The following is a 69948-nucleotide window of genomic DNA, read 5'->3' as shown; positions in this document are numbered from 1 at the left end:
CTTCCCCGTCAAAAGTCATGAACGGGGGGTTGGTGCCCGGGGCCAGGTTCTGCAGGTCCGCTGGTTTTCTGGGAAAGAAAAAGTCATAGAAAGTCCCTCTCCTTCCTTTTTATGAGCCCCTTTAGGCACTGGAAGGGGCTCTAAGGTCTCCTCGGAACTGTTTCTTCTCCAGGATGGACACACCCAGCTCTCCCAGCCTGGCAGAGGAGTCACCCTTTAAAATCCCCCTTTTGGAAAAGTTGTGCTAAAAAGTTAAGATCTCAGAATTAAAAGTCACAATCTCACCTTTTCAAATCCACGGTTGTGACATTAAATATGACACCTTTGAGCCACAGGATCATAAAGAGGCGCTGAGAGAACGGGCAGTTTCCAATACTTTCCCCATCACTGCCAGCCTACAATTGGAAAAATTCCGAATTATAAATACATCTGTGTATAAATCACAGCAGTCTCTCCAAAGGAAACAGCCTCCAGCTCATTTGTCTGCATGAACATAAATCTGCACAAGTCACTACAAGATTAAAACAAGTTAAATCAGCTTATGAGCACAGGAAGGGAACAGAGAAATATTTACCAGCCTAAAGAGAGATGTGATGTCTAAAGCACTGAAGAGAACAAGCAGAATCAATCAATCAATTAATTAAGAATATCACACTGAAGGGCTCTGGGAGCCCTGGAGACGGTGGCCACAGAAGTGTTGCTCTCATGTAATTTATACTGCAATTTGTTAAGCGGCTTTGTTAAAATGAGGCAAAGTCTTGCAGAGGTGCTACTGAGTGAGACTTCATGTGACACTGCAAGAGATCAGGGGTCTCATTTTTAAGCCCTTCACATGATTCTCCTAAAGCACAGCTTTAAAAGTTAGGTTAAATGTCAGGGGTAGACATATAAAAACCCAAGTGTCTCATTTATTCAGTTAATTCATTAAGGTTTGCAGCCCTCGTAACCCAACAAGACACATGAATTAGACCAGTTCTGTCTGTCCTTTTCCCCTCGCTCACTGCTATCAAACAAATCTCAGATACAGCAAAAACCCCTCCATGAACACACACTGGACAGTGCTCACCTTCACAAAGAGCTCGATGGCTGGAAACGAGGGCCTGGCCTGGAGCAGGCAGGAGCTCAAGGGATGCATGGCAAGGACTGGATAAATTGTCTGGTTCTCCCTGTGAACCCAAAGAATCTCCCAGGACAAATCCCTGTGGTCTCTGCCCCTGGTACTGCAGCAACCACTGGGAAAACCAGGAGTGCCTCCAGCACTGTTGGGGGATGAGAACTCTCAGAAATGCTACAGCAGTTGGACTGCTGGGTTAGAGAAGTCTTGTTTCTGTCGGGAAAGCCTTGTTTCGTAGGTGGCAAAGCTGAGAGCTGCTCAAAAGCTGCCATTGTGGTTTTCCTCCTACTCAGAGCACTGCTCTGCAGCGCTGAGCAGCTTCCAGCAGCCAGGAGACACAAAACTGCTGTGGATCCTGTAAACAATGAGCCTGAAACGCTGCCAGCATGGCTCAGAACGGAGCTAAATGCACAACAGCACCATTTGATCTCATCCTGCCTCTGACGTCAGGTGTTACCCACCCCAAAGGAAAGGTGAAGGGTCTCATGGTGACTCCTCGGTGCTGGGAATGGGCACCCCCACCCTCTGCCAGGCTGCACCCAGGGGAGAAGCAGCAGCCTGGGGACACTGTTTGGGATGGGCCCTGTCTGGAGGAGCAGGCAGGTGCGTCCGGAGATGAGCTGGATCCCACCAGCTCCTGCCCAGCTGGCTCTCTGGAAGTGGAGGTGATGCCACAAACCCGCTGCCCTTGCCCAGCTGTGCACCCAACATAATTCCAGACTGGTTTGGATCGGGAGGGACCTTAAAGATCACCCAGTGCCACCCCTACCATAGCAGGGACATCTTCCACTATCCCTGGGTGCTCCAAACTCCATCCAAACTGGCCTGGGACACTTCCAGGGATGGGGAATCCACAACCTCTCTGAGCAACCTGTGCCAGGGCCTCACAGGCTGTGCTGGGTATGCTGTGGGTCCTCTGAACTGGAGAGTAAAAAAAAATCAGGGGAACTGAGGCACTTTGGGCAGCTGAGCCAGCCATGGCAGAGCTGAGGTGACCAAGTGTCTTCCTGAGGATGCAGGGAGATGTTTGTCCCTTCTGGAGCAGCTGTGGAACAGCAGGATCCCTGTTGTGGTGATCTGGGAGTGCCTTTGACACCGCATTTCCCAAGGCACCAGCTCTACCCAGGACGAGCTCGGAGACAGAGGGTGGGGATAAGGAGAGGCCTTTGACTGAGGACCAACAGGATGTGAGCTCTGCTGTGGAGAACCTGAGGGGATTTTGCTGATACAGCACAGGGGATCAGACTGATCACAGAATCCCAGATTTACTGAGGTGGGAAGAGCCCTCCAGGATCACCCAGTGCCACCCCAGCAGCACCAGCAGCACCCCAAAGCCTGTCCCCAAGGGCCACATCCAGACTCCTCCTGAGCACTCCCAGAGACAGTGACTCCAGCACTCCCTGGGCACCTCATCCCAAGGCCTCACCACTCTGGCAGGGAAAAATTGTTTCCAATCTCCAACCTGAGCCTGCCCTGGTGCCATTGGAGGCCATTTCCTCTCCCCCTGTCCCTGCCCCCTCCTGTCAAGGACTTGTGCAGAGCCACAAGGTCCCCCCTGAGCCTCCTTTGCTCCAGCCTGAGCCCCTTTCCCAGCTCCCTCAGCTGCTCCCGGTGTTTTCTAGACCCTAAATGTCTATTTTCTAGATGTAACTGTGTTCTGGCAGTGTGCTGTGACAGATACCCTCTTTTAACTAAAAAAAAATTAAATTTAAGGTTTAATTATAATTTTTCTTCAATTTTAAAGGTTGCTCAATGCTCCCCCCCCATCCCTGGAAGTGTCCAAGGCCAGGTTGGAGCACCCTGGAGTAGTGGAAGGTGTCCCTGGCCATGGCAGGGGGTGGAATGGGATGATCCTTAAGGTCCCTTCCGACCCAATTCACTCTGGGATTCCATGAACAAAATACCCCATCTGCTCCTGAAGGACACAGTGTTTTTTACACCCTTGATGACTGTGCAGTGTTTCTGCAGATTTCTACACGACTCAAACACTGAAAACCCCACTGAATTTACTTCTGTTTCAGCAATATTAAAATACATACAGTAAATATATTAAATTTATATCGTGGCTATATAAAACCTTTTAAAAATCCAAAATTACTTCTGTCGGGCAATATTAGTGCTGTTAAAAAATTAAAATTACAATTAATTTTGGTTCACTGGATGCAACTCTAATGAACTTATTAACATTTTATGTGGTGTTCAGACGCAGCACACGCTCAGATCACATCCAATCCAAAGCTTTTTGTCAGGAAGGGATCACCTGGAATTCTCTCTCTGCTGTCATTCCGTGGCCTCAGGCTGGAGCACGAACACCCAAACACTGCATTTTACAGAATCCTTTTGATGCCACCTACTGGCCTTGAAATGTTGCTCTGGAGAGCATTTGAGATGCTGAAATTGTAATTCCAGGCTAAATTTGAAGCTACAGCAGCTGCAATAAAAGTACGTTTTCATGGGGAAAGTACTGATGTTGCCACTTAGTATTCCACTGCTTTTAAACAGCCCCAGAACTCTGCCTACCCACCAACATCCAACACTAAAAGCAGATGTTTCAGCCGCTGTTTATTTTTTTCAGCCAAGTAGAAGAAAAAGAAAAATCATCTTTAAAATGTGATTTCTGGTGATTTCTGCAGAGAAATTGTATTTTTGGTACTTCTGGGGTTGACTCTTGCTGTGTGTCACATCCCCAAAGTGAAGTTCAACAAGAGAGGTGTGAAAACAGCAGCTGGACACTCCTTCAGGGGGAAAAAAGATAAAAAAAGGATTTTCCCTTCATTTTTTTCTCCTACGAGAAAAATAAACACCTCCCACTGTCCCAGGCTGCTCCAAGCCCCATCTAAGCTGGCCTTGGGCACTTCCAAGGATCCAGGGCCTCCCCACCCTCCCAGAGAACAATTCCTTCCCAAGATCCTATCCAGCCCTGTCCTCTGGCCAAGTTTTCCTTTCTCCTCATGGACACAGGGAAACAAACCTTCGGAGCAGCATCCAGGCACTATGAATTCAGTACTGAACAAATACAGAATGAAAAGTCTGCTCCCCACTTAAAAAGCCAACTGAAAATATTTATACAAACCATTAGCAGGGATGTGGGAATGGCAGGGGATTTTTGGAAGGGTTTTTATAAAACCCTGTGTAGATTTAAGGCTTTAGGCCAAAGCTGGGCCTAAAGGAGATGCCAAGGGCGAGGGAATGAAAGGAAATGAGAGCAGGTGAAGGTGGTAAAAGGAATTAACTTTACACCTGCACAGCTTTAGCCAGCACAGGACACCTCTGAGCTGGTGTTGGTGATCAGGGATTAGGAGTATTGGCTCAAGGCTGAGTTTACCTCGAGCAGGGCATCAGCTGAGCCAGTGCAGGGCTGCCCTGACCCTGAATGTGGGCTTGGGCTGAGCTCCCACCTGCAGAAACGAGGAAACTCTTCCTCCCTCCCATTGTAAGTCTTGTGCAGGTTTATCCTCCCAGCCTGGCCACTGAGTATCTCCTCACAGCCACCAATTCCATTATGAAGGCTTTTCCCATTCTGTTTGCTTTCTGGAATTTGTCTAAGTTTGTTTTCATGCAGTGTTGGAATCAATTTACTGCTGTTACCTTATTTTAGGTTTCATGACTCGTATGTTTAATAAAGCTCTCCACTAGAAATTGTTCTTTGAATGCTGCTGGTCCTCAGGCCATGTTCAGGATTAAAAATGTGTTGGATATTTATGGGATATCTCCCTCAGTCCTGTTTTTATGCACTGAGCAGTGCTCACAGCTCGAAGGAGTGACACCCATCTGAAAATTCTAATTCTCTATAGACAACAGAGAGGAAAATGAGGCTGACGCTGTAATTTCATAGAATTATGGAATCATGGAATGATTTGGGTTGGAGGCACCTTAAAGCCCATCCAGTGCCACCCCTGCCATGGGCAGGGACACCTCCCACTGTGCCAGGCTGCTCCAAGCCCCAATGTCCAGCCTGGCCTTGGGCACTGCCAGGGATCCAGGGGCAGCCCCAGCTGCTCTGGGAATTCCATCCCAGCCCCTCCCCACCCTCATGGGGAAGGATTTTCCCTCTGGATCCAGGTCTCTCTCCCCTGTGTGCCAAGAGCCACCTCAGAGCAGAGAAAGCCTCTTTTCTTCTCTCGTTGCTTCATTTACTGCCCATGGGCTGCGGGGGAGGAATTACAGCAGAAATTAACTTAATCACTCTGTAAGTCATTAAATGCTTTTGATGCAGAAAGAGGAATTCTCCTTCATTAAGAAGCAACTTTGAGGCACTAACCTTTTTACTTTTGTCCAGCTGCTTTATAAATAATGAGAAACAAAAGGCCAAAACTCAGTCCTGCTACTTAGATGAAATACCCATTTAAATTTGATTTTGATATTAAAACCTGCCCAGCATTTCTACACTCTGCCAGATCTGATAAAGGTTATAAATAAATGAACTATTCAATGATAATTCTGTAAAGTGAACAGAAACCAAGAGAGTGCAGGTGGAAATTAAAAGGTGAGCATTTCTAGAGGCTGTGCTCATATTCATCTTATTTACATTAAAGATTAAATTTATGTGTGAAAGCCCTTTACAAAAGAGGAGAATAAACAAATTCTGTGATTTTACAACTCTGCTGTTGCCTTGGGCCAGGCCCCTCATGGTGTCACAGGAATTTCCAGGCACACCTGTGGCTCTCTACAGGTGTTTAAAAAGAAAATCCGTAAAATCTGATGAAATTACAAAGGAAAAATGCAAATTGCAGGTTTATTTCCTCAAATATATCTCCCTACACCAGACCTGCAAATAAAGCCACAGCAGTAGCTACAGGACTAAGCAGAGCATGGGGCAGTGCAGGGAAAATTAAACAGACAAAGAAATAGGGAAATTAAATTGTGGACTGAGAGAGTGAAATCTTCAGCTGTGCTTCAGCAGAGTTTACAATAATCTTGCCCAGTTTAGGAGTATCTTTCACCTACACAAGTGATTGCCATTTTGCATGAGTTATCCTTGGTTTGTGTCTCACTCAGAACAGCAGTGACTGGAGTCATCACCATTTGTTTACTTTTTCAGTCGATGATGATAATGAATTACCACCTTCTTTTAGGAAGAAATTCCTGCCTGTGAGGTTGGGGAGGCCCTGTGGCTGCCCCTGGATCCCTGGAAGTGCCCAAGGCCAGCTTGGACCTGCTCTGATCACTCCTCTTAATCCTTACCCAGTCTTTAATTTAAATTTTCAAGGTTATTTTCAAAACCTTGCCAGGAGTGAAAGAAAACCCAGAGCCCTTTAACCAAACCCAGGTGAAATTGGAGCCGGGAGACACCGCCCAGTTCCAGGTCAGTGGTTTGGATCTCACACCAGCTATTCCCAAACTTCCCAGTGCTGGGAATTCTGCAGGGCCCGTTTGTGTTCCAGGGAACATTCCCAGGTCACAAGCAGCAGCCCAAATGCTATTAACCATTTATCCTGTTACAGGAATTATGGTTAAATCCCTCCCTGCTATTCCTAATCCCTGTTTAATAATGTGGCAAAGTGCCAGCTCACCCTGGAGACAAAAAAACCTCACATCCTTCGGAAATTCTTACAGGGAATTACTTCAACAAAAGGGTTTTATATTGCTGAACATGTTACAGGGCTGGGAAAAATGGATTAACTGGTATTTCTGTGATACATCCTGTTTTACACTGCATTTGTACTGACCCTGCAACACATCTGGGCTGCTTCAAGCTAAATACAAAACTGCATAAAAACTATATACAAAAACTATCTATGTACTTCTATATGGATAAAAACTATCTATATAGTTCTATATATAAAAATTATATGTATGAAATACCTGTGATTTGTGCTGTAAACAAAGAAGTAAATCAATAAGAAATACTCAAAAAAAGAAGCTTTTTAATGCAGCTTCAGGTAGAAAATACTGTGCCAAAATCCCAATTTAAATCAAGAGGTAAAAGTGAAAGATTAAAAGAGTGGGGGGATTTTTTCACCTCCAATAATTTGTGATCTTTTGGTCCACATGGAAAGAATAAAATAAACTCTGTCAGCTGCAGTGGAGAGAGGACCTCACAGAACAGTTAAAAATTGAATAGAAGGCCCTTCCCTTCCCAGTGTAAATTCCAATTCCAGGCTATTCTCCATCCTGCTCTCCCCAGCACCTCACTTCCTTGGGAAATGAGGAGAAACACAGCACTGCTAATTAAAATAGGGGTCTTAATTAATGATACACTGCAGGAAGCAGTGGGATCTAAGGCTGGTATTTACCTCAGGACTGTCCCTGTGATCCCAGATCCTGGGGAATCCCCTTGAAGCTCCTGACAGAGGAACCTGATGGTTTTGCTGAGGGGTTGGTGGTGGTTTTGTTTCCACAGGCAGCATGGGCTCCAAAATGTTGAAGTCTTTAGGGTATCTCTGGACCCTGTTTTGAGTCTCATCTGCCACATTATGAAAAGACTTCATTTTTTGTATTTAAAAAGCGCTCCTGTTCTCTAAGAGCTTTTAAAAATCCTTTCCAAAACAGCCACCAGGGAAATGTCAATGATTGACCAAGACACAAATGGGAATTTTTCTGAAACCAGAGTCAATGTTTAACTTGTTTGTAACTGCCCCATTTGAATAACTCAGGTTCACTTTCACTACTCCAGCCCTGCTGTTTGACTTTGTTCTCTGACAACTCCAGTTCTGAATATCTGGAGTATTCTTACATGTGCTCAAATTTCAGCATATGGAGAGAAATGAAACAAAAAGGGGAATTCCACCTTTGTCCCTCTGCCTCCCACAGCAGTGTCAGGCTGTCCAAGCTGTTTTCTTAGAGAAACTCAGTATTTTTAGGAAGGAATTAAAACCCTTCAGTGCTGAGAAGGTGATGTCATTGGCAGCAACTGGAATGGAGTCACTTGAGCTGAGTTTTTATCAGGAAATAACCAGACATTGCAAATGGAAATGCACACAGGGCCTTATCACAGGGGGACATTTTATCATCTCAGCAAGGAGATCTTGGGTCACCTTCACAGGGCATTCCCTTGGGCAGAGTCTGGGGGACAGCAATTCCTTTTTAAAGAGTCAGGGAATCTCCTGAGCTGGAAGGGACCCACAGGGATCACCCAGTCCCACCCCTGGCCCTGCCCAGACCCCCCAGCAATCCCAGCCTGGGCATCCCTGGCAGCGCTGTCCAAACGCTCCTGGAGCTCTGGCAGCCTCGGGGCCGTGCCCATTCCCTGTTCAGTGCCCCAAAACCCCTGGGGGGAAAAAAGAAGCTGCAGGACCTTTCCAGGGAAAACAAAGGGAATACACTCAGTGATGGCACAGGAGGAAGTCTCCACACTTCGCTTCCCCTTCCATAAACTCTAATTTTTCCTTTTGCTGCCTGATTCCCTTTCCCACATCTGAAGAGGAGGGGTCTCTCTCTGGTTAAAAACTGTAAAGCTGCACTTCCAAGTGGCATCACCAGGAATAAACATCCTGAAAAATCCTGGGCATATTGAGAACTTCCATTATGACTTCTGCTTCACAGAATTTCAACTAAGAAAGAGTCATAAATATGGGTTTGCATGGTCCACACAGGACTGGAAGAAAGGCCTCACATGGGCAGGTGGTGTTTCCATAAAAATAGCACTGATGGAATCAGAAAATGGTTTGGGTTGGAAGGACCTTGAAGATCCTCTCGTTCCAACCCGTGCCATGGGCAGGGACACCTTCCACTACCAACGGTTATTTAAAGTTATTTCCTAAGTTTCCCCTGATTTTTTAATAATTCAAGTTTTGTAGAGTTATAGTTTCCAACGAATTGATCAAAACCCTTTCCAGAAAATCACTCCCCATACTCTAATGTTTTCTATTTGTGAATGCCATGAGTTCTCTAGACTGGTTTGTTATTCCTCCACAGAAAACATCAATTCAACCTCAAATTCAACAACAGCATGAAAATTCCCTGGCAGAGATGCAGGATAATCACCTCATCCCAAAATGAGCCCTTCAAGCTCATCCAGTCCCAACATCACCACCCCTCAACCATGTCCCACATCCAGAACACTTCCAGAGACGTTCCTGAGGAAGGCTGAGGCTCTCCAGCGGGATTTAGGGACTGAAGTTTAATTTCAGACAACCAGGGACTGTGGGCAGAGAGCAGCCAAGGAGAACTCCCATCCTTGGCCCTGCTCTGTGCTGATCACAGGTAAGAGGAGGTTTTATAAAGACAGAACTCAGGAGCAAAGGCCCCATGGCTGGAATTTGGGCAGCTGGCTGATCTCATCAAGAGACTCTGCTGGTTCCAGCCAGCACGAAAACCAAGCTGTGCCCTGGGACTGGATCAGGAAAGGGTTCCCTGTTTAATGAAGGGCTTACATAGCACGTGACTTTAAGCTTGTGCTTAAAGCAAAACACATGGTGTGGGGCTTTACTGGAGCAGTCAGCTGGGAGGAAATAAAAACACAAAAAGGGCCAGGAAGCTTTGAAGACGTTTCTTTCTATTTCTTTTCTTTTCTTTTTTTTTTTTTTTTTTGTGCCTAAAACAAACCTTCAAACCACAGAGATTGGTCCTGGGAATGAAGAGAGGCCTCCGGCCTGTACAGCCCTGGGGGCACGTGGAGATTTAGCACTTCCAAAGCATGGAAAAAGATGATTCCATGAAGTATTTACCCAAAGAGGTTGTGGTCCCCTTATCCCTGGAAGTGTCCAAGGCCAGGTTGGATAGGGCTTGTAACAACCGGGGGTAGTGGGAGGTGTCCCTGCCCATGGCAGGGGTGGAATGAGGCTCAGGTTGGAGATTGGAAACAATTTTTCCCTGCCAGAGTGGTGAGGCCTTGGGATGAGGTGCCCAGGGAGTGCTGGAGTCACTGTCTCTGGGAGTGCTCAGGAGGAGTCTGGATGTGGCCCTTGGGGACAGGCTTTGGGGTGCTGCTGGTGCTGCTGGGGTGGCACTGGGTGATCCTGGAGGGCTCTGCCCACCCTGGTGATTCTGGGATTCTGTGATTTAGACAACTGACAGAACAAAGTCCTTTTCCAGATTGACACAAACCAACAGACAGAAATCAATGATCAGGAATAGGAGGTTGCATTTAAGTTATTCTTGTATGATTTAGTCAGAATCACTGATTGGTTTGGGTTGGAAGCGACCTTAAAGCCCATCTCATTCCAACCCCCAGAAAAGCTGCTGCCAGTGCCCCCAGCACACACAACAACCTGGAGAGTTATGAAAGGAATTTGTAATGCCAGTTCCTCTTAAGCTGCATTAGGGAACCTGAAACTGCCATCTTCCAGCTGAAAAAAAGGGATCTGTGAGAGGGCAAATACCCACGGGAAGGGAGCCAACTTCCAGCTTTGGACAAACGGAGCTCTGCTGCTTTGGGGCTTTTTGTGCAGCCAAGGAACCCAAATCACCCAGCAATGGAGCAGCAGCGGAGCACTGGGGCTGTTCTGCTCTTCCTGGGCAGCCCCGCAGGGCTCAGTGCCGGGCAGCTGTGGCTGGAGCCCGGTGTTGGCACGTCCAGCCTCGGGGCTGCTCCTGGGCTTCTCCAGGGCAGGGGCTTTCTCCGGGATTAAGTTTTCCTTCTTCTGTAGGATAACTTCTACAGAATCCCAGGATCCCTGAGGCTGGAAAAGCCCTCCCAGCCCAGCCAGGCCCAGCTGTGCCCCATGCCCACCTTGTCCCCAGCCCAGAGCTTTCGTAATTCCTCAGTTACAAAAGCAGAAAGGTCTCATTGACAATGCAAATGAAAATATCCAAAAGAATGGTGGAGGGAAGCAACTTATAAAAAACAACAGGATTTTAGTGGCAGGGATGTGGCACCTGAGACAAGGTCCTGCAGAAGGGCCATGGAATGGAGCTCGGAAAGGATAAAAACAGGGAGTGAGGAGAAAGGAGCAGAACCCAGTGTGTGGAGCTGCTGTAACTCTGCACACAGAAATCTTCAATGTCACTTCCCGAGATCATCTAAATACTGAGCTCCTGTGGTGAATCTGCACTACAAAAGGCCCATAAGCAGCTGCCCAGCTGGATCTGGATACAGCCATCAGTTACTGGCTGTATAACCCACACTCACCTCACTCATTTACACCCTGAGAAGGGAAAATTAAGATTTTCAGCACCAACGCCTCCTCAGTGATGACAATTCTGATGTTTACACCAAGCACCAGGTGCAGCACAGACTCCACTGAAGGGGCATCCAGAGCTTCCAGTGAGCTGAGCTCCTGCTGCCCACGGATTTCTCACCCACAGCACTCAAAATTCAGTTGCTACTTTATAATCAAAGTTCTGTTTAAGGCCCAGAATCATCACATCAGAGAAAGGAAGATTGTTTTTTGTAGGAAACACCCATTCCCATTTCAGGTGGACTGACTCTGGAGGCAGGGGTGCCCTTGGTGTTCCCATTTCTGTACTGCCAGCAAAGCTTTTCCTTTCCCCTTTTTTAGCCCTTTCTGTAACTCTGCACAGCTCTGTGCAAAGTCACTCAAGGGTATCTCAGGAGTGGTGCAGGGAAATTCTGCTTCAAACAAGTAACCTTGGTCTCTGGTGGGAATGAAAACATTCTCTGAATGGAAATAAATTATTTAGAGACCAAGAGTGTCACCAAACTGAAAAAATCCCACTGTTTTTCCTTGGATAAAATCTATTACCTTGTGCTTGTGGTCAGCTTTGACTAAAATCCATTTAACCCTGAAAATTGGGGAGAAATGTTTTGGGAAATGAGCAAGGCCTTGTGCTCCAACTGGGTTGTTTGGCCAAGTGTTTGTGTTACAGACAAACCCTCAGGAATCCTTGGAATTCTGAAATCTGCAGCTGTGATTCTGTTGAGTTTTCTAACTATAAATAATTAGATAACAATTCCAATTTAGAAATAAGCTCTTAAGTCTTAGATAAATGTTCTATTGCTTAAAATTAGTGGAGTGAATTTTAGTGAGAGTTCCAGTATATTCAAGTGGTAAAAAAAAATGACATTTACAGAAAAGTTTTGGTCAATAAAGGACTTTTGCTACAGAGGGGGAAAAAAGCCTTTGAAGAACCAGAGAGCACAAGGTGCCAGGGACACTGAGCTGAATTCCCAAATGGAAAGGGTATCTGGATGACCTTTGGGAACCTTTGCCTTGGGAACACCTGGAATAATGGGTATTGTTATCTAAAGAAAATAAATGATGTTGTTCCATGGGCAACTGGGAATCAGGGAGCACCCAGTGAAAGCCTCAAGGGAATTCTGAGGTGGCCTTGTTCTTCCAGGGGGTTTCTTCCTGAGGGCGATGCTTCTTAGAACATTACCACTGACAGAGCACCAAGAATTCCAATGTTGGCCTGGCCTAGGAAAACATTCCCCAGCAGGGGAGCTGCCAGGATTATTCCAGCACTATTCCTGTGTTGTTTTCTTGTGCATTTTCTCCCATTTGGGGATTTATTTTTACATTTCTCTGTATTTGTACCGTGCTATCAAACCATGGCGTGGCCCTCCCGTCCCAGCTGTGTGATGGAGGCACAGACATCACTCAGGCAGACAAACCTCACCCTGACCCTTCAGGAATAACCCAAACCCCAGCAGGGGGGTGGGGCACACAGAAATAGGGACAGCACAGAAATTGGGAACAGGACAGGCAATAATCCCAGGATTTCAAACATCCCCATCACTCCCCAGGGGTGCCAAGGAGGGTAAAGTTTGAAATGGGAGCTGGAAGGAGGCCAGGGAGCTGGTGGATGATGTATTTATAAGGAATCCCTGGCTGGATGTGGCACTAATAATCCCCAGTTCCAGAGCTCACACTGCCCCACCTTGGAATCCACTCCCTCTTTTTCGACCAAAACACACGAACAGCTATTAAAGCACAGACTGGGGATGTGCTCTTCAAACCTGCTTCGAGCCATCCCAGAGAATTCCCAGTCTCCCTGTTTTTGCTTTGAGCCATCCCAGAGAATTCCCAGTCTCCCTGTTTTTGCTTTGAGCCATCCCAGAGAATTCCCAGTCTCCCTGTCTTTACCCCCTTTTCCTGCTGCCTGGAGCAGGGGGAGATTCAGTGAGAGCAGCAGAGCAGGGACTGTCCTGGCACTCCACTGCTCCTCATTCCCCTGCACGTTTTGGTGCCTGGGGAGATGCTGAGCTCTCCAGTTGGCTTTTTATTTTTTTCCCTTTTCCTGGAGAAACTCGTGCCAACCTCTAACTAAAAACTAATCCAATCCCAGCTTCAAAAATCCAGCTCCAGGTGAGGTAAAATCCTTAAGCTTTGTAATACAGAATTAATTAGAAAAGCAGCTGGATTATTTTCTAGGCATCCTTAAATTCCCAATATTAAGTCCATCACAAAAATGCTCCTCCCTTCTCCTTCTGCCTTCATTAATTCACAAGTATTTTCAAAGCCCATGTTTAATCCTAATATTTGGGGACCACGGAGTCACAACAAATGCTCTTATTCTGTAGGCTGCTCTCTAATTTAGGCCATGTTTTCCTTCCATGAAGTTTTAATTTGGCACTAAGTTTGAATTTTAATTTTAAGGTGAATTCTGGCTGGCAGAAGCAGCCTCAGCCAGCTCAGGAGATACAGCATGGGATGGTTTGTAGAGGAGAAGGTCCCAAATGCCTTCTGCTCCCCCAGTTTTATTTCCTTAGCTTTATGTTTATCCCACCCTGCTCCACGTTTTAGTCCAGAGGGGTCAGAGAAGAGAGAAGAAATCACCTCCAGATGCTTTGTACACACAGAAAATTCCCATCTGACAAAGACTCCGTGGATGGCTGCTGTTTCCATGCCAAATCCCAGGGATTTTGGTGGGATTCCAGGCACAGGATAGAAAAGTCTAAAGCTCTACTCAATAAAATATCAGAAATTAGTTTAAGTTTTCTCTGATTTTTTTCCCCCCATTTCCCTCTAACCCAAATCTTCCCTGCCCAAACAAACACGAACTGGACAATTACGAGGGATGCTCTTTACTGACTCTGAATTCAGCCTTGCCAAAGTTTGGGGCAATTCTCTGAATGTCGCCCATAATTCCTGTTAGCAAATCCCAGCACCGCATTTGAAATGACATTTCCCAGGTTCTTCCCTCTCAGCCCCCGTGATGAGAACCCCTCTCCCTGCATTTTGGAGATCTGAAAATCCACGGAGATCTCCTTATCCTAGCAATTCCTGAAGGAATGAGGAGCCCGAGGCAAGTTTATCCTGGACATTAATAACCAAATCACCTTAGCCAGGCTGGCCCTTCGCCTGCCACATTTAAATGCCCCTCACCACAGGACTCCTGGAAGAGGAGATTCCCTACGGAGATTCCCCGGCAGCCCCTCACCCTTACCTTGACGAAGAGGGAGATGTCGTGTTCCTGCTTCTCATCCTCCTCCTCCTCCAGGGCTGCCGGCGAGCCGGTCCGGTCCTCCTCGCTCTGCGCCCGGCCCCGCTCCCCGTTCAGGCTCCGATCCGCCGCGCCCCACCCGCTCTCGGGGCCCGGGGTCCCGCTGGCCGCTGTCCCCGGGGCTCCTGTCCCCGCCGGGGCTGCGGGTCCCCGCTCCGCCTCCGCCGCGGCCTCGCCACCGGGGCCGCCCGGGGACCGGGGACCGCCAGCGGGCAAGGCCACCTCCGCTGCCCCGCGGCTCTCGGCAGCCTCCGCGCCCCCCTCCGCAGGGACTGTCCCTGCCGGGGCTGCCTCCTGCACCGCATCCTCAGGGATTGTCCCTGACGGAGCTGCCTCTGCCTCCTGCACCGCATCCTCAGGGATTGTCCCTGACGGAGCTGCCTCTGCCTCCTGCACCGCATCCTCAGGGATTGTCCCTGTCGGACCTGCCTCTGCCTCCTGCACCGCATCCTCAGGGATTGTCCCTGTCGGACCTGCCTCTGCCTCCTGCACCGCATCCTCAGGGATTGTCCCTGCCGGAGCTGCCTCCTGCACTGCATCCTCAGGGATTGTCCCTGCCGGAGCTGCCTCTGTCTCCTTCACCGCATCCTCAGGGATTGTCCCTGACGGAGCTGCCTCCCGCACCGCATCCTCAGGGATTGTCCCTGCCGGAGCTGCCTCCCGCACCGCATCCTCAGGGATTGTCCCTGACGGAGCTGCCTCCCGCACCGCATCCTCAGGGATTGTCCCTGACGGAGCTGCCTCCCGCACCGCATCCTCAGGGATTGTCCCTGACGGAGCTGCCTCTGTCTCCTGCACCGCATCCTCAGGGATTGTCCCTGCCGGAGCTGCCTCCCGCACCGCATCCTCAGGGATTGTCCCTGACGGAGCTGCCTCCCGCACCGCATCCGCAGGGACTGTCCCTGACGGAGCTGCCTCCTGCACCGCATCCTCAGGGATTGTCCCTGCCGGAGCTGCCTCCCGCACCGCATCCTCAGGGATTGTCCCTGACGGAGCTGCCTCCCGCACCGCATCCTCAGGGATTGTCCCTGACGGAGCTGCCTCCCGCACCGCATCCTCAGGGATTGTCCCTGACGGAGCTGCCTCCCGCACCGCATCCGCAGGGACTGTCCCTGCCGGAGCTGCCTCTGTCTCCTGCACCGCATCCTCAGGGATTGTCCCTGCCGGAGCTGCCTCTGTCTCCTTCACCGCATCCGCAGGGACTGTCCCTGCCGGAGCTGCCTCTGCCTCCTGCACCGCATCCTCGGGGTCTGTCCCCACCGGGGCCGCCCCTTCCTCAGGGACTGTCCCAGCCGGGGCTGCCTCCTGCACCTCGTCCTCTAGAACTGTCACATCGGCCGGGGGTGCCTCCTGCACAGCCTCCTCGGGGACTGTCCCCGCTGGGGCTTCCTCCCGCACTTGATCCTCTGGGAATGTCCCCACTGGGGCTGTCACTGCAGCCTCCTCGGGCTCTCTCCCCGCCGGGGCTGCTTCCTGCACCGCAGCCTCAGGATGTGTCCCTGACGGGGCTGCCTCTTGCACTGCATCTTCAGGGGCTGTCCCCGACGGGGCTTCCTCCCTCAGTGCTCCCCCGGGATCTGTCCCGGGCGGGGCTGTCGCGACAGCCTCCTCGGGCTCTGTTCCCTCTGGGACCGCCTGTCTTAGCGCCTCTCCGACCTCTGCCTCTCCGGGCTCTGCTTCTGCCTCTGCTTCTGCCTCTGCCTCTCCGGGCTCTGCTTCTGCCTCTGCTTCTGCCTCTGCCTCTCCGGGCTCTGCTTTTGCCTCTGCTTCTCCGGGCTCTGTCCCCGCCAGCGCTGTCGCCTCTTTCTCTCCGGTGTCTGTCCCGGATGGCGCAGTCGCCTCTGCTTCTCCGCGGTCTGTCCCCGCCGGGGCTGTCGCCGCAGCCTCCTCGGGCTCTGGTTCTGCCGGGACTGTCTTCGCCGCCTCCTGGGGCTCTCTCTCCGTCGGGGCTTCCTCCCTCACCGCCTCTCTCACCTGGGGCTCCGTCCCCGCCGGGGCCACCACCGCATCTTCGGGCTCTGTCCGCGCCGGGGCTGTTTTTTCCGACTCCGTCCCCGTCGGAGCAACCACTGCGCACTCGGGCTCCGTCCCCACCGGGGCCACGGCGCCGTCCTCGGGCTCTGTCGCTGTCGGGGCTGCCTCTTCGTGCTCTGTCGCCGTCGGGACCGCGGCCGCGTCCTCGGGCTCCATCGCCGCCGGGGCTGCCCCTTCAGGCTCCGTCCCCGCCGGTGCCACCGCCTCTCCCTCGGGCTCTGCCCTGGCCGGCGCGGAGCCCTCGGGCCCGTCCATCACCCCCGCGGCCCCCGGCTCCCCGCCCGGCTGCCCCTCGTGCCCCGGGCTGTCCCCGCCGGGGTCCCGCTGCTCCGCGCTCGGTGTCTCCGGGCTCTCCGCCGCGCCGTCGAGGCAGCCGCTGTCCCGGGGGGGTTCCGCCGCCTCCGCGCTCAGGCGCGGCCCCTCCGCGGGCCCGTCCGGGGGCTCGGCCGCCCCCTCGGGGCACAGCCCGGGCGGAGCCCCCGCCGCCGCCTCGTCCTCGGCCCCCTCCCGCGGGACATCGCTGCGCTCCGGGGGCCGACCCGGGCTCTCCGCCATGCCGGGCTGCCCGGGACGGCCGGGACGCGCGGGACGAGCCGGAGGAGCGCAGCGGGCGCGGAGCAGCGGGGGCACTGCCGGGGGGGAAGGGGGCGGTGTCTGCGCGGGGCCCGGGGCGGCGGGGCCGGGGCCGCGCTCCTCCCCCGCTCCGGCAGAGCCCCTGCCCCGGCCCTCTGCCCCGGCCCTCTGCCCCGGCCCGGCCAGACCCTGCCCAGCCACGCTCGGGAGCGCGACAGCGGCACCGAGCGCTGCCCCCGGCCACCCCCGCCCCGCAGGGACCGGAGCCTTGGCAGAGTGCCCCAAAATCCCCTTTGGGTGTGTTTGCGTCCCCTGCAGCGGCTCTCGCACCTGCCCGGCGCTCCCCTCGCACCCCAAACCCCGTTCCTGCCCTGCTTTGCCCCCGGCGGGGTGTCCCTGGCACTGCTGTCCCCAGCCCCAGCCTGGCACACACCCGCGGGCAGGGGCGGCTGGGGCTTTGCTGGCCTCAGGTGCCATTTTCCACATCAGGTGTACAAAGACACGCTCTGAACACCCACACGGCTGCTGATGCACCGGAACTGGCACAGTCCCGGTGGTCTCCCCCGGTTTGTTAAAAATACGGATGAAGCGTATTCGGGCTGCTCCAGTCGTTGTTAGAAAGGGAAATGTGTCCTTATCAGCTCGCAGAAGTTGTAAAAGGGAACAACAAAACACTCTGTGTAAAGGAATAAACACCTAGATTTGCTTGCTTTTAAGTGGTTTTCCTTCATGTGCGAGGATCCTCTGCGAGTTTCCATTTAAATGGGGTGAGAAACTCCGCGTTCTGTGCAGAGCCAGCAGCTGCTGTGGAAGAAGTAATAACTTCTCCTTCGGGTAAGGAAAATAATCCTAATTTTCTAGGTGCAGACAGAACAGTGGAGGCAGAGTTGGCTGTCAGGAGTGAGGTATCCTAGTTAAAAAACCCCAACAGTTGAACAGTTTTATATTTGTGTATATAAACCCACTTTTTATATTTGAGAGGGGACAGAGCAGGGACAGAACACAGCGATTTGGAATGGGTGTGAAGGGGGAAGATGCAGCCAACTGGAGCGGGGAAATTCTACAGAATAAATCATTCCAGCAGGTCAAACACCCTGCCCCGATAAAAAATAAACAGCCAAATAAATGAACAGTCCTGCAGCTGCTTGATGCTCGCCCAGAGCTGCATTGCAAGTGAGACAAAAGAATGGAGGCAGCTGTGCTCAGAAGAAACGTTCCTGGAAGATTTAGGAACAGAGGCTTGTGAGGATTTAGGAGCAGGGGCTCAGCACCTGACAATGGAGGCCTTGCAGGTGGAACCATCCTGAGGCAGTGATTTCCTTATCTCCTTTGGGGTTTGATATCAGTAGAATGACACAACTCGGCCATCTCTGCAGAGATGATATTGGTTTGTTCATCCTCATGTTGGCTGAAGGGTTCTTAACCTTTGGCCTGAAGGTTGGACAGATCAGAGAATTCCAGAAGGGTTTGGGTTGGAAAGGACATTAAAAATCATCTTGTTCCACGGGCAGGGACACCTCCCACTGTGCCAGGCTGCTCCAAGCCCCAATGTCCAGCCTGGCCTTGGGCACTGCCAGGGATCCAGGGGCAGCCCCAGCTGCTCTGGGCACCCTGTGCCAGGGCCTGCCCACCCTGCCAGGGAACAATTCCTGCCCAATCTCCCATCCAGCCCTGCCCTCTGGCACTGGGAAGCCATTCCCTGGCTCCTGGCCCTCCATGCCTTGGGAATTGTCTCTCTCCAGCTTTCCTGCAGCTCCTTCAGGCCCTGCAAGGCCACACTGAGCTCAGCCCAAAGCTTCTCCTCTCCAGGCTGAACAATCCCAGCTCTCGCAGCCTTTCCTCCCAGCAGAGCTGCTCCATCCCTCTGCTCATCCTGCTGCCTCCTCTGGCCTCTCTCCAGCAGCTCCACGTCCTCCCTGTGTCCCCTCTTACAAAGCTCTCAGCTATGAGCCCATCCCAAAGCTCTGCCTGATGTCTCCATGGACAGGACACTGCTGGAAGGACAAGGCTCACTCAGGATTTTACAGTGGGAATGAACAGCAAAGCAGCATTCACGGGAGTGGTGGGAATTTTGTGGAATTGGGTGTAGGTGAAGGACAAAAGAACTGAAGCCAGGTGGTGATGTTTATATGGATGTGGACAACGCTCCCGGGGGTGATTGTTGGGGTGTCTGTGCAGGGCCAGGAGCTGGACTGTGATCCTTATGGGTCCCTTCCAACTCGGCTATTCCATGATTCCATGAATCCTGCATTTGGCTGCAGCCTTGAGAAGCCCTTGAGGCTCTATGAGCTCAGCTTTGCTCTGGATGGGCTGGGACGGGAGGGTCCCTCTGGAGCTCCCTGTGGCACAGTCTCCTCAGGCTCCCTGGAGCTTAAACACCTCCTTTGGGTGCTTTTGGATTCTTAAACACCTCCTTTGGCTACGTGTCAGGTTTCGCTCAGGTTTCCAGTTTGAGCCGGGATTTGCGTCCCGCCCATCAGATGGAACCACAAGAGAGGTGCCTGCCTGTCCCCTGTTCCCTGCAGAGCTGTTTTCATTAGCACCACTATCCCATTTTCCTTTATTTACCTGTTCTCTGCTTTCAGTTTTCACAAGGTGAGGATTTCAAGGCCAACAGAAAAACCCCTTTCAGCGACAACCAGGGCCTGATCTTTAACAAAAGCCAACAAAAACCCCTTTCAGTGCTAACCAGTGCCTGCTCGTGAACACCGGCGCAGGGTTTAAGCCTAACAAAAGATTAGCTCTTTAAATATTCACGGGAGCCGTACAAAGACAGAGCTGAAAAGGACCAACAGCTCCCAGAGCCACGTTGTTAATGACGTTTGTGGGACACAAATTTTGGGTGGAGCGCTCGGTACAGTCACCACTGCAGTGGTTGAGGGGTTTGTTACAGACCCTGCTGTGCTTCCTCTCGAGGCCAGGAACTGAGCTTTTTGTCATTTTGCTGGAACTGACACAGGTGAGGTGTTCCGGTTTGGCCAAATTTAGAAATAGATCCTCTGAGAGAAGGCACAACCACCCCTCCCCCCACCAGGTTCGGGAAAAAATAAATTTTGCTCGAAGGAAAGTGAAGAAGATAAAACTATTTATTTAACAAACACACGGGAAAGGAAAATAATGTTAACTGGTAAAATCTTTCACTGCGGAGGAAAAACCTGGGAAAGCGTTAGAGTCCTCCCTTTGGTGTCCTTGGAGCTGGGGCTTGGCCCAGGGCCAGGCCCTCTGTGCCCGGTGGAAAGTCCTCCCGATGTGCTCTGATGTTACAGCAATCAAGCAGTCCAGTAGAAAATGGGAGAAAATCCGAAATTCCAGAGAAGGAAAAGTTCAACACTCAGTCTCTCTCTGGAGAACAAGAAACTGGAAAAAACTGGCCAAAAGCTGACTGGAAAGCAGCAAGCCGGGTGCTTCCTCGCTCCCCTCCCCAGCTGGGGAAAAAAAACCTGCTATCTTTCTGTGTCCTTGAACAAGCTGCAAACTGCTTTGAGAAAGTTTTTTGCTCAGGTTTTTTTTTCCTTCCCCCTCTCAGGCTCAGTTTAGAGGCATAGAAAGGCACAAAAATTAATTTCTGGGCATAGGCAGCGATATGGGATACACATCATAAAGTCACCCCAAGACATGAGGGCACTGGGACGGTGTTGCTGCTCCAGCAGGTCCCGGTGCCAGCAAGAGAGGAAAGCTGGAATCCAGAGGGCACTCTTTGGTTTCCCACAGGCAGGTTTGGGAATGCAGCGAGGATAAACCCAGACCTGCCCCAGTGGGATCCCGGAGCTCTGGATGTCTGCAGTTCTGTGCTCCCTGCACTCGACACTCAATTACTTAACAATTAATCTCTCCCTCTTCACGCTCCCCCTGTTCACCACCCTCAAGCTCTTTACACTCCATCTGTTTCTAAAATAGCCCTTGGCTAATAAATATGATTTTCTGAGCTGGGCCTGGGGAAGGATTAGTGCACACCTTCTTTCTTTAATAGATGAGTGCAGGTAATTAATGTTCACAGATGTCAGACATTAGCCACCACCGAAGATCCCCTCGCAGTCTGCAGGGAACAACTTTTATCCCTGGGGGTTATTAATTAGGCTGGGCTCTCTTGGATTATTGTAACTTTTTTCCTTCCTGACTGCAGATCAAAGTTGTAGTTTTCTGCAGCCAGAGGTAAGGAAAAAATTCCTTTTTCTCCTGATTTTTTGCACTGGGAATTAGAGGGAAGCTGAGGCTCCAGAAACGGGGTGGCATTTAATTAGGTTCCCCAGCATGGGATGGAGTGAGGGATTTGTCAGGGTAAACACAGACAGGTACAAATTGCCTGTCTGGAGACAAGAATTACTTGTGGTAGAAAACTTGCACGAATTACTTGTGGTATAAAACGTTATCTGTATAAGAATATGAATATAGTATTATGAATAATTATTTATTAATATTGAATATTAATACCTTTTGAGATGGAAAAGAGACACCCAGAACCCCGTAAGTATTTGTATGTGAGCCAGTTCTATATTCTGTTTAAAGTGCTATTTCAGCTGTGGGAAAGACGAAATTGCAAGTAAAAAAATTATATTGGAGGACTTGAATTTTTTACTGCTTTCAGAATACATCTATGTTTGCTATGTTTGTCCTGGGTGCCTTAATTTTCCGTCGGGAAGCTGGTGTGAAATTCCATCACTTCGTGGCTGGGAGGTGTTCGGTCCTCCAATGAAAAGGAAGAGGGAGGGATGCCCTGGTGGAAATCCCGGCGGGTTGGGGTGATGCCATCTGTGCTCAGCGCCCTGAGCTAAGCTGATTAGGGGCAATCCCGGCCCTTCCCAGCTGCTTCGGAATCTTGGGAAGAAGGCAGGAATGTGCAGGGCAGAGGGGGAATTCTGGGTGCTCGGCTGGGAAGCACAGAAATCCAAGAAACACCTCAAGTGAGGCTGAACAAGCAGAGAGAAGAAGGAGATGCACCTTCATGCCGAATCCTACCGGTCCCTCTGTTCCCTCTGCTTTTATGCAGTTCCCGAATTCCCAGCATCCCACAGGGACCGAAGCAGCCCGGACTTAAATTCTGAACGAATCGTTCCAGAGTGTGTAAAAAAACCACGAGAAAAACAGCAACAAAGCTTGCAAAAAAAAAAACAAAACAAAAAAAAAAAAAAAAAAAAACCAAACCAAACCTCTGTAATTTTCGCTATTTTAAAAGTCCTTTAAACCTGCTCATTGCCCGAAAGAATCTTTGATTTTCCTTTTATTTTGGTCAAGCAGCACTATTCTAATGAAGCAATAGAATAACGGAGCAGGCAAGGTAACAAACAGATGTGATATGCAGTTTTTTATTGTTAAGTATCATATCGAATTGGGAAGCAGCAAAGTCCTGGGAACTCTGGTGACTGCCCTGGAACCTCGTATTGGCTCATTTTGGACAACTCCAGGCTTTTGATTCTGCTTGGGAAATCCCTGTCGAGCTCCCTGCACGGAATTCCCTCCTCTCCATCGCTTCCAGAGGCTTTTCCAAGCATTCCTGAGCCCTCCCCAGTCCTTAGCAAAGGGATCCCCCCTCGTTTAAAGACCCATCTTGCTCTGGCGGATTACTGCGGTGTTTAAAGCTAAGAGCCTTTGCAGGGCTGCGGGGCTCATTAAGGAACTGTGATTTCATTATTGCCATCTCCCCCCTCTCCCTCTGCTCCTGGCACATCCCGCGGCACGGAATTTGGGAGGTGAGTGGAAAACTGCTCCGACTTCAGCTGGATTTCACCTGCTCGAGACAAAGAAAAGGCAGTCCTTAAAACCGAAACCCACGCCCCGAGTCGTTCTGCCGAGCGCCCAGGGCACCTTCACACTCAGCATTAAACAAATAAACTCCGTGCTCGATGTTTTCTGGGCTATAAACGCTGCTTTTCTCACATTGCTCTACGAAATGGTATAGCAAGCCTTAATTAGATCCATCAGAGCATTTTACTGGGGAGCCTGGAAATAACTCAAAGCTTTTTGAAGCTCCAAGAGATTTGCTTCACTTTAAATAAAGTATCCAGATTGTTTTGAACTCTTTTTAACTCCTACTACATCAAACTGTCAATTACTTTAAATGTTTCCTGGTTTACTGTGCCTGTTGCTTCTTGAAATAATTTCTTGGAATATAATCCCTAAACACAGCGCATTTGATTTTTTTTAATAGTCTTACATTTCATTTCACCTTTCATAGCTTTTAATTCCCCCCCTCCTCCCCCATTCTGCACCATTCCCACTTGATCTTGGCTTTTATTCCAATTCTTTGGAAAACTCAGGGAACTTTTAAATTTAATATGGCTTTTAAAATAACTACTTCGGGATGTGGTTCAGGGGTGATGCTGGTGGTGCTGGGGTGACAGTGGGGCTGGATCATCCTGAAGGGCTCTTCCCACCTTGGTGAATTTGTGATAATTATGGATTTTGGGAATAAAACCTAGAATATTTCAAAGCAGTAACAAAATGATTTGAGTTGCTGATATAGAAGTAAGTTACATGAACAATTGTTACAATAATAATTTGTCTTTTTTACTGATGTCCATTTTATTTTATTTGCAGGCAGGTTATGCCACAATCTTCTCATTTCTCCTTCTCTGTTTCGTTTTCTTTTTCCCTTTTTCGTTCTCTTTTCTTTTCTTTTCTTTTCTTTTCTTTTCTTTTCTTTTCTTTCCTTTTCTCTTTTCTTTTCTTTTCTTTTCTTTTCTTTTCTTTTCTTTTCTTTTCTTTTCTTTTCTTTTCTTTTCTTTTCTTTTCTTTTCTTTTCTTTTCTTTTCTTTTCTTTTCTTTTCTTTTCTTTTCTCTTTCTCTTTCTCTTTCTCTTTCTCTTTTCTTTCTCTTTTCTTTCTCTTTTCTTTTCTTTCTCTTTTCTTTCTCTTTTTGTTTCTTTCCTTTTCCTTTCTTTTTATTTTTCTTCTTTCTCATTCTTTTTAATATTTCTTTTCTTTCCCATGTTTCCCCTTTCCTTTCCCTTTTCCTTTTTCCTTTTCTCAGAATTAGAATCCCAACCTTCCTCTTTCTCCTAACAGCTTTGACAGAGATTTTATTGGAATTTTGTTGCATTTATTTTTATTATTTCCTTTCAGCAGCTCTGCCTGACAAACCCGTTTGTTCCGCAGCACTCGTGACCGAGCCGTGCTGTAAATCAGTAACCAGGGCTGTTACTGATTGCTCTGAAATCAATGGCTTTTACCTCTCCTGTTATTTCTCTTTCCTGCCTCATTTAGGATTCGACTTACCGGGCCATAGTTGGAAAACCGGGAAGAGGAACGGGGTAACCTGGAATGAAAACAGAGATCTGGGGTGGCATCCAAGGGTGGCAGCGACCTCGGGAGTGCAGCGTGTCCCGGCACGATGGGAACAGAGGGAAAGGCATTCCAGAGCTGCTTCCCAGCTCCCCGGGAATGGGAAGGAGCAGAGAGAGCCACGGGAGGAGGGAGATACCGGTGAAAGAGAAGAGATTGTACTGATAACACCGAACAAAGCCACTGATCTGCATCAGGGACAGGAGCTTCCTGCGTTCTGCCTCTTCCAACCCTCCCTAGCAGCCTCAGCTTCAGCGCTTTTCCAGCCTCCCACCAGCACCAGCGTAGGGAAAACTAAACTCCACTGTGCTGGTTCTGTTTAATGGCATTTTATTTCCATGTTTCATTAGAAGTGGCCCACAGGACCTCACAGAGTTCCACAAGTGCCGGTGACAGGGGCTGCTCCTGGGTCGGGGCAATCCCGGACACGAGCACAGACTGGGAGCAGCCCTGTGGGGAAGGACCTGGGGGTTCTGATCTGCAGTTGTGTCCTGGGTTGCATCACCAGAACTGTGGGCAGCAGGGAAGGGATTGGGATGGTGCCCCTGTGCCCCTGTGCCCAGGTGAGAGCCCACCTGCAGAGCTGCCCCAGCCCTGGGACCAGCACAGGGAGGACGTGGAGCTGCTGGAGAGAGGCCAGAGGAGGCACCAGGATGAGCAGAGGGAGCCAGGCTGGGAGAGCTGGGGGTGCTCACCTGGAGAGGAGAAGGCTCCAGGGAGAGCTCCGAGCCCCTTGCAGGGCCTAAAGGGGCTCCAGGAGAGCTGCAGAGGGACTGGGGACAAGGCATGGAGAGTCAGGAGCCAGGGAATGGCTTCCCAGTGCCAGAGGGCAGGGCTGGATGGGAGATTGGGCAGGAATTGTTCCCTGGCAGGGTGGGCAGGCCCTGGCACAGGGTGCCCAGAGCAGCTGGGGCTGCCCCTGGATCCCTGGCAGTGCCCAAGGCCAGGCTGGACATTGGGGCTTGGAGCAGCCTGGCACAGTGGGAGGTGTCCCTGCCATGGCAGGGGTGGGATGGGATGAATTTTAAGGTCCCTCCAACCCAAACCATTCCAAGATTCTGTGATTCTTCCCTGCCCTGGGACAACTCCTGCTTTTCCCAAATGCAGTTTTACCCTTCCAGTCAGTGGCTCCTTCCCAGGTTGCCCAAAGGGCTTTGCCTCCTGTTTGCTGCATCCCTCCTGAGAGCCTCCTTTTCTGGGATAGTTCACTAAAAATCCTATTCAGTAAAGTCTCCCATTTACCTCTTTGAGGTGCTTTTTATGTGCCAAGCAGCCCCTCTGTGCTCATTTGTCTCAGATGTTCCCCTTAAAAGAGTCTCCCACAGACAGAGGTCTGAGCCTCTCTAACACTAGCCAGACATTTAAAGTGAGTTTATAAAGTACCCAAAATCTCACTACTTTAATTTAACCTTACTTTGAGCAAAGCACCTGCCCTCCAAAGGAAAACAGACGTAAGGGAAATCCCCAGCTCCATTTAACAGTTAAAATGTTGTTAAAGTTATGTTGTATTTCTCGCTTAAATCTGCCTGGGTCTCACTGGGGCCATTTGTTCATGTTCTGTAACAAAAACTCTCCCAGTGTTCCATGTTTTATGCTGGAGCCTCTCCTCACTATTCTTTTTGCTCAGCTAAGCAGATCCAGTCCTGCAAACATCTCAGGACTGTTTCTTTTTTTTTCTCTTAGAGCTGCTAAAGGTGGTTTCACACCTGCTCCAAACTTCTCCCCAAGAAAAATGCTCATCTTAAAACACCACAGGTTTCATTTTTTTGTTGGCTTTTTTTTTTTTAATACATCACTTTTTAACATTTGTTGGTGTTTTTATCAACAGCATTCAAGGAATTCACCATTTACATTCACTCTTTCCAGCTGTATTGGCTGAAAACATCTCATGACTCTGGCTCTCAAAGCAAAATGTCTGTAGCAGCACAACCTAAAGGTTCAGATTGGATTTTAGAAAAAAAAAAATCATGGGATGAGGTGCCCAGGGAGTGCTGGAGTCACTGTCTCTGGGAGTGCTCAGGAGGAGTCTGGATGTGGCCCTTGGGGACAGGCTTTGGGGTGCTGCTGGTGCTGCTGGGCTGATCTTAAAGGCCTCTTCCCACTTCGACAATTCTGGGATTCTGTGATGCTTATTCTTTCTCCAAACATTTTCCATTTAGTTACAGCCAATTTTAATTTAATTTAATTTAATTTAATTTAATTTAATTTTACCTTTTTTTTTTTTTCCCCTTCCTGGCCAGCTACTTTTCCCTTGAGAAACGGGGATTTTTTTGAGGCGGATCCCTGCAATCAAAGCAGCCCTTTGGGGATCCCTGGAGGTTTCATCGTGCCGCTAGATGGTGGTGTCCGTGTTGGGAACGCTTCCCCGGCTCTGTTCCAGGGAGCACTTAGCGATCCAGCTTTTCCTGCGGGTAAATCATTAGCGTTAATCACTGTCACTTACATTGAACGATTGGCCCCAAACATTGCGGGGAAGATCCATTTTTTTTTTCCTGTCTCGCCACCTCTTCCAGTCAAAAGCGTCCGGCGCGTTCCCTTCCTATGCACAAGAAAGGATGAACAATTAAACCCTAAGATTAGGGAGATTCAGGTTTATTTATTTTTTTTTCTGACGTCTGTGACTGAATTAATGCTTACACTTTTAAGCTCTTAAGGCAGGGAGGTCCTTTGGCTCTGGAGTCCTGCAGGGCTTGGTGAGCATGATCTCAGTTGACCTTTAGCCTCAATTAATAGCATAAAATAGAAATAATGACGTCTTTTCACCTTCAAATCTGACACCTGAATTGCAATTAGCAGCTTGTGCCATTAGAGCAGCAGCAGGTAATGAATATTTCACGGTGGTTTTCCTACCAGGGAGATGCCAGGCTGCAGTGACAGGAGTTTATTGCTGGCAGGTTTTGCTTCTTGATTTTTTAAATTATTTGTTACAGCAGATTTCCATTTGGATTCCTCAGGTGGAATTTCTACAGGGGGTTGGAGCTCCTGATGCAGAGAATCCAGAGAGATGCTCCTCAGAGAGGAAAGTGTCACCACTGCTGTGAGGAAGCAGCTCTGACGTCAAAGAATGTGGTTAAAAATGGCCTTAGTTTGGCTGGATTTAGCATTAAACAGTTCGGGCTTGTTCACTGAAGTTACTTTTCTTTTAAGAGACCATTTGCCTGCATTTGAGAACATAAAGATTTATGTCACTTAGCACAAGTGATCACAAAAGTACCCCGTGTTTATCTTATCCCTCTGAAAAAGACTTAAATGGTTCAAAACTGATTAGAGAGTCTGAAGAAATTTGGTACAGGATGTTTGGAGATGTGTGAATGTCACAGTAACTCCATAAAAAACCCCTGTGACCTTTGAAGCTCATTCTTGGGCCTCTCCCCTGGAAGGTGGTACTACATATATGCAATAAGAAATATACAAATATACACATAATATTATATTTTTTAAATATAAATATGTGCATGTATAGTATTAGATATAAAAACATAATAAATATATAATAAAAATGTTTGTCTAGGTCACTTAGGTCAGACTAACCAGCCAAGCACATTTGCAGAATACCAAGGGAAGGACAGGTTGCCCTTAGGGCAGGAAAGAGAATTACAACACACACAGTGGCAATTTTCAGCTGACTTGTTAGTCTTTGAGTAAGGAATTTTTATATTCATCCGGTATTTTTATATAAGTATTTGATATTTATATTATAGACCAGGTTTCTCTGAGCTCCATCCAAGCTGGCCTTGAACACTTCCAGGGATGGGGCATGGAGTACATGTCTTTTTCTCTCTGGCAATAATAAAGTATTATATATACAGTAAATTATATATATACACACGTACAGTATAACATTATACATAGCATATTTTACATGTATTATATATACACCATGTATTGTATATATTCCCACATTTATGTACATCGTTATAGAAAGTACCTTTTTATATACTATACACTGTATATTAGATATATACCACATAGGCACACAGCATATTAAGCACTGAACATTTTTATACAGAGTATGTTACATATACTGTATAAATATACTATATATACAGTACAGACACCATAGGGTACATGTATTACATACGGCATATTATAGACGGTAATTTTTCGTATGTTATATGATATATAGTGCACGCGTATACTACATATGCAATTTGTACTACATGCACAGCACAGATAACACGTACAGTATATTTTACACATATAGTTTATTCCGTGTGTTGCATCCGCGCCGCTCCCTCACGGCGCTGCCCTCACCCAACATGGCGGACGCCGCCTCGCTCGCCACCTGTTGCCGCGGCGATGGCGGCTTCCTATTGGCTCAAACGGCGCGGGGGGGGCGCGGCGGCGGCTTCCGATTGGCTGATGCTGGGCGGGGGTAAAGGAAACAAGATGGCGGGCGGGGGGTGAGAGAAGTCGCCTCCACGACGTCGCCGCGGCCGCCTCCGCTCGCTCCTGGCCATGGAGGAGCCGCCGCTCCGGCAGCCGCTGCCGCCCGGGGAAGGCGAGGAGGAAGGGGAGGAGGAGGAGGAGACGGACGCGGAGTGGAGCTTCGTTGACGGCGAGATGGAGGCGCTGCGGGACCTGCCCACGGCCACCATCGCCTGCAACCTGGACCCACGCGTCTTCCAGGACGGCCCGTACCGGGTGAGCCGGGCCGGGAGCTGTGAGGGGAGCGCGCTGTACGGGGCCGGGGCTGTCGCGGTTCTCTGTGGCCGTCTCCGCCGTCGGGGGGATGAGGGGGCGAGGCTGTGGCTGCGCGTCCCCGCCCGCCCCCTCGGTCCTGCCGGGACCCGGTGCCGGGAGTCCCGTCCCGAGTCCGGGATGAGCTGATCCCGCTCCGCAACTCCCGGGCCGGAGGGTGGAGCCAGGGGGGTCGGGCTCTGCTCCCATGGAACAGGGACAGGAGGAGAGGGAACGGCCTCAGGCTGGGCCAGGGCAGGCTCAGGGTGGACAGCAGCAGGAATTTCCCCATGGAAAGGGAGCTCAGGCCTTGGAAAGAGCTGCCCAGGGAGGTTTGGAGTGCCCATGCCTGGAGGTGTCCCAGCAAGGGCTGGAGGTGGCACTCAGTGCTCTGGGCTGGGGACAAGGTGGGCATGGGGCACAGCTGGGACTCCGTGGCTTTGGAGCTCTTTTCCAACCTCGGTGATGCCGTGATTTTGCGACTTTCAACGCCAACAGCTGTTTTGCTTTGGTTCCTTTAATTCCTGAACCTGTAGTTCACGGTGAAGCTCTACATAAAGCAGAAGTGAAATAAAATATCGCTGGACCAGCACTGAGCGTTGTGGTTAAGGTTTTGTTTGGTGCACCCGATGTTGTGGTTTTGGTCTTTTTTTCTTGTTTTTATTGTTGGTGTTGCTATCAAACCCTTCCATACTGAAGGAGATGCTTAGCTTTTAAACAGATTCGAATTGAATGGAATGGACTTGAAAAATTAGGCAATAATGGTAGTGATTTCTAATCCTGTTAAAATAAATTGGCTGTCTCGTTGTGAAAAACAGCTTGGAGTTGTTGCAGTGTCACAGCTCAGCCCTCCTGGCAGTCACAGTGCCATGGGCAGGGACACCTTCCACTATCCCAGGGTGCTTCAATTCCCATCCAGCCTGGCCTTGGACTCTTCCAGGGATAGGGCTCTGAACACTTGAACCATTTTTCAGTCTTCTTCCTCAATATTCCAATGAATCTCTATCTCCACTTACTTAAATCAGGACAAAGTCTAATATTTCCTTAACAGTACAATAAGAATTGTATTATCTACTTTTTTTTGTATTCTTGCTGAGAGCTGCAGCAGGAAGGAATTTAGGCTGATTGCTTAAAATAATAAATTAATTTGAGTTTCATAATCTCAGCATAAACTGTGTTATCTTTACCATGGATGACAACATGTACAGATACTGCATAAATTACATTTTTAAGGTAAAGAATGGGGGAGAATTGTCTTGAACTTGAATAAATACCTGTCTCCAGGAGGGAAGAAAAGTCTCAAAGTTTTATAAATAACAAAAAATAAAAAAAAAGAAAGACAGGTGGAGGTGCTTGGAACTCGGTGATTTATAAATGTGGTAGGTGCACACAAATTTTTTTAATAGATGAAAAATCAGTTTTGGTGTCTGGTCACTGAATTTCAGCTACTGAAATACATAATTTAGCTTCAGTTAATACAGGCAGGGAGCTGGGAAGAGCTAATAACTCTTTAAAGCTGGAAATAAGTGACTTTTATAGGAACACACATGGACTGGCTGTGTTTTTGATTTATTCTGTTGGCCAAATGTCAGGAAGTTGCAGAGAGAGAAAGTGGGACGAGGCCCTAAGGCTGTATCCCAGATTTTGGAAGTGTGAAAGGTGCCCTCAGCTTTTGGATGGTGTAAGAAAAACAAGGTTGTCTTAAAAGTGAGGAAAATACTGCATTCTCCCGTGGTGTATCCAGTTTTCCTCAGCATTTGGTGGTTCTGGTGTCCAAGGAAATGCAGATGTTTGTCACTCAAATGTGTCAGGTGATGGTGGTCACACTAAAATGTCACTGTCTGGACCACCTGAGAAAGATTCCAAGATAATTTTAAAAGGCTGCACTTGGTTAGGGGGTGAATTTTAAGAAAATTCACTTAGTTTGGTGTAGAAGGTGCACAGAAAAGTCAAGCCTGTGCAGCAGACACTTGTGTGGAACTTGGTGCTGATGAAGGGGTGAGTAAAGGGGTTGTAAAACACAACCTCACAGGTAGTGTTTGTAAATACTCTGTGAATTTTGGTGTGGGTTTGTTCTGTTCTGTGAACTTCCTGCTTTTTCCAGCATATGTAACACTCCTGAAATACCTTTTTTTGGAGTTAATTTTTTTTTTTCCCTTCAGTGGGCCTCTTAATAATCCTGGATTGCCCTACTTGAGGAGGGTTGATCCAATCAAAGGTGAGACAGGACAGCTACTGACAACTATTTCTATTTTGCCCTTCTCAAATAATGATTTGTACTGGAAACACTGCTTGAAAATTCCTGTTCTTCCTCCTTTTAAATTTTTTAATATTTTCTTATTGAGGTGTTGATAATCCCAGTTGAGAAATCTGAAGTTTTAAATGGTTTATGATCAGTCTCTTAAAAACAGACCCTCCTATCAGGGTAATAGTTCTGCTAAATGACAGTTTGTTCTCTGCTTTAATCCTCATAAGAAATAAAAATACCTCTGGAATATTTTTTAATATCAGTCCCAAAATCTTCCAGAGAACACCTAAATACTTGCTCTCAAGTTTTTTATTAAAGCACAATTCAGGAATACCTTTAAATTCTGCTTTTTTTTTTTTAATTGAAGTACAAAAAATTATCTCAAATGAAAACCTTTTTTCCTGATCTTCAAGTTGTCAAATTACCTTGGAAAATTCAGTTTTGGTTTTCTGAACTTTTACCTGGGACCTGCAGCTTTTTTGGTAGTTTTAATGTTGATTGTGTGCTTGAGGAATTGTAATTCTTTCTTCATCCAACGCACAGATGAGTTTCATTTTTAAAACTGTGCTCCTGTGTACTCATTTTTTTCAAAAAGGACGTCAGTAGCGAATTTCCAGAGGCAGCAATTAGGTTTCTGTACCTTTCCATCCTCCTCATGTGATACTCCCATTTTTAAGAGCCTTTTTATGTCAGTAGAGGACACTTTGGGGTTTTTTTTTATGGAATTTGTGCTGTCAAATTCCAAGTGCAGCAGGTAAAACACTTCCCTGGCTCCTGTTATCCCGAAGGGATGTGGCACACTTCCCTGCTGACTTTCAGAGTTCTGGGCACAGCCACAGGAGGGCTAAAGAACTTCATGGCATAACTTCATTTATGCCTCTTGCTAAGTGGGTTACCCAAGTGTGCTCTGCCAGTTTCCATTTCCCCTTCATTGTGGGCACCTCTCATTTGGGAAGTGGCAAAGAGGAGCACAAAGAGTTTCTACAAAGAATTTCATGGCTGGGAAAATAATTGGGTTTTAGGGCTAAGAGAGATTTTTGATGGAGACAGTTTTTCTTAGAATGTGTCGAGTTCCTTGAATTCCTTTAAAATATTTCTAAGATTTTGGGGTGAGTCAAAGAGTCTCCATCTCTGGAAGTGTTCCAGAGGTGTCTGGATGTAGCACTTGGGGACATTTTAGGGTGATGATGGTGCTGCTGGGAACATCACTTCCACCCTTACTGATTCTATGACAATTACCTTAATCTGCTAATTTTTACAAGTTGCTGCAAGTTAATGAACGTAGCAGAAAGTTTTGCATAATTAACAAAAGCTTAAATTCATAGATAAACTGAAAGCAGGTTGTTCTATCATGGTAACAGTTTTTGTCTGGGAAATCTTTGCTGGAAAACTGAATTATTAAAGAAATTCAGCTTGCTGGAAGTGCACTTGAAGTTGGAGTTGAGCCAGTCTGTGTCCTCACAGAACCCCCAGAACTGGCTGGGAAACAGTCTCTGCAATTGTTTATTTAAAAACAAAATATATATATTATATTTGTGCTTGAAGATAAAGCCTAACAAGGTGAGAAATCCCTGCAGTTGTATAACCCAGGAAAAGCAGAGCTGCAGGTGAGCTGAATCCTGGGAATGTTTGTCCAGCTGCCAAATTCTTCTTTTCCTTCAGCTTTGTGTGGTTTCACTGCAGAAAAGCCTTTTGTGAACTCATTGAAAATAAAGCTGTTAAATGAGCCTTGCTTTTAGACATTTTTAATTGCCCTGCAGACCACTGAAATAATCATGAGGTGGATTTTGGGTTTTTAGGTACTTAAGGAATTACTTGTGCTTTACAGGAAGTTTAGCAGATTTCACAGGAGTATTTACAAAACTTTCTTTACAAATAGTACTCGATTTTCTGGTAATCTCTTCCTGCCTCAGCCACATGCCTCATAATCCTTTTACTTCAAGTTTGTGAAGCCTCTTAGATCACATTAAAAAGAAAACATTTTAGAAGTAGATTTCCAAAAAGATGAGTGTTTTTACATGTTTATAGATTTTTGTGACCACAACTCTGCTTTTGGCAAAATATTCCCCAGTGGGAATGTAAAACTTAATTATTGGCATCTGCATATATTTTGAAAGTTTTCATTCTTTCTCTGCCAAAAAAATCTTTTTTTTTGTGACAGTGTTTCTAGTTTTCAATGCTTTTGCTTTCCAAAAAAAGCCCAGGGTTAAGATTGTGGTTCAAAATCACATCTCAGTAATCTGGATTGACTTTGAACAGTAAAACCATTAAAAAAAAAAATGGAAATCTTCCATTATGAAAAGTTTTGCTATAGAACCTCTGGCAGTATGTAGTTAAGTGGAGGTATTTTGAGCAGCTTCAGGTTTGTATCGCACTTGGACCTTCTGTAGGTCTCTAGATCTGGTGAAAATAGCAAAGTAATTATTTCTGTCTCAAAAATCCACTCATTTAAGTCCTTAAAGTGGGATGATCAGTCAGTGCTTCAAGCAAACAATACAAATACTTTTATAGGTAGAAATAAAACTGAAATATATAATACTAATATATTTATTTAAATATTAAAATAACTCTTGCTGCACAGGATGATTGTCGGGTGCCTTAAAAATATCTAAACCTGAAAAGCAACGTTGTAAAGGTGTCACAAATAGCCTCAATGTTGGAGATATTAACAAAAAATACTTCCATAGGATCCAGTGCTCCAATCATTAGCTCAAAGTCTGGAAAAAAGATCCCACATGAGGTCTGAGCCTACCACAGGATTAAGAGTTTAATCTTCCTGGAGTGGAAATTTAGGAAAACATTGTCTGGTGAAATCCCTGGGCACACCAAATCTACATCAGTGCTGTGGAGAGCTTTTCCTTATTTCCTTTGTTTCTGGCTTTTGTAGGAGCAAATTGAGCTTTGTTCCTATACTGCCCCATAATGTTCATAAATTAAACATGAAAACAAGTGCAGAGTTCTAGAGGTGAGACTGGCTTGAAACTCATCCCAAACATCCCTCAATACCATCAGCATTAATAAATTATTAATATCAGCAGTGACTGCACTGTCCCACTCAGAATAGGCTTAGAATTATCAAAAGAAAGTATTTCTAGCAGCAAAAGTTTAATTTTGTGATGGTTTATTGCTGAAGTTGTTTATTCAGTTGGGCAAGTTTCAATAAGCAGTGTTTATAAACTTATAGGTAATACTGGTTATAAATTAATAATGCTACTTGGTGTCATAACTGAAGGTCAGGAGAACTGAAAATGAGGAAAATAATTAAAAACCAATGATGCAAATTAATATATGTATATTAACCAGAAGTTCTAGTCAAGTCTGGGGTTTGTCCTTACATGTGAAAAAATGTAAAATCCCAGGATGGTTTGGGTTGGACGGGACCCCAAGCATGATCCAGCTTGAACCCTGCCTGGGCAGGGATACCTGACCTGGGTGTGTGGGTTTGGTTTAATTTTGGGGTTTATTAATGGTATTTTAACACCTCCCTCAGTGGGCATTTTGGGTAGTTTTCACTGAGGCTGTTTTGGGGTTTTTATCTCTTGTTCTAAGTCTGACCAGCTGCTCTTTTTTTTCCTCCCAGAATATGGGAATATGCTGGGAATGATTGAAGCTGAAATACAGGCTGTGTTCAGTGACCCTGAAGTTGGGACTGAGGTCTAAATTAGGATTTTAAAAATTTTTGTGGGTGTAATGCATAATTAAACTATGGAAGTCATTGTCCTAGAACGTTTGGGAATCCTAGTATTAAAAATGGGGTGGGACTGATTGATGAGTTGTATTTGCCAAGGACAGGGATTTAGGATATGACAATATCCTAAATAAAGTTTGTGGGGTTCTGTCAGCTTTAGATGGGAGAAGAGTAACCCATAAGTACCTGCTTTACACCTTTTGTCTCTTCCTCCCAGCATTTTTTACTGCCAGAGGTAACCAGAATTAATTTCATGAATGATGGGAGTCATTATTTATTACTGGCCCTACTCATAAAAGCAGAGCTGTCAATACTCAGTGAATTTCTTTTATTAAAACAGAACCTCAGGGATGAACTTCCCTCTGCCCTGTGCAGATCTTCAGATGGGTCACAAGTGAAGAGCTGGATTTGGTTTTGCTTTCTGTGGTTTTCTTTGGGGTTATTTTCATGCTGGCAAACACACTCTTGGTTATTGAGCTGAAAGTCCAAACCTCAGGAGTTGGATTTTAGTTCCTTTTTGTTGCTGAAATACAAAAGGCAGCAGGAAAATGCAACCCCCTGAGCTGTGAGAGAGCATCTCTGGTACAGCAGTGGTTTAGGTGTGGGAGTTCAGGGCTCTTTGATAAATGGGTTTATTGATAATGTCTGTATCACACAGCTTGGAAAAAAATAATCCTGCTATCATTAAAAAAAAGAAAAGAAAAGAAAGTTTTTGCGTTTTAGATACAGCCAAGTAAACCAAAATCACTTGATTTTCTTGCATTGACTGAAAGTCTGTCTGGAAACTTCCCCGAAGGTTTGGGCCTGATTTCAAAACAAGTGTCTGTTTATATGGAGACCTCTTAAAATTCAGGCTGTTTTCCAAGTAAGACCTGGCTGAAAGGCGAGGAGAGTTGTTCCTTTCTGTTCTGGAGATGCTGTTTCCTTTCTCTGCAGATAGGAAGCTGAGCTGCTGAACTGCCAGAAGAGGCAAGCTGTATTATTATCATAAATTGATTTTTTCCCTATTTCCATTTTTTTAGCCGTTCATAATTCATACAGTTAAACAAAACACTTCTGTGGGTTTGTAGTTAAAATATCCTCTCCCTTTCTGATAACCCAACGAGTGAGATAATATTATTAAATACCTTAAGAACGACTCCCATCTCTGATTATTTTAGGATAGAATTTTTGATAATTATTCAGAGCTGGCTCTGCTGAGAGCTGCAGTAAGAATATATCCATTACTATGGGGAAAAAAAAGATGAAATAAGAACTAAAATGTCCATTTCTTGCAGGTTGTGATGTTAAATAGTAAGAGAGTTTCTTGTGGCAACCAGAACTTGAGGAGAGCGAATCAGTGGGAATTCCTGAGGTGTTTGCCCAGTTTCTGGGGTGTGTGGCCAGTGCTTTGCAGGATGCATTGGCCCTTGGGCCAGATCCCATCCAGCTGAGAGCCAGGATTGCTTGGCTCATGGAAACTCTGATTAAGGGCTTGAATTTTCCTGAGGCTCCAGGATGAAACAGCTGCTGGGGCAGGCGGTGGAAAGTATGAACAGCTCCTGCTGGGGTTGTGTAACCCAGAGAAAATTGGCTCAGAGCAGGTGAGATCAGTGGGGCCTCTCTAAATCCCTCTGGGTTCGTGTTCACACCTCATCACAGCACTGTGACCCCCCTAAAGGGAGCCCACCCCGAAGGCAGGAACAAAGCTTCCCATCTGCAGTGGGGTATGTTCCCCTTGGGAAAGGTTCACAATCTGTGTAAGGTATAGAACAACTTGAAACACATTTTACAAGTTTTTTCTGGGCTCTATCCCAACATAAAAGCTCTTTACCTCGCCCAGAGCAGCTGAAGTGCAGGAATTCTTCCCAGGAGGTGGTTTAAGGAGGGATTGTTCACGTTTCTTCCTTCCTAAGCTGCCAAAGTCGAATTCTCTTCTTATCTACTACACTGCAATGATGTTTTCATCTCCCCTCGTGGAAAAAAGGCAAATCCAAGCATTTCTATAGCAGAAGTAGGAAGGAGATGCAGAACTGTGTTGGCTTTCAGCAAGTGTGAGTTCCTAACCCAAAACCCACTGTCTGGAATATTCAGGAATTTAAAATGTTTTCAGGACTTATTTTCTAATGCTGATTTTTTTGTCCCTTCAGTCAAAACAGGTGGGTTCTTGCCATATAAATAAATAAATTAAATGCATCCTCAAAGCTCTGTTGTTAAATACCTTAAAAGCTTTAAATGCCAGTGTGCTGCAGATGTGTCACTAATTAATGTATAAGAAAATTACAGTGTATCAGACATTAACCTCACCAAAAATGCAGGTTTTTTGGGATAAATTCCAGACTCTTCTGTGGCTCCTTTTATTATCTTTTATCATCTTACCAAAGCCTGGTTGGACAGGGCTTGGAGCAACCTGGGATAGTGGAAGGGGGTTGGAATTAGGTGATCTTCCAACCCAACCATTCCATGATCTTTATTAGTATTTTTTAAATGCTTTTGAAATTTCCAGGTACACTTCATCTGTTCTTTGAAGTGCAGTAACTTGTAATTGCTTTGGGTTTTTTCCTACCCTCCCAGAACATTCTTAGAAAATATTTTTGAAATTTATCTTCCAGTCTTCCTTCTGTGACTGCAGTGGAAAATGTCATTCTTTAAAGATCACACAAATACCAGCCTGCTTCTGACCAGCTCCTGTGGTTTTCTAAAGCCTCCTGCATTTGTGTTTAATTTTTTATTTCCTTTTGTTTTTCCCTTAGTCACAGAGGATGTGTCAGAGGATGAACACGCAACTTTTGCTTGCCTGGGATGATATCTTTAATATTTGAATTAAACAAATCCTGCTGTCATGTTAGAAGGAGCTAGAAATTAAAACAACCCCAAACACCTGCTGTTTTCATTCTTATCTTTGCTCTCCCTCAAGTTGTAGTTTTGGCATAAAGCAGCTGCATTTTTCATGATAATAAATTGTTAACTGCAGAAGTATTTTTCATCCCACTCCATCAGGATTATGATCATATCTTCACTCAGTGGGACATTTCTTGTACCTGTCACGGCTGAAAAAGCACCATAAAAATGTAGAAAAATACTTTAGGGACAACTGCTTTACCTATTAGAATTTATTTATTATTTTTTTACTTTTCAGAAATGGCAGTTAAATGTGAAAAGAAAAAAAAAAATCCTAAACCTCTGACCCTACAGATGATCCAGTCCTGAAGGTGTGTGGGAAAGCATGACATAGCTGCAAAGTGTTTGCCAGTCAAAGGGAACTAACCAGTGTAAAATAATGTGCAGCTGGTTAATTCTTAGGCACTGCTGGGAGTCCATTTTCCCTTCCACAGTTCACAGGGGTGATTTTGGAGCTCTTTATCTCTGGAAGTGTTCAGAAAAATATTTTTATTTAATGGAATCGTAGGATGGGTGGGGTTGGAAGGGACATCAAGTATGGTCTAATTCCCACCCCTGCCATGGCAGGGACACCTCCCACTGTCCCAGGCTGCTCCAAGCCCCAATGTCCAGCCTGGCCTTGGGCACTGCCAGGGATCCAGGGGCAGCCCCAGCTGCTCTGGGCACCCTGTGCCAGGGCCTGCCCACCCTGCCAGGGAACAATTCCTGCCCAATCTCCCATCCAGCCCTGCCCTCTGGCACTGGGAAGCCATTCCCTGGCTCCTGGCCCTCCAGCCCTTGTGGAGTAGTGGACTTTGGTTAAATTAAGATTATTTTAGTGACCGTCTCTGGTAGATTCCCATGGATTCATCAGTGCAGGAAGTAAACAAAGAGTGAAATCAAGCCCATTGTACTTTGCAGTCTGGGGGGGATGAGGAGGAGTCTGGTGTGACACAGCTGGGACCTGGGTTGGTGCTATTTAGGGATCACTTTGGGCTGGGAAACAAATGCTGACAGTGGGGGCTATTTTTGAAAGGTGTTTTTTTCTCACAGTTCATCAACTACTGGAGTTATTTGTAGTAGATCCATCCTTTTCAGAGCCTTGGTGAGTAATGAAGCAGAAGGGATGGGATGCTTTAAAAGGTAAAATCTAACAAACTCCTAAAGAAATAAATTTTAAAAATCCTTGGTTCTAGGAGGAGCAGATGGAACGATGTGATTGAGTTGTTGATCACTCAGTGATTGCAAGTTGGAAAGCAGAGTTACTTAAATCTTCCTTCTGTGTCACCCTGTCCTGGACCAAACCTGGTTTAAACTCCCCCAGTTCAGTGTTTGGTGCTGATGGTTTAATCATCATTAGTAGGAGAGCAGTTCCCCCATCATTTTATCCTTAAAAATTGCCCAAGTGTAAACTCTAAGCACAAGGGAAAGGATCCTGTGAAAGCTGAGTGACAGGAGAGCAAAATCCAGCTGCACCCATGAGGATCTGGGGAAAAAGATTGGATCAATAAATCTAAACCCAAACAATCACCATAAACAGAGAAGTGCTGAAAGACTTCAATGTGTCAACCCATTCAGGTCGGCCTGAAAGTGAATAATCTTTATTTTTTTAAAATAGATTGGATGTGGGACACCAAATTCACTAATGAGCAGAGAGCTCTGACTGTATTTATTTCATGAAATTGCAAATTATTGTTTAATCTCTCTTCCTCCCCAGTTATTTGGAGTCTCCCTTTCTTGCTGACTGTCCTGGTTAGGACTTTGCCTTGCAAATGGTCTGAGATTTGAAGACTCCCTAATTTGGCATTTCAATCTGTAAAGCCCTTGCAGTGGTGTTGAGGTTGCAAAGGTAGAACTGGAAATGCTGTTGTAAGCTTCTTTTCTGCTCTGCTGGGCAGGTTGGAAATGTCAGCTGTAATTTTCTGTTGGGTTTAGAAACAATCAAGGTGGAGGCTGTTGGATCAAGTGACTTTAAGAAGTGACCAGTTTGTGGTGGTTAAAGATATAAAATACAGTGTTTGTGAAACTCTGCCTCCTGAAAGGGTCTCTGTTAATCGTGCCCAGGCTGTTTTTATGGAGAACACTTGAGCACATTCATGTGCTTTCCTCCTAGTCCAGCTTGTGCAATTAAACACTCCAGGCTTTTTAGAGGAGTAGTTCAATCAAAACCCAGTCCATCTGGAAAAAATGGTAAGCCTCAGCTGGTCACATGGGGATGGGCCTTATGTCAGTGTTTGCTGAAAGGCTGAGCACACAGTACGAGTTTTTCCTTTGACTGGGACATTGTTGTTGCAGGAGCTTAATGAAGTTCCTCAGAAATACCTTGGAGAGTGGCACCAACAGCAAACACACCAAGAATAGCTCAGGGCGGGGCCCTCATGGGAGCTTTGTACCTTTCTGCCTTCACTGGGGAAAAGGATTGAGGGGGATTTTCCAAAACAGGGGTTGGGGGCTAAAAGAACCCGTAAACAATAATTCTGAAAGCAGTCATGGGTCCCAGCACAGGGAGGCCATGGAGCTGCTGGAGAGAGGCCAGAGGAGGCAGCAGGATGAGCAGAGGGATGGAGCAGCTCTGCTGGGAGGAAAGGCTGCGAGAGCTGGGATTGTTCAGCCTGGAGAGGAGAAGCTTTGGGCTGAGCTCAGGGTGGCCTTGCAGGGCCTGAAGGAGCTGCAGGAAAGCTGGAGAGAGACAATTCCCAAGGCATGGAGGGCCAGGAGCCAGGGAATGGCTTCCCAGTGCCAGAGGGCAGGGCTGGATGGGAGATTGGGCAGGAATTGTTCCCTGGCAGGGTGGGCAGGCCCTGGCACAGGGTGCCCAGAGCAGCTGGGGCTGCCCCTGGATCCCTGGCAGTGCCCAAGGCCAGGCTGGACATTGGGGCTTGGAGCAGCCTGGCACAGTGGGAGGTGTCCCTGCCATGGCAGGGGTGGCACTGGATGGGCTTTGATGTCCCTTCCATCCCAAACCATTCCATGATTCATTTTAAGATCAAAACAGGTTTCCAGTGTTGTAAAATGTTCCAAGTGAAGGTTAAGTAATAAATCTGATGGCGATAACACACTTGGATGGAATTTTTAAGGTTTCAAAGAATCCTTTTTTGGTTTGGGTTGGGAGGGACCTCAGAGCCCATCCAGTGCCACCCCTGCCATGGCAGGGACACCTCCCACTGTGCCAGGCTGCTCCAAGCCCCAATGTCCAGCCTGGCCTTGGGCACTGCCAGGGGCAGCCACAGCTGCTCTGGGCAGTGATAGCAGAAGTTGTTTCCAGTGGAATTGCACAGTGGCAGCAACCCAGGTATAAATAATGTGGGAAATGTCCCAGGGAGCTTTAGTATCCCCATAACTGATCTGCATGGTAATCAAAGTGAGATTCCCTTGAATTTCTTTAGGAAAAAGGGAGGAGATGAGGGGCCTGGGAACTACTTTGAAGACTTATTTAAGTTGCACTCTCCAGACTCAGCTGAATCAGAGGCTGGCCAGGACTTTGATCAGGTCTGAGTTGGTCTCACTGCTGTGTGTTGGGTTTAACTGACACTTGAGGGATTTTAGAAACCAGTCAGGCAAGGAGTCTCAGGGAGCTTGTAATTATTTCACAGCCCCTCTATGTAAAAAAACTCTGTAATGTTGTGACTTCCAAGAAAATAATGACATTCAGTAGGTGGTACAAGTATTCAGGGAGGCTTTTTCTGAATTTCCTTTAAATAAAAGTAAAATTTAAAAAAACCCTGGTTTTTAGGCTTCTAAGGCTGGAGTTCTAATAAATCAGGATATGTAGGGAATGGGGTGAAAGATATGTTGCAACATAAGTTTTGTTTTTTCTCATACTTAGGGGAAAAAATAATTAAATCAGAGCTGATATAATGAAGTTGTTAAACTGCTGTTTGTCTCTAAAGAGAGGGAGAGGCACAAGGATTCACAGTTAGAAGCCAGCCCAGGAGAATCTCCTGCTTTCCATACCTTCCAGACTTTGGGAAATGTTTTCCAGGAAAGCTGAGTACAGCCATGAATCACTTATGGAAAACCCAGTGGAAGGAATTAGTCAAATAAATGCTGCAGTGGCCTATCAGGAAATGGGGCAGATTTCCATGATTTTATACAAATCATGGGACATCAATTTTAAAAAGCTCTCATTAAAAGAGCAAGTGAAAAGTTGCTGCTCATTGACTTTCTAAAAATGCTTATTTTGAAATAAATATGACATTTAATACCAGCTAAAAGGGCTTTTCTCTGAACTTGCTTTTCCTCCCTGTATTTTCCTGCTGGCATAATTCAGGAATTTGAGGGGAAACTGGCAGTGAATGGTGTCCTCACAGGCAGTAAACTGGCCAAGGATTTCTTTACTGGTTGCTAATGAATTTATTATTTCATGTTATCAGTGTTAATTATCAGCCAAGTTCTCCAGTCTCTGCTTTGCCCCTGGAAATGCCTGGAAGTGTGTGAACTTCCATGGTTTTCCCACTGGCAGGTGTGAGCTGAGCAGTGTTCATTACTCTGGTGTTACAGAGCCAAAAGAAACCAGAAGTGCCACGAAACAGTGGGGAGGGTGAGGGAGTGCAGCTTTCAGTGTCCTTGGAGTGAATTCTGGGGCAATTTTTGTGATGGGGCTGTGGATCCAAATGTCTGGGGCAGCTCCTGGGGTTTGGAAAGGAGCTGCTTTGGAAAGAGTTCCTTCTGTCCTTTCAGAGATGTGAAGGTGAATATTGAATGCCTGACAGATCCCACTTTTTGCAGCTCCCACTTCCTTGCCAAGAGCTGCCTCTGCCAAAGGTGGTGCATCCAAGATTTTTAGGGAGCTGCAGAGGAAGCTGGTTTGTGTTTGGGTTTTTCTTGATGGCTTGGTGAGAGTTTTTTGTTTTGTTGTGTGCTGGGTTTGGTGTTAGTGGTTTCTTTTCCTGTGGGAACAGCTTGTGCATGGATATATTCTGGATTCAACCAGCCAGCTCAGGTGGAATAGGTTGAATATTTGTTATTAATAAATGAAAGCTGCTGCCTTTATTTTGTGTTCAGCTGTTCTGAACTGTCCTGCTCAGCTCCTGGGCTGCTTTGGGAACAGGGCAAAGTAATGGAATGGTGCTTAAACACCTTAAGTTTCCTTGGAAAGTGGATGGTGCCTCACTTTCAGTTAGATCCACCTGAAGAAATTTTTGACCAGAAAGGGCTTTTAAAAGTTAATTCTCAGCCATTCAAGATCCCACAGAGATGAGCACTCTCCTCCTCTCCAGATCCAAGCTTGACTCTCTCACTGCACCTCTCCGTCCGTTGGAATTCTTATTTCTCCACAATTTTTGTCCACTTTCCAATGCCTCAGAGAACCATTTGGAGCTCTTCCTGTCACTTCTGGCCTTTGATTCTTAAAACCCAAAGCTTGCATCCTCTGCTTTTCATTTCTCCCTTGTCTTTTAACCCTTTTACTTGATGGAAATTTTCTAAGAGGCTCCAGACATTCCAATTTTTGGCCACTCTCTGATGATTTGGAGAAATGTCTCTCAAGATGACTTGAAGAACACTCCCTCTGACTTTAAGGGACATTTTCCTTCCCTGCAGGAGCTCTTTCAAAGGCAAACTCAATACCTTTTTTTTCCAGATCATTCTTGAAAGGATTAAGTTGTGTCCAGAGGAGATTATCCCTGAGTGATGTCTGAATAAGGGCTTTGGGCTCCCAGTCCTTGGAGTGAGTGGAGAGTGCTCCTCAGAAATTCCCAGCCTTTTATCCTGCTCTTTGTTTTCCCCTTTCAGTGAGAACAAACTCAGTGTGGGCTTTCTAACATAACACCTTCCCCAGGCATTCAGCAGCCATAAATATTCCCTGTGTTTTCCAGAGAGACTCTGGCTACTCTGGGCTGAGTGGATTGGAGCTCCCAAGTGCAGGGTGGGGATGAGCAGGAAAGAATTCCAGTGCTGATCGGGCTTTCAGGTGGATTAGGGATAAATGAGCATCATAATTCCTCATCTCGGGTTCCTTTGTTCCAAAATACCAATTTTTGAACAAAGCAGAGAGATATCTGGATTTTCCTTAGAGGGTTTTGTTCTTCCCTCAGCAGGTTTGGTTGAAAATCCTGGATTGCACAGGCGTTGGAATGTTTTTCTAAATGGAATGATTTTTTTTAAGATGAGTAGAAAAATAATTGCTACTAAATACTGAAAACGAAAATGTTTATTTCCTTTTGAGTGCCCAGATGAGGGCAGAATTGTCATCAATTCCCTATGGATCATTTGAGTATATTCCCTGCAGGAGTGGAAACGTGTTGGAAAAAGCCTTTACATTTTGGAACATATCTGCCCCATTCAAAAGTTTTCTAAATGAGGCTGGTGGTTACTCAGATACTCTGTAGTGGAATTTCCAAATGCCCACTTTTGTGTTACCACTCATTGAACAGGAATTTAGTGTTTAATGGTTGGAAATGGAAGTGTAAGTCATGGATTTTTCCAAGGATGGAAGAAGGACAGTGTAGGTATTTATTTTTTCAGATGCTTGGCTGGAAAACTGTCTCCCATGGAATCTGTAAATGGCCCTTGTGTGACAGAGCACAACTCTGGATGTTTTATTTGAATATATTTGGATCTCCTAATGCAAAAATGACACCAGCTCATGCATTTGAAGTTATTAAAATGTATCCTGTAAGTCTTCAGGAAAAACAGCTCCTTCTTGGCACTGCAGTTGGAATTTGCATTAAAAAACCATCAGGGTTTTTTTAATCCCTCAGTGGAGTCATTGTGGAGTGGCTGCAGGTTGTGTGGGAATCCAGCACTTGGCTTCCCAGGAGCCTCCCTGACGTCCACAGCTGCTCCCCATTCCCACCTCCTTGGGCAGAACTCGGGATCCCTCAGCATTCCAGCCTTCTGCTGGAAGGACACACAGCTCCAGGGAGCAGGCCTGCAAATAAATGTTTGTAATTGCAGTAGGAATTAATTGGAGTAGGATTTCTGCCCAGATTCCCCAGGGAATGGACACGGCCCTGAGGCTGCCAGAGCTCCAGGAGTGTTTGGACAGCGCTGCCAGGGCACTGGGATTGTTGGGGTGTCCATGCAGGGCCAGGAGCTGGATCCATGATTTTATGGGTCCCTTCCACTCAGAATATTCCGTAGTTCTTCTTTATTCTTCTTTTGATATAATAGCAATAGATACAGGAAATGTTCTGGAAGATTTTCTTTCTTCTGTCACAGAAACAGCTGTTCAACTCAGATCCAGAAAATTAGGAAGTGAAACTGGAGCAAGCCTGGGTTGCACTTCACAGACCTGGAATAGGTGAGAATTTAAAGTGAAGGAGGAAGAAATAAGGTTGGAACTTTCAAGAAGTTTTTACAACAGTGTGTGGGGACAGGACATGAGGTAGTGGCTTCAAACTGATGGAGGGGAGGGAAGGTTTAGGTTGGCTATAAGGAAAAGAAACTTCTCTGGGAGGGTGGGCAGGCCCTGGCACAGGGTGCCCAGAGCAGCTGGGGCTGCCCCTGGATCCCTGGCAGTGCCCAAGGCCAGGCTGGACATTGGGGCTTGGAGCAGCCTGGGACAGTGGGAGGTGTCCCTGCCATGGCAGGGGTGGCACTGGATGGGCTTTGATGTCCCTTCCCATCCCAACCAGTCTGGGATTAAATGGTAAACAAAATTGTCTTCCAGGTTTTAGGGTTCCCCTGAGGAAAACCTGCTTGTTCCAAACCATTCTCCACAGCTTTTTCATTTGCTGCACAGTAATCAGACTGCTGTTCCTTCAGCAAATGTCATCAGGGAGTAAGAATAGCTCTGGGAGGGCTTGGATCAGCTGGATCCATCTGTGAGGGGGAGCAGCCCATGGAATGACAGCTGTGTATTATCCTGGCTGTAAGGCTGCACCCAATTCTCAAAAGCCATCTGGAACATCTGAGAAGCAGCCTCTGGGAGCAGGGACCACCAAGACCCTCCTCTGAAGAAAGGTGGCACTTGGCTGTTATTGAGGGGAGCAAATAGAATGTTCACTGCAGTGATGGCCCAGGCTGCCTGTTTTACTGCCCTGAGCCTTGAGGAACGTGCATCTGTCCTGGGGAAACTCCAACCTGCAGAATTTGAAGGCCTTCAATAGGAAAATGCAGGTGAAACTAAGAAGGGAAAACTCCCCTGGCCCAGCCTGAGGCCGTTCCCTCTCCTCCTGTCCCTGTTCCCTGGCAGCAGAGCCCGACCCCCCCGGCTGCCCCCTCCTGTCAGGGACTTGTGCAGAGCCACAAGGTCCCCCCTGAGCCTCCTCTGCTCCAGCCTGAGCCCCTTTCCCAGCTCCCTCAGCCGCTCCTGGGGCTCCAGCCCCTTCCCAGCTCCCTTCCCTGCCCTGGACACTCTCCAGCCCCTTTGACTTTCAGAATAGATTTGGAAACAAAGGCTTTTGGTTGCTCAAAGAAAAAATAGTTGGGCTTCTTTAATTGCTTTACCTGAACCTTTAATATGCACTGATTGACTCTTGATTTAGATGTTGAGTAGGGAATACAGACAGGCTGACACAGATTCATTCCTTTTGCTTTTTTTCCCTCTGTACTGACCTTTTGTCTTTACCTCCTTCATTATCTGGAATGTACAAAGTGAGATAAAAATACCTTGACTTTTTTGGTCTTCTCAGAAAAGTTTCAGGGGAGATGGAATCATATTGAACTAAAATTTCCACCTGCCTTTTAGTGTTGCTGTGATGATCACTGTGTGTGTCATCAAGCCAGGGAGCCAAATAAATATTTTTTTCCTCAAGGAATAGTTAAAAGACATTATAGAGTGTATATGTGTTTTGAAGACAGAGTCTTTAATACATCTTGGAATCACAGAATTGGGTTGGAAGGGACCTCAAAGCCCATCCAGTGCCACCCCTGCCATGGCAGGGACACCTCCCACTGTGCCAGGCTGCTCCAAGCCCCAATGTCCAGCCTGGCCTTGGGCACTGCCAGGGATCCAGGGGCAGCCCCAGCTGCTCTGGGCACCCTGTGCCAGGGCCTGCCCACCCTCCCAGGGAACAATTCCTGCCCAATCTCCCATCCAGCCCTGCCCTCTGGCACTGGGAAGCCATTCCCCAGGTCCTGGCCCTCCAGCCCTTGTGAAAAGTCTCTCTCCATCTTTCTTGCAGCTCCTTCAGGTACTGGGATCTGAATCTGGATCCCAACCTTACACAAACACCTCAGAATTTTAACTTCTGAAAACTGCTCTCCTGTAAAATACGTTGTGTCTTTATCACTGCTCTTACACATGAGATCAAAGCTGATCTCAGCTTATTGGCTCTGGATGCTTTTAAATCATAAACCATATTTTGCTTCAGTGTTCTGTATCTCATTTATGTTGTGGCTACTGCTGCTGCCAGCTCCAGTATGGAAGGCAGGGATGGGGAAAGGATGTGCTTCCTTTGGGGACATCTGGATTGGGGGAGCTTTGACCACCCTGGTTTGATTTGATGGGGTTTGAATAAAGCACTGTCAGCTGTGGGGCTGGGTTATGGCACACTGCTGGATTGTTTATGGGGAACTTTCCCTTCTTCCCATGAAAGAGAATTAGGGAACTTTTTTGGGGGGGGCACCTTGTGGCTCTGCACAAGTCCCTGCCAGGAGGGGGCAGCCGGGGGGGTCGGGCTCTGCTGCCAGGGAACAGGGACAGGAGGAGAGGGAACGGCCTCAGGCTGGGCCAGGGCAGGCTCAGGGTGGACAGCAGCAGGAATTTCCCCATGGAAAGGGAGCTCAGGCCTTGGCAGGGGCTGCCCAGGGAGGTTTGGAGTGCCCATCCCTGGAGGTGTCCCAGGAAGGGCTGGAGGTGGCACTCAGTGCTCTGGGCTGGGGACAAGGTGGGCATGGGGCACAGCTGGGCCTGGCTGGGCTGGGAGGGCTTTTCCAGCCTCAGGGATCCCGGGATGCCCTGAGCTTTGTTCTTGTCCCTTTCACCCCCATCCTCTCGTGAGCTGTCACAGCCTGTTGTGTTTGTGTGGGAGCTTCCATTGCCCATCACTTCATGGTTTGGCTGCGCAGGGCTGTTCTCCTTGGGACACTGTCACCATTCCAGTAGATCTGGGTTAAATTCCTCTGCAATGTGGTCCCTGTCCAGTCCCTAAACGTGGCACTTTGAGGCCTCCCTGTATCAGCCCCAGCATTCCCTGGCTGCCCCTGAGCCCTGGGTGATGTGCAGGGCTCCAGCTGTGCTCACTGTCAGAGCATGCAGGACATGCTCCAAGAATCCAGGAATCCAACTGGAAGCATGTGCCCTATTCCCTGGACCTCTCCCTCTGCTCAGTCTCACTTATTTATAACTTTACAGCTGTTCCCTCTTTATAAAACGAGTTCTTCATGCAGAATGTGCCCCCTCACTCAAGAAGTAATGAGCCAGAGCCCCTTTTTGGTTTGGAGTGATGTGTTGGAGCATGTCCCTTCTTTCTGTCTTGACTTATTTCATCTTGTAGCTCCACAGATCTGTTAATTACTTTCTAGATTTATTTTTTCCCCTTTGAGCTATTAATTCAAATAAATAACCTTGGAAAGGTCAGACTGGAGCTGATTTTTCTTGGTTACAGTGGTAGGAATCTCTTGTGCTTCCTTTATTTCATAGTTACCCCGTGCTTGGGAGAAATCTCTTTTTATCTTGGGGGCTGCAGGAGCATTTTTAACAATTTATTTAACAAATAACTTCCTTCAATTCTGCTGTAAAAAGTTTTTCTCCGGTATGAAAAATGCCCTATTAACCAATTTTGGTTCAAAGTCCTTGTCCTTTTTTAGTTCCTAACAAATAGAGGTGATCTTTGGAGAATTTCCATCTCTTCCCCCTTTTTTAATCTCCACTCTGAGGGAAGGATTTATATAGCCAGCTATATTTAGAGAAGCCTTCAGCAAGTTGGAGAGGAGTTGTTTGAGGATTTCCTGCCCTTCTCTTTCCATAGTTAGCTTTTCCTGGGGTGGCATGTGCACGGTTTCCGTGGTGAGCTGGAGACTGGATTTTTGTCCCTGTCACCTTCTTTCCTCCTTTCTGCCATAAATAGAAATAAAAATCAACACTGCAACTGCATCTGGCCATAGGAATATTCTTGTTTACTTTTGTTGTGGCTTATTGTCACCTTTGGCGTTTTCTTTTGTCTTTGGCTGTTTATTTCCTCTCACCCCAGCATATCATGGGTTAATTATAATATTCCTGGACAGTGCTCTTCAGGAATTTTCATAGACTTCTAAAAAGCATCTTCTTGAAGGCTGTTTTGATGATCTGAAGCCAAATTCTCTCTCTGTGGTGAGGGGAATGTTTCTTGGATTGACTTTGCAAGAACTTTTCTCCTTCCTTTTTCTAATCTCCCAACCCAATTACTGCAAAAGGTGTTTCATAATGTGCTCTTTCTTCTATAAATACATTACCTGTAGGTAATTTTGGAATCAAAGTAAAGCAGTTAATGAGTTTAAACAGAAATAAAGACAGTAGAAATAGGCAGAGTTTTTTAAAAAACTCACTGGCATTTATCCCTCTGTAACATCCCTCAGGTGTATCAAAGTGTTTGAGTCTTGTGTCTGTACTGAGTCTTGTGTCTTAAGGTGCAGAATCCTCAGAGCTTTTCCACTGGCTTTCCTATGGGTTTGCCTGACATCTTAGAAAATGTATTTGGAATAGGAAAAGGTTTTCCTGGAACAGCTGGAAGTGTAAAACGGAGGTGACACAGCACCCCAGACACGTGGTCTTCAGTTTTTATTGTCACCTGAGTTTATCCTCTGCAGTAAATATCTGTGTTCCCATACAGAGCGTGCCACTGCTAACTGTGCTGACTTAATGCTCTGATAAATATTTCTGACAAGTTCTATTTCTGAAAAGATCTCAGAATTGCCCAGTAGTGGAGTTTCAGAGCCATGGAATCCTCCTTTCAGAGGAGCACTCGGCATAATTGCATGGAGCGCAGCCAGGCCTTTGTGCCCCCCCTATTCCATGGAATCAGATCCTTTCAAGTTTCTTAAGGCTGCACAAATGTTGGGCTCTCTTCTTCTGGCTGGGCATTCAGGGGGTGGAATATTTGCAGGGCTGTGAAATGCTGAGCAGCTGTGTTTGCTGGGGCACAGGTAAGGAGAGGAGCTGCTGCTGCTGCCCCGCCCAGCTCCGGCTCCGTGCCCCTTTTCCATGGTGTCACCGCGTGGGCGTTCCTGGGCTCCGGCCATGGCATGCTGTCATTTGGAAAACCAGTTTGTGGGCTTGTGTTGCTGTGCTCTGATTTCTTTACTGTAAATAAGTCTGCACATACTCCTTGTGCAGTTCATTCTGTGATACCACAGACTTCTGTTCTTGTTAACAAATTGGTTTGTGCAGATGATTTCCCTGCGGGAGGAACGTATTTATTTCACTCACGTCTTTCTGATGAATGAAGAAAATACAACATGGAATATGTAACTTTAAAACACAGCTTTTCATAACCACAAAGCAGAAGAAATTGTCACAGAATTACAGGATGGTTAAAGTTGGAAGGGACCTTAAAACTCATCCAGTTCCACCCTCTGCCATGGGCAGGGGACACCTTCCACTGTCCCAGGCTGCTCCAAGCCCTGTCCAGGCTGCCCTTGGACACTGCCAGGGATGGAGCAGCCACAGCTTCTCTGGGAATCTGTGCCAGGGCCTCAATGGCCTGTGAGTAAATAATTTCTTCCTAAAATTTCTTTAACATTAATACTGGGTGATAATTTTGCCTTCTCCTCCCTGTGTTTGTGAGCTGGGTGTGCTTGGCATGGGAAAAATTTATAGGGCTAAGTTAGAGGCATGAGTGGGTGTGCTGCCATTCCAGGCATTGCCAGTGCCAGGCTCCCTGGCTGCTGGAGGATTCTGAGGAGAAAAGTGTAGTTAAGTAGGATTGGTCTGCCAGGAGGGAATTTTACTTTATGAGAAATCCTGTCAGACTTGCAAAAAGAACTCATATCCAGGTTTCCTGTCAGACATCTTTCCCAGAGCAGCTGGGGCTGCCCCTGGATCCCTGGCAGTGCCCAAGGCCAGGCTGGACATTGGGGCTTGGAGCAGCCTGGGACAGTGGGAGGTGTCCCTGCCATGGCAGGGGTGGCACTGGGTGGGATTTAGGGTCCTTGCAATCCAAACCAGTCTGGGAATTTTTGATTTTTGTTTTGGGGTTATTTTCTTTGTGGGGAGCAGGGGAGTGGTTGGGAATGTGGATTCATTTTTGACCAGTAAAATAAGACTAGGGCTTTTTCAGGGGTTTGGAGGCAAATGGTTTAATTCACTGCCCTCACTCCTGGCTCTGGTTGAGCCAGACAGCTCAGAATCATGGAATAATTTGGGATGGGGCACAGCTTCTCTGGGCAACCTGTGCCAGGGCCTCCCCACCCTCACAGGGTGGAATTTTTTTCTAATATCTGATCCAGGTGTATGCCAGTGCCCACAGAGCTTCCTGACCCCAAATATGCGTGGATAGCTCTGGAACCTGTTTGTGCTCTTCTGTCTGCTCCTCCTCTCCTTTTCCAACCCCCAGGAAAATGAAACCAGTGTGATTTTCATTGTAGATAACTTCAAGATGTTTATCCCTGTCCTGAGGAAGGACTGAGGCAGGCTAATTAACATGGAGACAGGAATAGAAGCTAAGTGTTGATAGAAGAGCAGCAGGTCTGGAGTGGGAGTACAGGGATTACACAAAGAGCACCCTCCAAGGGCAGCTGTAAAACCTGCCAGGGAGGAGAGGAGAGAATGGGCTGGATTGTTCTGATGTATGGCTCGTGGGGGGTAATTTGATTGACTTAAGAGAATTCCCAATATATTTAACTTCACATTCATTTTCCTTCTCTGATTGTTTGCTTTGCTGTTGTAGTTATTGGCAATTTTGGGGACTTGTGACTGTTTTCTGTTTCTGTGGCCTCATTTCCTTCTCTTCTGTGCCGTACCTATTCCGCTGCACGTGGAGATTAAATTGTGGAGCTAATTATGGCATTCAGTCATGCTGTGTTCCCACTATTTCATGTATTTATTGGGTTCTTTGTTTGCCCTTTCAGCCCCCAAAAATGTTCAAAAAATGGTCTCTGTAACATTTCAGTGCTTGGGCAGCGCTGGGGCATCTGTCAGGTGCTGTTGGGGTTTGGGAGCACTTTAGGTCTTCATTGAGCATCTTGTCTGCAGTTTTGTAACTCAGCTTCCAGAACGTGAGCCCTGGAATCTGCAGCTTTCAAGGTGACACCTGAGGAAGCAGAGCTGACCCTGCTGTCCTGTCACACTGTTCTGGCCCCTCTGCTCTCATTCCCAAAGTGCAGTGGCATCATGGAACCATGGAGTGGTCTGGGTGGGAAAGGACCTCAAAGCCCATCCAGTGCCACCCCTGCCATGGCAGGGACACCTCCCACTGTGCCAGGCTGCTCCAAGCCCCAATGTCCAGCCTGGCCTTGGGCACTGCCAGGGATCCAGGGGCAGCCCCAGCTGCTCTGGGCACCCTGTGCCAGGGCCTGCCCACCCTCCCAGGGAACAATTCCTGCCCAATCTCCCATCCAGCCCTGCCCTCTGGCACTGGGAAGCCATTCCCTGGCTCCTGGCCCTCCATGCCTTGGGAATTGTCTCTCTCCAGCTTTCCTGCAGCTCCTTCAGGCCCTGCAAGGCCACCCTGAGCTCAGCCCAAAGCTTCTCCTCTCCAGGCTGAACAATCCCAGCTCTCGCAGCCTTTCCTCCCAGCAGAGCTGCTCCATCCCTCTGCTCATCCTGCTGCCTCCATGGACTCTCTCCAGCATGTCCCTGTCCTTCCTGTGCAGGTGATCTTGCCCTTGTTCTCTCTCTGTACTTGCTAGGGAGTCTCAAAGGGAGGACAGGAAGCAGCAAACTCTCCAAAAGGAGATAAGGGAGAAGAAAAGCTGCCCTCTGATTATATCAGAACATCAAATCCAGGACTTCTGAGGGTGTTGCAATGTTCCTGTTCCAGGCAAGGTGTTTGCATGTGGGTACCAAACCTTCCAAGAGCTGACCCCGTGGAAGGAACATTGCAACACTCAGGCTGTGGCAATGGGGCTTTTGTAACTTTGCCTCTTGGTTTCCACATGAGCTCAGGGCTCTCCACACAGAGCTCTGCCTGGAACAGCTCTTCACTAACTGCCCCAGGGGCAGTGGGAATTGGGGCTTTTCTTTTGACAAAGTGCTTGAGTTTGGTATTAATAACTCAGGGTGGTTTGTTTAATACACTGAGAGACCTGGCCTTGAGCTGGAGGAGGGCAGGGCTGGATGGGAGATTGGGCAGGAATTGTTCCCTGGCAGGGTGGGCAGGCCCTGGCACAGGGTGCCCAGAGCAGCTGGGGCTGCCCCTGGATCCCTGGCAGTGCCCAAGGCCAGGCTGGACATTGGGGCTTGGAGCAGCCTGGCACAGTGGAAGGTGTCCCTGCTCAGGGCTTTAAGGTCCCTCCCAACCCAAACCTTTCTGTGATTCCATGACGTGAGACACAACCATGTCAAAAAACAAAGTGGAACATACTGGGGTTGATTCTTTGGGGTTTTAAACAGGCCAGTTAAATACATTGTGTGTATCAGTCGGACTTAAATGGTTCTTTTAAATCTGCAGAAAAGTGTGAAAAAATTGCTTTGTGAGGTGTTACATTTCTGAGAACCAGTTGGTTTGTTTATAGCCAGACTCTAGTCCTGAATTAGATGACAAAGTTCTGTTTGAAAGGTGGCTTCTGAAGTAATTTTCCCTGGCTCTCAGAAATGTGTAGGTGGCCTTGAGGGCTGCAATCAGAGAGATTTTTCATGTTTCACTCTTCATGAGCTCCAGGGACAGAAATATCCCCCAGAGGTGCTGCACTGACCTGAGGCTGTTCCAGGTTAGAGCAGGAACCTGCTCTGCTTTCTTATCAGGAGCTGCAGCATTCCCTGGCATGTGGGCAGCCTGTTTGCCTTTATGCTCAGGTGATTCATGGCCATACTTTCCAGGTGAGCATCCTGACCTCTGGTTTATGGAGTCATGCCTGCTCCTTCCACATCCGAAGTCTCCAGGATACTTGCCAGCAAATTCCAGGTCAGGGACAGGATTTAGGATGTGCTTGGGGTGGTTTTCTGGGCTCAGGGGCATCAGGGCTGGTTGTGAATCCTCTCCTGAAGTACCCGAGTTTCTGTGTGTGCTGTGTGTGTGCCCAGACCTGATTATTGCTGCATCCCATCCTCACTGATGGAATTCATCCCTTTCTTCCTGGAAAGGGTGGTCAGCCTTTGGCAGGGGCTGCCCAGGGAGGTTTGGAGCCCCCACCCCTGCAGGTGTCCAGGGAATGTCTGGATGTGGTGCTCAATGCTCTGGGCTGGGGACAGGGGGTGATGATTCAGTCACAGGTTGGACTTGATAGTCTTGAAGGGTTTTTCCAGCCTCAGTGATCCTGGGATTTTTAAGTGAGGACTTCCAAGAAAAGGTTCCAAGAAATTGGTTTGAGTATTCTTTTCATGCTGTGTTGACTTTTACACTGAGGTAGCCTAAGAGCAGCAGGGAGTTTGACTTTCAATGGGGATTTAAGCAAAGAATTCCCTAAAAATAGAGAACAGTCTTCACGTGAATAGTTTTATGTAGTTAAATATTGATGAAGTTAGGTTTTAAACTTAGCACTGTGCATTGTTTGTAGGTGTTCCTTAAAACTTGGTGCTTCTGTCATAGCCCTTTGTTAAAGTAGAATGAACTAATGGCACTTCAGATTTTGACTTCATTATAATTTTGTAGCTGAATGTGCATAGGAGAGTTCCAAAGAGTTTGTGAAAGCTTCAATTTAAAGTTCATTAATTACTTGAAACGGTGATGAGTTTTTAAAATGGTTTTTGATGAAAAAAAAAAAACAAACCAAAACCCACAAAAAAAAAAAAAATCCGCAAGAAAAGACCACAAAAACCTGTGTTCTGTGCTGCGTTTTGGGAATGCTTTGAAAGTGGGAGACAGGTGTCCCAGAAAATGTCAGGAATTCAGGTTCCATACCTGGTCCCTGCTGCTGTAGCTCAGGTTCTGGTAAAACCTTGCCACCAGATTGCTGAGCAAGCTCCTGTTAGGAAAAAGAAGCCCAAACCAACCCCCAACAAAACCAGGCTGGGAAAGAGTTTTTTAATAAGGTGAGAATGGTAATTAATCCACGGAGTTGCTTTGAAGAAGCTTCCAAATGAATCCTTGTGATGGGAGGAAAATTATTTTCCCAGATCAATCTTGAAATTTCAACCTGTGGAGTTTTTTTGTTGCACAAGCTGCCGAGCTGAGGGATTCATTTCCCATCCCCAGAGAATCAGGAATGTGAGGCAGTTTTCCTGCTGCCTTCATTCCAGCCCTTTCCCGGAGCGGGGCTGCCGTGGCAGGAACATTTTCCATCGGGCAATGTCCCATTGCAGCGGGAGCAGCGCGGGCCGGGAGCTGCGTGGAATTACTGCCAGTGGAAACTATGCTGCAAGAAGGAGGCTGGGGAGCAGCTGCCCAGCTCGGCTCAGCTGGATTTTCCATGCTCCCGGTAATTAGCAGAGGGAAGCTGACTAATTGCTGACGTCACCTCTTTCCAGTGCCGCTTACATTTTGTTCCCGACTCCCTCCAAGCATGCGGGACTCTGCTCAGGAATTCGCTGTCACACACAGGATGCTCTGAGAGCTTTTTTTCACCAGGGGCTGGACTCGCTTGCCTTATAAACGCTGCCTGCAGCAGCCAGGGCTCCCGAAAATCCCGGGATTTCTGCGGGAATCGCTCGGGCCGAGCCCCAAAATGCATTTCCGCAATTTTCATTACAGTTTTAGCTCGCTCATCGCCTGCCTGGCAGATGGGGATGTCTTCACCCAGCCAGAAACGAGGGTAGGTTTGATGGGGTTATTTCTGGGAACTTCACTTTGGAGGTGCTGCTTTTTCCTTCCTTGGAAGGCAATTCCAGTGTGCTGTGAAAGGCTTGGAGCTTGGAGGTGTGCACCAGCCTGCTCTGATGGGAATGGCTCCAGCTCTGGGAATTATTCAATCTTAGCTCTGTGTGGCTGGGAAAATTATTTCAATTTTCCCTCCAGACTTCTTTGACTGTTTGGTGTATTCTGAATTTTCAGCAAATATTTAATTCTTATTTTGGTAGCAAGATCCACCAGTTTATAATCCATTTGATACTTTTCTTGGGATTTTTTTCCTGCTAAAACTATAAGAAGGTCCTCTTGGATCTGTGTTTAACTGATTGCCAATAGAAAAGAAATAATAAATAATGTAAATATAAAATAAAATATTTATTGGTCCTGATACAGTGAATTGTTGACTGCTAAGATACCTTAAGGGCAAAAGTAACATTTTTTTTTAGTGTCATAGTGCCAAAGTGACATTTCTGACCACTGCAATCACATATTTAAATAAATTTTTAAAAAAAATATATATATAAAACTGATCTCTCTGGGTTTAAATATGGAATGGGAACTTGGAAATGCAGTTTTCGGGTGTATTTTTCATGGTTGCATCTCAGCTCTGAGGCTCCCAAATTCCAGCTCTGTGTGGGGAGGGTTCTGCTCCTGTTTCAGAGCTCATTCTGAAGAAGCTGGAGAAGCAGAACAGCTCTGATTTTAAAATCTCTTTGAAATATAATGATTTTACACCCAGCTGTGATGAGTTTGTGAAGTGGAGCTTCTCAGGGAGGAAGATGAAATTCTGAATTACTTCCTGCCTTCTTATGTAATTTCCCTGCTTTTTTCCCCTCTACTAATTCAAAATATTACAGTAAAAACCCCTCAACGAAGTAATGTTTATTTTGGCTTTGTCCTGAGTTTCTAGGAAGCTTTTAGGGGAGAGAAAATGTCTGGAAATGCCTCAAATTTGAATCCTGAACCCATTGGAATAAAACACTTGGGAAGGGCCTGGCAACTCCAGAGCCACCTCTTGTGTCTCTCCTTTGGCCTGGAATCCTGAAGAGAGAGTGGAAGCACTTTACATAAATGAAATGAAAAATAGCAGGAGATGTTCATGGAGTTTATTCTGTGTGCTGAGTCACTGAAGAAAATCACATTTAGCTTGACAATCAAATAGGATTTTTTCATTTTTCTCTATTAAAACTTGTATTGGTTCCCTTGAAATTTGCACATTTAGGCAAAGGCTTGGCAGACTTTTTTCAAGGCTTTTGGGTGTTAATTTTATATGAAACGTTTCTTTTCAATATCTTAGCGTTGTGAAATTGGGGTGTCTCATCCAACACTTATTCCTGATAATATAATAAGTGATAATATATAATAATATCGCTTATTAATGATAATCATCTGCTTTAATGATGTAGAGAAAATAAGTGATAAGGCAGAAAGGTTCATTCTAGAAAGAAAAAGGAAAAAACCCAAATTAAGCTGTTACAATAATCTATATTTAAGAGTGGTCATTTGCCCTTATTAGTAACTTTTTAATTAATGTCTTAATTAATGTTTAAGACTGATTTTCTCCTCTGTTCCTTTCTCTCCAGGCCAAATTTGAATCCCTGTTCCGACCCTACGACAGGGACCTCACCTTTCAGTATTTTAAGAGCTTCAAAAGAGTGAGAATTAACTTCAGCAACCCTTTATCTGCAGCAGATGCCAGGATCCAGTTGGACAAGACAGAATTCCTTGGAAAAGAACTCAAACTCTATTTTGCTCAGGTAAAGCCTTTTGGGATTATCCTTGGGGGGATTCAAGCAGAATTTCCTCCTTCCTGGTCATTTTTTCAGATTAATTAGAGGATCCAAGGTTGTTCCAGAGCTCCATGGATTTGGAGACTGTTGGTATTTCCCATTTATTCTCCCTCTGAATTGAGTGGATAACCTTGGATGGGAATCAGCACATTCCAAGAATTTAAAGGGCTGGGGGAGGCTGGTTGTGCTCTGCCAGCACCCAGGGAGTCCCTGAGGGATCCAAGGTTTGGAGCTGCCCATTCCGGGCTCTCCCTGCCCATCCCGTTCTTGGGATCTCCCCCAGAGCAGCTCTGGAGCTCGCTGGCCTCTGCTCCTACAGAAACCCTGGCTCTGGGAATCAGGCTGCTTTTCCAGCTGCTTTTCCAGCTGCTTTTCCCTCTGAAATGGAGTGGGAAAATGAATCCATGAGTGACCCCAGGGACAGCCGCCATGATCCAGGTTATTCCTATCCCTCCTGGAATTGCCTCCCTCTCACTGGTGGGGATGACTTCCAGCACCATTTCTCATTAGGCCTTAGAGGCCGTGTCCTCCTGCTCCAGTCTTGTAAGGGCAGATGTTGGATTTGAAGGGAAAAGCATCCGTTGGAATTTCCCTTGGAGCTGTGGTGTCCTGGCTGGTGCTGCCACCCTGAGTGCTGGGCAGGGCATGACATCCGTGCCAGCCTTCCCATTCCTGCTGAGCCCTGCATTCGTGGATCTTTCTCAGTGACACCTTTGGCTTCTCCCTTCTTTTCCAGACTTTGCACATTGGAAGCTCCCATCTGGCCCCCCCAAACCCAGACAAGCAGTTTCTGATCTCCCCTCCTGCCTCTCCTCCTGTGGATTGGAAACAAGTGGAGGATGCCACTCCAGTCATTAACTATGACCTTTTATATGCTATTTCCAAGCTAGGACCAGGTAAGAAGGTGTAAAAACAGAATTTTGGTTAGGGAAAACACCTCGAAACTTCCTGAATTTCTAAAACTTTTCCAAGAAATTTTTATTTCCATTTTCTTTTTATTTCCATTTTCTTTTTATTTCCATTTTCTTTTTATTTCTGTTTGCCTCGGAGGAGGAAACTGCTACTGGGTGTAGGAGGAACTATCAACCTAAAATTCCTTGGAATTTGAGAGGGATAAATTCCTGCCACTTCTTTTCTCACCAATTAGTGATCACATCCCTTGAGTTCATTTTCTCCCATATTTTATGCAACTTTATGAAATTTAATGAAAATTGGTGCAAATTAATCTTTCCTCAAGGACAACTCTGATTTAACCTGTTTGTAGCTGTATTATTAATTTTAGGGGAGAGAAAAATGGCCACATTTCATAACAGGATTAAAGAGAATAAAAACTGTGTCAGATTCATTTTACTGGGGGATTTTTCAATTCCTGTGCACCTCCAGACTTAGGGAATTGTAAAGGATGGAGAAAAGAGCAGGGCACAGCTTTGACCTCCTACATGTTGGGATTTAAATCTGTCCATGAAGAATCCTTCTAATTAAATATTCTTCATCATTTTTAATTATGAAATATTTCCATCAAAGATTTTATTGTTCCTGAAATGGGTTTTGGAAGCAGAGGTTGTTTTTGATGGAACAACTGGAATGAATAAATAATAACTAAGTAACACAACAGCCTCTGCTTGTGTGGAAGTTCAGCTCCATGATGCTGTTTCTTTACTCTTGAGTTTTCCTTTCCAATTTTAGGGATTCCAAAAAGAAAATTTAAAATAAATATCTAAAGGCTTTCCAGGCATTAAAAGTTGGTCCTTTTCTCCTGTTACTGAGCTCCTGGGCTGATCTGCAATCCCTTTTCTGTGAGATTTTCCATGTTTATTGGGAGTGTTGAGCCCTCTAAAGCTCTGCCCTGGACTGGGATGTTCCCTGGAACATGGAATTAATGATGGGTCCCAAGGAGCAGGCAGGGATTGCTCCAGCACTGTGTGTTTTCCCAGAGAACTGGAGGGAAGAGCTTTTTCCTCTATGGAATTGCTCTTTGGGCCAGTTTTTCTTCCCAAAATTCTGAGGGAAGTGGAGCAAAGAGGCATTGTTGGGCTTTTCATGGAGAAGGAGAGGGATTGAGGATAAAGAAAAGAGGGAAAAAATGAAGGGAAGATGACCAGGGAAGAGATGAGAAGAAACCATTTGTTCTTTCCTTGATTTAATTTAATACCATTATTTAATGTCTTCTCTTATGATTTATTTATTTTTATTTATTGTATTATTATTTAGTTATTAATAGTAATTAGTTATTAATAGTAATTATTTAACATCTGCTTTAAAGCAATGTTTTATATGATGGAAAACCCAGATCTCAAGGCAGTGCTCACTAAAACCCTTCAGGATGCTCCATGCTGGCACCTCGTGGCTTTTATCATTCTGTCACTCCCTTATTTTCCTATTAGTTTTCTCTGGTTTTGTATTTCGAGTTCTTTTACTCAGAGTTTGGATTAAACCCAGGAGATGCCAGGCTTTTCTTCTTTACTGATGTTTATTATTTTCTGACCTGTAACACAGGTGCCTCTTAGTTGGCAGGGTGGAAAACGGCCCTGAGTTCTCACTTCCAAGGTTTTTTAAAGTCTAAATTAACCAATTATGAAATGCTAAGTAATATGTTTTTACTTACAGTCCAATTACTAACTTCTCATGTCCTGCAGTGCAGAACTTCTGGACCAATACCTTAACCCCTAGATTTATGAAGAGCAAGGAGAGAGGAGACATAAACCCACACCCCAAATCCTCCATATTGTAGCCTATTATTACCTATAGCCCCATAACCTAATTTTCTACATTTCTACATATTCCACCCAGTGATACAACTTTCAATTACACAGCAACAGCCTCAGTGTTACCACACAATTTAGGAAGCTTTTCCCAGGGTTTTGCTTCGGATACAGTGTGTTTCTGAGGATCGCTGCCTCCCCGCACTGACAGGCTGAAATTCTCAGAACCCAGGGGTCCAACATTTTCCATATTGAAAGGCCCATGTAACATTTCCTACAGGCTGGCTCCTTTTAAAGGCATTTTCCCAATGTTTTCCCTTCCAGGAGAGAAATACGAGCTCCATGCAGCCACTGCCACCACTCCCAGCGTTGTTGTCCATGTCTGTGAGAGTGACCAGGAAAATGATGTGGAAGAGGAGACCAAGAAACCCAAACCCAAAATTATCCAGACCCGGAGGCCGGATTATGCTCCTGCCCACCTGAGCTGAGCTGCTGCTGCTTTTTCCAAGGATTTGGAGTAGAAAACTGCCAGGGAAAAACCTTTACTGTGGAAACAGCAGCTCACACGTTTGGTGGCAGCGGCAGCAGCTGCGGTAGGAGAATTCCAAGCTAAGTTTGCTCAAAATGAAGGAATTCCATCCTTAGTTTTGCTGCCTCAGGTTGATCCACGGGCTGAGTGTATTCCCGGATCCCTGGGAACAAAGGATGGGGAGAAGGTGACATTTTGAGGCAAAACAGGACAAACTGGGGTTATTTGGGGGGAAAAGCAGCTGGGGGAAGCTTTCTTTGTTCTGTACTCCCATAAATCCTCCAACTGATGATTGTTTGGAAAACCTTGGGATAACAGGGTTGGAAAGATGATGGGAATTTAACCCTTTTTCTTACACTAGGTTTTGTGCATGTTTCTTCTTGGTCTTCTAAAGTAATTTGCTTTATTTTCTAGAGTTTCCCCCAAGTTTCTGGAAATCTGGGAATTGTTTCAAGTATTTATTATCTCAGCCTCCCAGAATTCCTCCTGGATGTGTATATACATGATATATTTATATCTGTTTTTATTGGCACTCGTTTTCCAGCAGGATACAATTCCTCCAGCACCTGCTTTTGGTGCTCTGGAAGTTGTGCTTCTAAAATTTTAACCTTTGTGAAATTCCTGCAAAGGGTTTTATCTGGCAAAGCAATGGAAAAACGTGCAATAGGAGAGTTCTGGAATACATGGATTTAAAATTATTTAAGTTCAGATAATTTATATATTCAGTAGGATTCGTTTGGGAGCTTTGACTTGGGGGGGAAAAAAAAAAGGACTCAAATAATGCTGATGGTGCATATTCAGAGCAGTGGGATTTTTCCAGTTAAAAAAAAAAAAAAAAAGATGGATAAACTTGAATCTGCATTTTTGGGGAGCAAAGATTTGATTAGGGATTGGAAAATTCCACCCAGGAACCAGTGAGGAGAGCTGGAGTGCCTTTTCCTTGTCCATTCCTACTCCAAGCTGCACACTTGGATCTTTTTCTACTGGCTTTGGATATCCACAAATCCAAACTTTCTTGAGCTTTGCTTCCAAACTCAGCTGGGATGAAATGCTTAATGCCAAGGAATGCTTATTTCAGCAGTGGGAATATGTGGGAGAAGCTTTAGGGGTTTTATATGGCAGTGTTCAAAGGCTCCAAAATGCAAATTCCAAGAAAGATGACAGAAATATTTTATTACTGCTTTTTTTAAACTGGAGATCCTCACCTTGCAACAGGGTTCAGTATTTTTTGGAAGAGATAGGAACTGCTATCCATGGAAAATACCACTTGGGGTCTTGGAAAAGGGATGTTTGAAGCCTCTCATTGTGTTTTTAGGAATCAAACTGTGGCTCTCTCTTGGTTTGCTTTTGCCACACAGTTGGTCTGAGAAGAGATTGAAGCAAGTTTTGATTGAAATGCCTGGTTCACACCTTGGTTTTTTTAAATAATACCTGTTTTAAAAAGAATGGAGCCATTCCAGGCTGAGGTGCAGGGAATCAAGGTGTTATGGAAGGCCTGGCATTCCTGACCGACACAGAAATCTGGGACTAGAGAGCAGGAATATATTGAATATTCTGCTCTAGCTTGGATTGTTAGTCCCTAGAAACTGGAACAAAGCCTGGTTTTGGTGTCTGAGTGGCCCTGGCTCCATGGGAACTGTTGAGAAGAGCTAATTCCATGGATGGCTGGAGCTGGACACACAGGAAAATGGGGTTATTTTGGGCTACCCTCAGCTGGCTCCACGTGCTGCATTCAACACCCAAAATAAAGGAATCAAGTGGAGAGAAACTTTGTAGGTTTGCCACAACTGCCTTGAAGCCTTTCCAAGATTTTTCCATGTTTCTCAAATGACTGCTGGACTTCGTGTTCTCACCACATTCAATTAAAAACCTTTGGAATAATTCCTGTCCTGTCCTTTTTCCATGAAAAATCAAAGCGTGAGTTTGGCAGTAGAAACCCAGGTGGCTGCTGCTGCGTTTCCTACAGAAGCAGAGCTGCTTTTCAATGAAAACCATCAATCAATCTCATTTTTGTCATTTTAATACCTGACCCCTGCCTGAGGTGGGAACCATGGAAATCTTGGAATGCTCACAGTGTGTTCCTGGTTGGATCTGCCACGTCCTGTCCTCATGACTCCGGTGTGCTGCTTGCTTTTTCTGGTTCTTTTATTTTTGTAATGTTCCACTGGATGCTTAGTTGGTATTTTATACACTTGTATAGCACGGGGCAGATTGAAATTAAAATATTTTGTTGTCTTCTTGTAAATGTCCTGGTATTTTCTGCATGGAGCCACTCCAGGTTCGGTGCCAAAATGGGAATTTTCAGCTTCCAAAGGGGCAGAATGCAGTGCCAGGCCCTCATAAATTGATTCCTAGAAAAGCTTTCCAGCCTTCAGAGAGCTGCAGGATCTCCAGGTGTGAGAATCTGCTCATGAATAAAATCCAGTGGGGAATGTTCCAGTGAAAACCTGATTCTTCTGTGCCTGAAGTTCCTAATAAAGGTATCAACATCTTCCTGCTCCAGGATAATCCCTGTGCATTCATAAATATTTATATAAAAATGAATAATTTGGGGGGTTGCCCAGAGAGGTTCTGGATTGCCCATCCCTGGAAGTGTCCAAGGCCAGCTTGGATGGGGCTTGGAGCAACTTGGGACAGTGGAAGGTGGAATGAGGTGAGCTTTAAGGTCCCTCCAGCCCAAAGCATCCCATGATTCCATGATTTCTGAAGCTCCTGGAGTATGGAAATACATCAGTGTTTAAGTGGCTCTACTTGATAACTTGAAGTCTTTTTGTTGCAAGAGAAGTTATGGCAAACCCATGAAGGCTTTGCTGTGGACAGGGATGGAAGTGCTGTCAGGGCAAAAAGGAGTTTCTGGTACCCACTTAAAGCCCTTCCTTGTTCTCAACGTGAAGGCAACGACCTCTGAAGGACCAAAGTTCGGTTTAAATCTGAGTTTTGTTTTCCAGAGCAGCACCAGGTGAAGTAACTTTGATATTTGAAATTGGACAAGTGGATCAGTCGTTCTCTGTGTAGTCCAGACTTGCCAGGGATGGGGAAGGAATGAACTGCAGCAGCTCTGGAACCATTTGGACAATTCCAGCAGGGATTTTGCCCTTGGCATTATCACCTGCCTGCTCAATTCCTGCTTTTTGCTTGTCCTGAGGAACACAATTTCTTCCTCTTTGCTTTTATCCTGCCTGGCCCAACACACCTGAGAAACATTTGCCAGAAATTTACTCCTTGCTAATGCTCTTAATAATTCATAGTTGGATATAAAAAGACAAAACAATGATAAAGACATTCCCCAAGACACTGGTAAAGAAAATTTTGACATTAAGCTTTCAAATAATTCCAAATTTTGAACACGTTACAGGGAGTAAGGCAGGAGCACAGAGGTGGCTCCAATGACGAGGGACAGGATGGAGCTGGCGGGGCTGGGTTTGTTTTCCTTGACACCATTTCCATTGCTAAGTGGGCACTGCCACATTCCAAACTCTGTCACATTGTGTCTCTGTGTGTTTTCCTGCCAGGAGTTCGTTTTGTTTGGAGTTTCTTTGAAGCGTGGCCAGGGAAGGGAACGGAGCTGGGGAAGGGGCTGGAAAACACATCCTGGGAGGAGCAGCTGAGGGAGCTGGGAAAGGGGCTCAGCCTGGAGCAGAGGAGGCTCAGGGGGGACCTTGTGGCTCTGCACAAGTCCCTGACAGGAGGGGGCAGGGAAAGGAGGAGAGGAAATGGCCTCCAATGGCACCAGGGCAGGCTCAGGTTGGAGATTGGAAACAATTTTTCCCTGCCAGAGTGGTGAGGCCTTGGGATGAGGTGCCCAGGGAGTGCTGGAGTCACTGTCTCTGGGAGTGCTCAGGAGGAGTCTGGATGTGGCCCTTGGGGACAGGCTTTGGGGTGCTGCTGGTGCTGCTGGGGTGGCACTGGGTGATCCTGGAGGGCTCTCCCAGCCCTGATGATTCTGGGGTTAGAGCCTTAAAACGGGACTAAGTTGCTAAATCTGAAAGGTTTACGGAGGTACGAGGAGGTGCCCATAGGTGGAGCTAAATACCCAACAATGGTTTTATCCTGGGTAAAACAAACTCCACACTCAGCCTGCAGCTCCGGCTCCCTTCCCCACAGCAGATACGGAAAAAGGGTTTGACATCCCTTCCAACCCTCACCATTCCATGATTTTACGATCCTACCTTTACAAACTGCTGTTAGACACTTCTCTTCTTAAACCTCTTTGCTTTGAAGGAGCACATGGGGCCACACAGAGGGAAAACTGGCTGGTTCCAGATGGAAAAGGTAAATTTTGGGTGCCACTTGTGGCTCTGTATAAGTGATCCTAATTCCCAGAGTGTGTGTGTGATTTAGTAACCATTTCATTCAAATAATTCCTTCTTGGAAGTTACTGTCAGGCTGATGGAAGAGGTTCAGCCTGGAGAAAAGGAGACTCCTGGGAGAACTTAAGAGCCCAGTCCAGAGCCTAAAGGGGAATATAAAAAAGGAGGGAGAGGAATTTTTTACATGGGCAGAGAGTGCCAGGACAAGGGGAATGGTTTTAAATGGAAGGAGGGCAGGGTTAGATGGGATATTGGGAATAAATCCTTCCCAGTTTATCCTACTGGGAATAAATCCACCCTGAGGGTGGGCAGGCCCTGGCACAGGGTGCCCAGAGCAGCTGGGGCTGCCCCTGGATCCCTGGCAGTGCCCAAGGCCAGGCTGGACATTGGGGCTTGGAGCAGCCTGGCACAGTGGGAGGTGTCCCTGCCCAGGACAGGATCCTTAAAATCCTTTCCAACCCAGTTCTGGGATTCTATTAAGTGCCTTTAACAGCAGCATGGATTTTTTGTGACCTTTTCCAGGAGCTGAACCGTGCTGGATTGAGCCTTTGTTACAGTAAGTAAAGTAATGATCCATTTATTGGTGTTACTTGAGTGGGAAAATACAGGACCTGCCATAAGAAGCAGCTTTTCCTGCTAAGCAGCACAACCCTTCCCAAAACCCTGCCAGTCCCGTCCCTGGAAGGCTGTGGAAGCCTGGATGGCTCCATGTGCTGACAAGGCATGGAAAGTTCTTGCTGAATGCCTCTCCCACACACACAGTTTGGCACAGGGATTGCCTCTGCAATGTGCTGCACCTGCTTCTTAATCTCCTGGACAAATTCTGGCTGCTCAAGCACTCTCCTTAATCAGCAGGAGCCACTGGAGCCGGGACGTGCCGGAATGCCGGGCTGGGAGCTTCCTGACCTGCCCTGGGAGCTGCAATGGCACCACTGCCCTGTAATTAAAGTTGTGTCGAAGTTTCCATTCCGCTGCCCTGGAAGGAGAGAGTTCCCAGAGCTGAGCTCCTGGAGAAGGGAGGGTTACTCAGCAAATTGCTTCGGGCTTCTGCTGGGTGGTTTTTATTTAGGATTTTAATATCATGTGGATTTTTAGTGTTGTCTGAGACTTCAGAGTGAACACAGAGCTGGGGCTCATCCAAATGGATTCCAGAATTTCCTGGTGGGCACAGCAGCTCTGTGTCCCTTCTGGAAGATTCCTTGAGGAAACAGCCTCAAGCTGTGCCAGGGGAGGCTCAGGTTGGACACCAGGAGCAATTTCTTCCTGGAAAGGGAGGTCAGGCCTTGGCAGGGGCTGCCCAGGGAGGTTTGGAGTGCCCATCCCTGGAGGTGTCCCAGGAAGGGCTGGAGGTGGCACTCAGTGCTCTGGGCTGGGGACAAGGTGGGCATGGGGCACAGCTGGGCCTGGCTGGGCTGGGAGGGCTTTTCCAGCCTCAGGGATTCCGGGATTCTGGGATCTAAGAAATACAGGACAGGACCTCTTGGGCAGTGCCTTGTTTGAGCCAGAGCCACCTTCCACAGACTGGAAATGCAATTAAAATCCAGACTTTTCCCTGCAGCTTTCTTTCCTCTCTAACAAGAAGTCAAAGTCCTTCCAAGTGTCCTTCATCACAACTGCCCCATTTGCCTTCAGCCAGGACACTCCATGTCCTGCCAGGCAGCAGCTTTGACCTTCATTGTTCGAACCAGGAGGATCCTGCAATTCCCTCCCCCAGGAATTCTGTTCCCTGTGTGTTCTCCTTGCATCCTCCGCCTGCTCTCGAGGCACGGGGTTCACACACAGCATCTCAAACACATCTTGGAGAAATGACTGGGCTGGACAGAACTCTCCTTGCAGCTCTTTGAGTTCACTGCTTGTTTCCGCAGCTCTTGAGATCAGGAGCAGCAGCTGAGGAAGTGTTGGAATGGGACAGAAGATTGCAGAGGGGGCCGGGAGGAGCAGGAGGGAAGGACTAATCAAACACTGTGATTAATTGTCCACAAAGCTCACAGTGATGCTTTTCCTTTGCAAACATCAGGCTCCAGAAAAAAATCTGTCTCAAGAGCTGCAGTGTGAGCAGAGACATTCGGCTGTGGGAGATACAGAGGCCAGGAAGAACAAATCCCTGAGCACAAGTGGGGTGGCCACAGGAACAACCCCAATCCATGGCTCAGCTCCCGGCTCCCTGGCACAGGGAAAGCTCTCAGAGCTCTTTACCAGAACACTTTGGAAATGAAATCCTACTGGAAATCCATTTCCTATACCCCAGGGCAGCCAGGATTGATGTGAATTCTGGGAAGTCGTGTCCTTGCTGGTGGCAGTGAGCGGGAAGAGGGATGTGTCGGGAAGAGGGATGGAGTGGGCAGCACTGCCAGCGTTTCCTCGGCACTAAACACCTTCATTTGTCCTGCTGAGCTGCTCCAGCACTGCCCAGCCTGGCTGCTGGGGACAAGGAGAGGCACTGAGGGGCTGGATTTGCTCTGTTCCCCGTAGGATAACTCATTGTTACATTCCAGGGACACTCCAGGGAGCTGCCACCTCCTGCCCCGGGGGGTGAGAAGGGACTCGGTGCCGTTTTGGTGCTGTTACCCAACCTCAGCATCAATCACCACAAAACCCAGTTCTGCTCGAGCTGACAGTGCAAAATCCAGATCCTGGCTCAGGGAATGCCAGACTCCTGATGATGCCCAGCCTGGCTGCCACTGGGGCTCTGTCAGCTGCTGCTTCCTTTGCTTCCAAACATCTCCCATTTCCCAGTGCTCCGGGGGATGAGTCGCTGCCAGAGGGAGCAGCAGATCCTGCACCAGCAAAGCAGCTCCACACAGAAGGACTGGGACAGAAACCACGAGGAGGGGTCCCACTGCAGCGGAACCCAGCATCTGGCCAGGGACAATCATGGAATCACAGAATGGTTTGGGTTGGAGGGACATTAAAGCCCATCCAGTGCCACCCCTGCCATGGCAGGGACACCTCCCACTGTGCCAGGCTGCTCCAAGCCCCAATGTCCAGCCTGGCCTTGGGCACTGCCAGGGATCCAGGGGCAGCCCCAGCTGCTCTGGGCACCCTGTGCCAGGGCCTGCCCACCCTGCCAGGGAACAATTCCTGCCCAATCTCCCATCCAGCCCTGCCCTCTGGCACTGGGAAGCCATTCCCTGGCTCCTGGCCCTCCATGCCTTGGGAATTGTCTCTCTCCAGCTTTCCTGCAGCTCCTTCAGGCCCTGCAAGGCCACCCTGAGCTCAGCCCAAAGCTTCTCCTCTCCAGGCTGAACAATCCCAGCTCTCGCAGCCTTTCCTCCCAGCAGAGCTGCTCCATCCCTCTGCTCATCCTGCTGCCTCCTCTGGCCTCTCTCCAGCAGCTCCACGGCCTCCCTGTGCTGGGATCCCAGAGTCCCTGTGCATGTGCAGCGCCAGGAATAGGGATAGATCCATGCTCAGAGTCCCTGTGTTCCAACCCAACACATTTACTCGGTCCCAGCCTCAGTTTATTGCGTATTATCAATCCAAGTGAAATGCCAGGGGATTTTTCCTTGGGAGATGGAACAGAAGGCTTTTGTGCTGGGTTTGCTGTGGGTGGAGCTGAGGAGGAAGCAATCCTCCTCCTTTGGACCTGGAGAAAACTCCCCAGTTATTTGCACTGACTTTGCCCTGAGTGCATTTGCTTTGTTGGCTGATGTCTGGGGCAAGGAGGGAAATCCTGGCACACCTTGAAAGGAAAAACAGCCTTGGTTTGACACTCCTGGCCAGGGGTGGCTGCTGGACGCCTGGCCCAGCCGCCACAGACTCGGTCTCTGCTCTGCAGATGGTGTTGGGAGGTCACAGAAGTGCAGATTGGATATTACAGGTTTGTTTTTTTTCCCTGCCAGAGTGGTGAGGCCTTGGATTGAGCTGCCCAGGGAGTGGTGGAGTCACTGTCTCTGGGAGTGCTCAGGAGGAGTCTGGATGTGGCCCTTGGGGTGATGCTGGTGGTGCTGGGTGACCTTGAACGTCTCTTTCAGCCCTGATGACTCTTTGACCCGTAAAAGCCACATTTGCAGGTAATTTATTGTTAATCTCAGTTTTAAAGAAAGCCAACCCCAACCCCAACCCAACCCATTCTGTGATCCAAAGCCACTGGAGAGTTTGGATGTTGCAGCTTTAATTAAAAAGAGAAGTGTTGATACCTTGATTATTTCGGGTTTGTTTCTTGGTATTTTAAGCAGTTTTGTGTCCTGGTTTATTGACTGGTGTGATGAGCAGCCTCCAGATCATGGACACCTCTGCAAAGCCAGGTTGGACAGGGATTGGAACAACCTGGGATAGAGGAAGGTGTCCCTGCCCATGGCAGAGGGTAGAATGAGATGAAATTTAAGGTCCCTCTCACCCCAAGCCATTCAGTAATTCCATTGATGGTATTGTGTACATGACTTTTTGGATGAGATTCCGAAGAAAAAAAATCCCATGGGAACATTTTTCTGTTCTATGGAAAAAGAAGGGGTTAAATTTGAACTTCAAGTGCAGTAGAGCAAGCAGAGATTTTGTTTTCCTGCCACTGCTGTGTCCTAGAAAGCTTCACTTTGAGGGACACCTCTCTGACTCTTTTCAGGAGGTTCCCTCATCTCCAATTAAATCATGGCTGTCAACATGTTTAATTAATTTGCCATCAGAAGCTTTATTACATTTAGTGAAGGATGAGAAGACCTAAGGATGTTAAAGCTCAGCTTTGCTAGGGCAGAGCTGAATGGAGGAGAATTCCAAACCGACACCAGCATCAAGGCAAAGGATTAAAGTGTTCCCCTCATCATTCCCAGTGGTCCTCACTGTCCAGAGCACTGCTGTGATGACTGCAGGTGGTTAAAACTCCTAAATGGACAAGAATCCCACTTATTTTATTTTAATTTGGGTTAAAAGGTGATGCCATGCCAAGCTTTTTGACAGGAGTGGAGCTGGTCACAACACCAGGATAAAAACCATCCCTGTGGTGAGATCTGCTGGAAAATATGTGGATGGTAAATGCGTTGCATTAATGGGCTTTGATTAATGGATGGTGTTTGGAAACGAAACTTTCCAAACAAAAGGAATAATGTGCTATATCTGGCAGAGGGGTTGATCAACAGGAATTCACTTTTTCCATTTCCTCATGTGGAACAAA

General features: G+C 47.0%; 2 protein-coding genes and 1 long non-coding RNA gene across 4 annotated transcripts in view; 1 reads left to right on the top strand and 2 right to left on the bottom strand.

The window, feature by feature from the left end:
- CLIC6 (chloride intracellular channel 6) overlaps positions 1-1078 on the bottom strand; it is a gene marked incomplete at its 3' end in the record, with an annotated part of 5672 nt that extends 4594 nt beyond the window's left edge. Inside the window, exons 1-3 of the mRNA XM_082279433.1 lie at positions 1067-1078; positions 286-395; positions 1-68 (exon numbers count right to left, since the gene is read on the bottom strand). The exon at positions 1-68 is cut by the window's left edge and continues 58 nt beyond it. Of these exons, the coding sequence (XP_082135559.1) occupies positions 1-68; positions 286-341 (124 nt within the window). The 5' untranslated portion in view covers positions 342-395; positions 1067-1078. The remainder of the gene's footprint in view (positions 69-285; positions 396-1066) is intronic.
- A 21272-nt stretch (positions 1079-22350) lies between these two features.
- LOC309571153 lies at positions 22351-28577 on the bottom strand. The gene is made up of 5 exons (XR_014226289.1): positions 28473-28577; positions 26926-27446; positions 26732-26827; positions 24223-24262; positions 22351-22736 (listed from the first exon to the last, which is right to left on the bottom strand). It is a non-coding gene; the product is annotated as an uncharacterized lncRNA (long non-coding RNA).
- A 28-nt stretch (positions 28578-28605) lies between these two features.
- Positions 28606-62776, top strand: RCAN1 (regulator of calcineurin 1). 2 transcript variants are annotated; one of them, XM_082278412.1, is made up of 4 exons: positions 28606-28932; positions 57094-57267; positions 58037-58196; positions 60327-62776. In XM_082278412.1, exons 1-4 carry the CDS (start codon positions 28747-28749, stop codon positions 60488-60490), a joined length of 684 nt encoding a protein of 227 aa, XP_082134538.1. In that variant the 5' UTR covers positions 28606-28746; the 3' UTR covers positions 60491-62776. The 2 variants fall into 2 exon arrangements, with proteins under 2 accessions (XP_082134538.1, XP_082134539.1); XM_082278413.1 differs by lacking the exon at positions 28606-28932 and adding an exon at positions 55253-55475.
- Positions 62777-69948: the final 7172 nt, after the last annotated feature.

The sequence above is a fragment of the Coloeus monedula genome, assembly GCF_965178545.1.
Source record: "Coloeus monedula genome assembly, chromosome: 3".
NCBI lineage: Eukaryota > Metazoa > Chordata > Aves > Passeriformes > Corvidae > Coloeus > Coloeus monedula.
The sequence above is the reverse complement of the archived record's forward strand: the minus strand, read 5'-3'. Positions and strand labels throughout refer to the sequence as shown.

Excerpts from the sequence above, each read along its gene's own strand:
- RCAN1 (XM_082278412.1), top strand. The coding sequence starts at position 28,747 with ATGGAGGAGCCGCCGCTCCGGCAGCCGCTGCCGCCCGGGGAAGGCGAG. Across the intron at positions 57,268-58,036 it reads TCAAACTCTATTTTGCTCAG|ACTTTGCACATTGGAAGCTC; the intron begins GTAAAGCCTTTT and ends CTTCTTTTCCAG. Across the intron at positions 58,197-60,326 it reads TATTTCCAAGCTAGGACCAG|GAGAGAAATACGAGCTCCAT; the intron begins GTAAGAAGGTGT and ends TTTCCCTTCCAG.